The following is a 72,089-nucleotide window of genomic DNA, read 5'->3' on the forward strand; positions in this document are numbered from 1 at the left end:
TTCTTCACATTCTGCAGATGTATATGCCACTGGTTTTTCACGTTATGTAGATGAAGATGCCACTGGTTCTTCACGTTCTGTAGATGTAGATGCCACTAGTTCATCACGTTCTACAGATGTAGATGCCACTGGTTCTTCACGTTCTGTAGATTTAGATGCCACTGCTTCTTCACATTCTGTAGAGGTAGAAGCCACTGGTTCGTTACATTCTGTAGACGCAGATGCCACTGGTTCTTCACATTCTGTAGACGCAGATGCCACTGGTCCTTCACGTTCTGTAGACGTAGATGCCACTGGTTCTTCACTTTCTGTAGATGTAGATGCCACTGGTTCTTCACTTTCTGTAGATATAGATGCCACTGGTTCTTCACGTTCTGTAGATGTAGATGCCACTGGTCCTTCACATTCTGTAGAGGAATATGCCATTGGTTCTTCACGTTCTGCAGATGTACATGTCACTGGTTCGTCAAGTTCTACAGATGTAGATGCCACTGGTTCTTCACGTTCTGGAGATTTAGATGTCACTGGTTTTTCGCGTTCTGTAGATGTAGATGCCACTGGTCCTTCACATTCTGTAGACGTAGATGCCACTGGTTCTTCACGTTCTTTAAATGTAGATGTCACTGGTTCTTCACATTTTGTAGATGTAGACGCCACTGGTTCTTGACGTTATGTAGATGTAGATACCACTGGTCCTTCATGTTCTGTAGATGTAGATACCACTGGTTCTTCACGTTTTGCAGATGTAGATGCCACTGGTTCGTCACGTTCTAAAGATGTAGATGCCACTGGTTCTTCACGTTCTGCAGGTATAGATGCCACTGGTCCTTCACGTTCTGTAGACGAAGATGCCACTGGTTCTTTACGTTCTGTAGATGTAGATGCCACTGGTTCGTTACATTCTGTAGACGCAGATTCCACTGGTTCTTCACATTCTGTAGACGCAGATGCCACTGATTCTTCACATTCTGTAGACGCAGATGCAACTGGTTTTTCACGTTCTGTAGACGTAGATGCCACTGATCCTTCACATTCTGTAGACGAATATGCCACTGGTTCTTCACGTTCTGTGGATGTAGATGTCACTGGTTCGTCAAGTTCTACAGATGTAGATGCCACTGGTTCTTCACGTTTCTAGAGATATAGATGTCACTGTTTTTTTGCGTTCTGTAGAAGTAGATGCCACTGGTCCTTCACATTCTGTAGATGTAGATGCCACTGGTTCTTCACGTTCTTTAGATGTAGATGTCACTGGTTCGTCAAGTTCTACAGATGTAGATGCCACTGGTTCTTCACGTTCTGGAGATATAGATGTCACTGGTTTTTCGCGTTCTGTAGATGTAGATGCTACTAGTCCTTCACATTCTGTAGACGTAGATGCCACTTGTTCTTCACGTTCTTTAAATGTAGATGTCACTGGTTCTTCACGTTCTGTAGATGTAGACGCCACTGGTTCTTCACGCTCTGTAGATGTAGATGCCACTGGTCCTTCACGTTCTGTAGATGTAGATACCACTGGTTCTTCACGTTTTGCAGATGTAGATGCCACTGGTTCGTCACGTTATACAGATGTAGATGCCTCTGGTTCTTTACGTTCTGCATATGTAGATGCCACTAGTTCTTCACGTTCTGTAGATGTAGATGCCACTGGTTCTTCACGTTCTCTAGATGTAGATGCCACTGGTTCGTCACGTTCTAAAGATGTAGATGCCACTGGTTCTTCACGTTCTGCAGATGTAGATGCCACTGGTCCTTCATGTTCTGTAGACGAAGATGCCACTGGTTCTTTACGTTCTGTAGATGTAGATGCCACTGGTTCTTCACGTTCTGCAGATGTGTATGCCATTGGTTCTTCACGTTATGTAGATGAAGATGCCACTGGTTCTTCACGTTCTGTAGATGTAGATGCCACTGGTTCATCACGTTCTACAGATGTAGATGCCACTGCTTCTTCACATTCTGTAGATGTAGAAGCCACTGGTTCGTCACATTCTGTAGACGCAGATGCCACTGGTTCTTCACATTCTGTAGACGCAGATGCCACTGGTCCTTCACGTTCTGTAGACGTAGATGCCACTGGTTCTTCACTTTCTGTAGATGTAGATGCCACTGGTTCTTCACGTTCTGTAGATGTAGATGCCACTGGTCCTTCACATTCTTTAGACGAATATGCCACTGGTTCTTCACGTTCTGTAGATGTTGATGTCACTGGTTCGTCAAGTTCTACAGATGTAGATGCCACTGGTTCTTCACGTTCTGGAGATATAGATGTCACTGGTTTTTCGCGTTCTGTAGATGCCACTGGTCCTTCACATTCTGCAGACGTAGATGCCACTGGTTCTTCACGTTCTTTAGATGTAGATGTCACTGGTTCTCCACGTTCTGTAGATGTAGATGTAGATGCCACTGGTTCTTCACGTTCTGCAGATGTAGATGCCACTGGTTCGTCACGTTCTACAGATGTAGATGCCACTGGTTCTTCACGTTCTGCAGATGTAGATGCCACTGGTCCTTCACGTTCTGTAGAAGAAGATGCCACTGGTTCTTCACGTTCTGTAGATGTAGACGCCATTGGTTCTTCACGTTCTGTAGACAAAGATGCCACTGGTTCTTCACGTTCTACAGATATAGATGCCACTGGTTCTTCATGTTCTGCACATTTAGACGCCATTGGTTTTTCACGTTCTGTAAATGTAGATGCCACTGGTCCTTCACGTTCTGTAGACGCAGATGCCACTGGTTCTTCACGTTCTGTAGATGTAGATGCCACTGGTTCTTCACGTTCTACAGATGTAGATGCCACTGGTTCTTCACGTTCTGCAGATATAGATGCCACTGGTCCTTCACGTTCTGTAGACGAAGATGCCACTGGTTCTTTACGTTCTGTAGATGTAGATGCCACTGGTTCGTTACATTCTGTAGACGCAGATTCCACTGGTTCTTCACATTCTGTAGACGCAGATGCCACTGGTTCTTCACATTCTGTAGACGCAGATGCAACTGGTTTTTCACGTTCTGTAGACGTAGATGCCACTGATCCTTCACATTCTGTAGACGAATATGCCACTGGTTCTTCACGTTCTGTAGATGTAGATGTCACTGGTTCGTCAAGTTCTACAGATGTAGATGCCACTGGTTCTTCACGTTTCTAGAGATATAGATGTCACTGGTTTTTTGCGTTCGGTAGAAGTAGATGCCACTGGTCCTTCACATTCTGTAGATGTAGATGCCACTGGTTCTTCACGTTCTTTAGATGTAGATGTCACTGGTTCGTCAAGTTCTACAGATGTAGATGCCACTGGTTCTTCACGTTCTGTAGACGAAGATGCCACTGGTTCTTCACGTACTGTAGATGTAGATGACACTGGTTCTTCACATTCTGCAGATGTATATGCCACTGGTTTTTCACGTTATGTAGATGAAGGTGCCACTGGTTCTTCACGTTCTGTAGATGTAGATGCCACTAGTTCATCACGTTCTACAGATGTAGATGCCACTGGTTCTTCACGTTCTGTAGATTTAGATGCCACTGCTTCTTCACATTCTGTAGAGGTAGAAGCCACTGGTTCGTTACATTCTGTAGACGCAGATGCCACTGGTTCTTCACATTCTGTAGACGCAGATGCCACTGGTCCTTCACGTTCTGTAGACGTAGATGCCACTGGTTCTTCACTTTCTGTAGATGTAGATGCCACTGGTTCTTCACTTTCTGTAGATGTAGATGCCACTGGTTCTTCACGTTCTGTAGATGTAGATGCCACTGGTCCTTCACATTCTGTAGAGGAATATGCCATTGGTTCTTCACGTTCTGCAGATGTAGATGTCACTGGTTCGTCAAGTTCTACAGATGTAGATGCCACTGGTTCTTCACGTTCTGGAGATTTAGATGTCACTGGTTTTTCGCGTTCTGTAGATGTAGATGCCACTGGTCCTTCACATTCTGTAGACGTAGATGCCACTGGTTCTTCACGTTCTTTAAATGTAGATGTCACTGGTTCTTCACATTTTGTAGATGTAGACGCCACTGGTTCTTGACGTTATGTAGATGTAGATACCACTGGTTCTTCACGTTTTGCAGATGTAGATGCCACTGGTTCGTCACGTTCTAAAGATGTAGATGCCACTGGTTCTTCACGTTCTGCAGATATAGATGCCACTGGTCCTTCACGTTCTGTAGACGAAGATGCCACTGGTTCTTTACGTTCTGTAGATGTAGATGCCACTGGTTCGTTACATTCTGTAGACGCAGATTCCACTGGTTCTTCACATTCTGTAGACTCAGATGCCACTGGTTCTTCACATTCTGTAGACGCAGATGCAACTGGTTTTTCACGTTCTGTAGACGTAGATGCCACTGATCCTTCACATTCTGTAGACGAATATGCCACTGGTTCTTCACGTTCTGTAGATGTAGATGTCACTGGTTCGTCAAGTTCTACAGATGTAGATGCCACTGGTTCTTCACGTTTCTAGAGATATAGATGTCACTGGTTTTTTGCGTTCTGTAGAAGTAGATGCCACTGGTCCTTCACATTCTGTAGATGTAGATGCCACTGGTTCTTCACGTTCTTTAGATGTAGATGTCACTGGTTCGTCAAGTTCTACAGATGTAGATGCCACTGGTTCTTCACGTTCTGGAGATATAGATGTCACTGGTTTTTCGCGTTCTGTAGATGTAGATGCTACTAGTCCTTCACATTCTGTAGACGTAGATGCCACTTGTTCTTCACGTTCTTTAAATGTAGATGTCACTGGTTCTTCACGTTCTGTAGATGTAGACGCCACTGGTTCTTCACGCTCTGTAGATGTAGATGCCACTGGTCCTTCACGTTCTGTAGATGTAGATACCACTGGTTCTTCACGTTTTGCAGATGTAGATGCCACTGGTTCGTCACGTTATACAGATGTAGATGCCTCTGGTTCTTTACGTTCTGCATATGTAGATGCCACTAGTTCTTCACGTTCTGTAGATGTAGATGCCACTGGTTCTTCACGTTCTCTAGATGTAGATGCCACTGGTTCGTCACGTTCTAAAGATGTAGATGCCACTGGTTCTTCACGTTCTGCAGATGTAGATGCCACTGGTCCTTCATGTTCTGTAGACGAAGATGCCACTGGTTCTTTACGTTCTGTAGATGTAGATGCCACTGGTTCTTCACGTTCTGCAGATGTATATGCCATTGGTTCTTCACGTTATGTAGATGAAGATGCCACTGGTTCTTCACGTTCTGTAGATGTAGATGCCACTGGTTCATCACGTTCTACAGATGTAGATGCCACTGCTTCTTCACATTCTGTAGATGTAGAAGCCACTGGTTCGTCACATTCTGTAGACGCAGATGCCACTGGTTCTTCACATTCTGTAGACGCAGATGCCACTGGTCCTTCACGTTCTGTAGACGTAGATGCCACTGGTTCTTCACTTTCTGTAGATGTAGATGCCACTGGTTCTTCACGTTCTGTAGATGTAGATGCCACTGGTCCTTCACATTCTTTAGACGAATATGCCACTGGTTCTTCACGTTCTGTAGATGTTGATGTCACTGGTTCGTCAAGTTCTACAGATGTAGATGCCACTGGTTCTTCACGTTCTGGAGATATAGATGTCACTGGTTTTTCGCGTTCTGTAGATGCCACTGGTCCTTCACATTCTGTAGACGTAGATGCCACTGGTTCTTCACGTTCTTTAGATGTAGATGTCACTGGTTCTTCACGTTCTGTAGATGTAGATGCCACTGGTTCTCCACGTTCTGTAGATGTAGATGTAGATGCCACTGGTTCTTCACGTTCTGCAGATGTAGATGCCACTGGTTCGTCACGTTCTACAGATGTAGATGCCACTGGTTCTTCACGTTCTGCAGATGTAGATGCCACTGGTCCTTCACGTTCTGTAGAAGAAGATGCCACTGGTTCTTCACGTTCTGTAGATGTAGACGCCATTGGTTCTTCACGTTCTGTAGACACAGATGCCACTGGTTCTTCACGTTCTACAGATATAGATGCCACTGGTTCTTCATGTTCTGCAGATTTAGACGCCATTGGTTTTTCACGTTCTGTAAATGTAGATGCCACTGGTCCTTCACGTTCTGTAGACGCAGATGCCACTGGTTCTTCACGTTATGTAGATGTAGATGCCACTGGTTCTTCACGTTCTACAGATGTAGATGCCACTGGTTCTTCACGTTCTACAGATGTAGATGCCACTGGTTCTTCACAGTCTGCAGATGTAGATTCCACTGGTTCTTCACGTTCTGCAGATGTAGATGCCACTGGTTCTTCACGTTCTGTAGATGTAGGTGCCACTGGTCCTTCACGTTCTGTAGATGCAGATTCCACTGGTTCTTCACGTTCTGTAGATGTAGATGCCACTGGTTCTTCACGTTCTGCAGATGTAGATGCCACTGGTTATTCACGTTCTGCAGATGTAGATGCCACTGGTTCTTCACATTCAGCAGATGTAGATTACCACTGGTTCTTCACGTTCTGCAGATGTAGATGCCACGACCGCCATCTATCGAACTTATGAACTCTCGGTTCTGAACAGCAGCAACTGGAGCGTACGGACTGGGTTTGGTTCGTATCTCTGATAGTTCGCAAGCTGAACGTTCATAAGTAGAGGTAGTTACCGTACATAGACGTACAGTCCTAGAGAGTGTTCGACGCCTTGACCCCGCTGAGTGTGAATCCTCTCTCTCCCTGCCGCTCGCTCCCCATCCAGGGCAACATTCTGGTGAAAAACATCGCGAGCCGCGTTGCCAGAGTCACCGACTTTGGCTTCAGCTTCTTTGTGGACCGTCCACGTGAGTGGTGACCCTCATACACCTGCACTTGTGTGTGTGGGTGTGTGTGGGTGTGTGGGTGTGTGTGTGGGTGTGTGTGTGGGTGTCTGTGTGTGTGGGTGTGTGGGTGTGTGTAGTGGGTGTCTGTGTGTGTGTGTGGGTGTGTGGGTGTGGGTGTGTGGGTGTGTGGGTGTGTGGTTATGGGTGTGTGGGTGTGTGAGTGGGTGTGTGTGTGTAGTGGGGAGCGATAGTGTAGCGGTTAGCGCGCTGCGCTATAAACCTGGCGACCCGGGTTCGATTCCCGCTCACGGCCAACACCAGTGACGATTATCTGAACCGGTCCCGGGCCTCCCCTAGGTCGACTCAGCCTCAAATGAGTACCTGGTGCGGTGTGTAAACATCGCGACTAGGGAGACAAAGGCGGTCGGGCGTGGTGCTGGCCACCCACCCCCTCGTGTACCGTTCCGGCCTTCCTAGGTGCTCGCTAACAGCACTTGCTCCTACAGTCTGTTATGGCTATATGGGTGATATTTGATATTTGTGTGTGTGTGTGGGTGTGTGGGTGTCTGTGTGCGGGTTTCTCCTCCCACCCACCCACCCACCACCGCCCCCCACACACGCGCACGTACCCAGTCCACATTCACCATCACCGCCGCTGTCGCTTGCCGTCGTCCGCACAGCCTCGCACGTGGGAGGCACCCTCGTCTACGTGGCGCCCGAGGTGCTGCTGGGCTACCCGGTCACCTGCGCCGCGGACACGTGGTCCCTGGGCTGCACCGTCGCCAAGATGGCCACCGGCAGGGACCTCTTCCTCTCCTTCGGCCGCGACGACCACCTGGCATGCTGCATCGAGGTGACCGGGGAGCCTCCTTGGGGGAAAGGGGGGGGGACACCTCAAGCGGGAGACTTGGCCCAGACCGGCCCCGCAGACATCCACCCAGCCAGTCACCCAGCCAGACACCCAGCCAGCCACACAGCCAGACACCCAGCCAGCCACCCAGTCAGACACCCAGCCAGTCACCCAGTCAGACACCCAGCCAGTCACGCAGCCAGTCACCCAGTCAGACACCCAGCTAGACACCCAGCTAGTCACCCAGCCAGTCACCTGGCCAGTTACCCAGTCAGACACCCAGCCAGTCACGCAGCCAGTCATCCAGCCAGTCACGCTGCCAGACACCCAGCCAGTCACGCTGCCAGACACCCAGTCAGACACCCAGCCAGTTACCCAGCCAGACACCCAGCCAGTCACCTGGCCAGTTACCCAGCCAGTCACCTGACCAGTTACCCAGCCAGTCACCCAGCCAGACACGCAGCCAGTGACCCAGCCAGTCACCCAGCCAGTCACCCAGCCAGTCACCCAGCCCGATACACAGCCACCGGGCCAGCCACCTGACCAGTCACCCAGTCAGTCACCCAGTAAGTCACCCAGCCAATCACCCAGCCAGACACCCAGACAAATACGCAGTTACCCAGCCAGTCACCCAGCCAGTGACCCACCGACTCGCCAAACCCACCGACCGACCCACTCACCCACCCACCTACCAACCCACCTACCTACCGACACACCCACCCACCTACCAACCTATCTACCCACCTACCCACTCACCCACCCACCTACCAACCTACCCACCTATCTACCCACCTACGCACCCATAATGCTCAATGTGACAATGTCACATAGAGATCTTTTTCTGCCGTACGGCCGATGAGAAATAGCTACGTAGCTCTGTGGGCGCCTTACCTGGTTAAAGAAAAATAGTTTAGCTGTAGCTTGGGTCCCTGTGTAGGTCACTGTCCTTCTATATGAGTCTCTAGATCTCCAAGGTGCTCTGTATGGGTCTCTGTGAGTTCCTTTTGTTCTTTGTAAGTCTATGGGTCTCTATGGGTCTCTGTATGGGTCTCTGTGAGTCCCTATTGTTCTATGTAAGTATATGGGTCTCTATGGGTCTCTGTATGGGTCTCTGTGAGTCCTTATTGTTCTATATAAGTATATGGGTCTCTATGGGTCTATGTATGGGTCTCTGTGAGTCCCTATTGTTCTATGTAAGTCTATGGGTCTCTATGGGTCTCTGTATGGGTTTCTGTGAGTCCCTATGGTTCTATGTGAGTCTCTGAATCTCTGTCGGTCTCTATGCATCTATGTATGGGTCTCTAGGAGTCCCTATGTTTCTATATGTCTCTGAATCTCTATGGGTCTCTCTGTGTAACACGCGTGTAACATGCGTGTAACACGCGTGTAACATGCGTGTAAAATGCGTGTAACAAGCGTGTCTCTCTTTGTCGCTGTCTTGAAATGGTTGTGCAGATCCTGGGCATGCCTCCAAAAGAAATGGTGGAGAGATCTCGCAACAAAGAGCACTTCTTTGGTGAGTAGAAGGGTGGTGTGGTGGTGGTGTGGTGGTGGTGCTGTGTTGGTGGTGGTTCAGTGGTGGTGGTGTCGTGGTGTGGTGTGTTGTTGATGTGGTGGTGGCGATGGTGGTGGTGTGGTGGTGGGGGGGGCCTGGGGGGAGCGGTAGGGAGGAGGTGGTGGTTGGGGTTTGGGCCCACTCAATTACGACCTGGGTTGGGGTTGATAAGCAACCCAAGTATGGATAGGTGGGTCGATAGGTTGGTGGGTGGGTAGGTGGGTGGGTGAGTTGGTGGATAGGTCGGGTGGTAGGTGGGTTGAGTGGATAGGTAGTTAGGTGAGTAAGTGGGTGGGTGGGAGTCGGTGTGGGTGGGTGAGTTGATATGTTGTTGACGTGGTGGTTAGTGACACTGTGCGTGTGTCTGTCTCTCTCTCCCTGTCTCTCTCTTTATCTCTTTATGTGTCTCTCTCTGTGTCTCTGTCTCTCTCTGCCTCTCTCTCTATCTCTCTGTCTCTCTCTCTGTCTCTCTCCCTGTCTCTCTATCCATCTCTCTCTATCTCTCTATCTCTGTCTATCTGTGTCTCTCTCTGTCTCTCTCGCTCTCCTGCAGACCGATTCGGCCATCCTCTCTGCCCGGCCACGAAGCGTCACCCGGGAAGCATTCCCCTGCATTTCGTGCTGTGGGGATGTGGAGCTCAGCTCGTGAACTTTATCAGAAACTGCCTACAGTAAGAACAAAGACAAAGATCCCCCATGTAGCCTCTAGCAGGCTGTAGGGGCAAGTGCTGTTAGTAGTAGCGAGTAGCAGCACCTACACACAGACAAAATCCCCCGTGTAGCCTCTAGCAGACTGTAGGGGCAAGTGCTGTTAGTAGTAGCGAGTAGCAGCATCTATGAAGGCCGGTGCTGTGGCACACACAGAGGGGGTGGGTGGCCAGCACCACGCCCGGCCGCCTTTGTCTCAGGGTTGGAGATGTTTACACACCGCACCAGGTACTCTTTTGAGGCTGAGTCGACCGAGGGGAGGACCAGGACCGGTTGTTCAGATAATCGCAGTCACTGGTGTTGGCTGTGAGCGGGAATCGAACACGTACACACACGTACACACACTCACACGCCACTAAGTGGCAGTGATGTCACCACGACGCTTGTGCCAGGCCATGTGCACCTTGAGGCCACGTGAAGTGTCGAACGCCCGCCCGCTGGCAGGAGGTCACGGGGCAGACCCAGGTGCCACAGGTCGACTGACTGAGATGACTGGCTGATGCACCACCTGTGCCCCCTACTGTGCCAACCTGCTGTGCTTTAGCCACCCGGCGCTCCGCTCGTTGTTGTGAGCGTCGCTCCTCCGCCCTCTGTTGTTGTTGGAGGGCGACTGCCTCCAACTGCCCAGTAGCGTCCTTCACGAGCCTCCTGCACAGAGGCCGATCTTGACACCGCTGGTACCAGTCATCAGCAAGTCCACTCAGCTCCACGTCCTCCTGTACCACGTCACTCCATCTCTTCTCTAGCCCGTGCCGTGCCCGTTTAGCCCCCTCAATCCGGCTGAACAAAAGCTGTTTCAGCATGCGGTGGCTGGGCATGCGGGCTACATGACCCAGCCATCGCAGCCTTGCCCGCCGGAGGAGCTCACCGATGGGACCTTGCCCAGATCTTTCAAGGATTTGTGAGCTCCTCACACAATCCAGTCTGGTTAAACCCAAGATGGATCGTAGGCAGGCCAGCCTAAATGTTTCTAACCGGCAAAGATGTTCCATTAGGGGGGTCCACGTTTCGCAAGCGTAGAGAAGGGAGGGAATGACGGTGGCCGAGAAGACCTGAAGCTTAGTGCGGAGCGAGAGACCAGGTAGCTTCCACACAGCGTTACGCAACCAATTAAAAGATATTGCCGCTCGACTGATTCGGAGTGAGACCTCTGCTGTTAAACTGGAGCCGGTCATAAGCACACTGCCCAGGTATGGGAAACTCTCCACTCGCTCCACAACTGCCCCATCACCGATTGGGAGTTGTGGGGGTGGAGTGTCCGATGGTACAATACCCAGGCAGGTGCTTAGTTTGGGTGGGGCTGATGGTAAGGCCCCACCTCTTAGTGGTACGCTCCAGTCTCAGCAGCAGCGTCTCCAACTCCTCCTCTGAATGAGCAGCTATTACCCAATCATCAGCATACATAACGTGGTTGAGCAATACGGAGCCATCCCTTGACCGCACCCGGGCATCGATCAGCCTCCCATTATATCTGTACCATATAGAGATTCCCCCGGTACAGCTATTGAAGGCTTCATGAACTATGTGGTCAAAATAGATGTTAAATAATGTGGGAGCCAGAGGACATCCCTGTCGCACCCCAAGGTGTACAGGTAATGGCTCTGACTCCCGGCCACGTAGTTTTACCCGGGCCCGCTCACCATCATGAAGGTCCTTAATGATCGTGAGCAGAGCGTCAGGTACTCCAAAAGCACGAAGAACAACCCAGAGCCCAGGCCTACTGATGGTATCATAGGCCTTGACCAGGTCAATAAAGCAGAGATGTAGGTCTTGTTGGAATTCCCTACACCTCTGCTGTAGCAGACGGACAGAAAATATGGCATCTGTGCAGGACCGCCCTTTCCTGAAACCACATTGGGGCTCCGCAAGCCTCTCCTCAGCGTGCCTGGCAAGGCGATGCTGAATAATCCTTGCCAGGACCTTTCCCGGCACACTGAGGAGTGAGATGCCCCTGTAGTTGTTACAGTCTGTGCGGTCCCCCTTCTTAAAAAGGGGGACTACCAGGGCATCCTTCCAATCCTGCGGAACCCGTCCAGTGGTCCAGACTGTTGTTATGATGTCATATAGGGCAGTCTGTGCACAAACGCCACCCTCCCTCAGCATTTCGCATGGGAGATCATCTCTGCCCGCTGCCTTTCCTGGTCTCAGACTCCGGATCGCCTTCAGTACTTCCTCAACAGATGGCACCTCAGCCAGCCACTCACAGGGGGTGACTTCTTCCAATATTTGAGGCACCGCAGCCTCAGCAGGGTCATCCTCACTTTGTGCCACGATGTTTTCCTGGCTGAGGGATTTTCCCTCCCCCAGGACCTCACAGAAATGCCCAGCAAATCTGCAAACCTATTCCTGGGGGTTGGAGATTAGATCACCGTTTTTTCCCCTAATGATGGTAATAGGTGTGGCGCTGCAGGTTACTTTTTTGATGGAGTTAAATAGAGATTTGTGATCACGGGCCACGGAGACAGACTCCATCTCCTCAGCAACCCGCGACCACCACCCATCCTTGCAGCGCCTCACGGCTCTCCGAACCTCCGAGCGAAGGCTGCGGTAAGCCTCCTCATTCTCTGACGTGGGATTCTGTAGCCGATGACAGTGGGCCTGTCGTTTTTTCTCAACCATCCTGAACACCTTCTCTGTCAGCCAGGGTCTCTGGGGAGGTCTGGACCGCGTACCCAAAGCAGCCATTGCAGCTGCATGAGTCACAGTCCTAAACCTCGCCCATTTCCCCTCGACATCAGGAGGAGTCGGGGACGATGCCAATCCCAGCCGCAAGCGATGATTAAATTCTCGCTTGCAACTTTCATCAGATAACTGAGACCAGGCCACTTTAGGTTGGCATGGGGTCCTGGGTGTACACCCACCACCGGAGTGGAAGAATGGCAGGCGCATCTTACATATGACTAGTCAATGGTCAGAGGGCAGATCAGCTCCACGGTAGATCCTGGTGTCAAGGACATGGGCTCGCATCCGCTGGTCCGTAACTATGTAGTCCAGCAGATGTTCTTGCTTGGACCCGGCATGCATCCATGATGTTGTGTGGATGCGCCGATGCCAGAACAGCGTGTTGGTAATTACAAGCCCATGGGCTGCACAAAAATCTAGCAGCCTCCTACCGTTGTTATTGAGCTGATCTGGCCCATGCCCTTCAATCACTCCAGACCAGGTGCCAGCATCATGACCAACTCGGCCATTGAAGTCACCCAACATGATGACTCTATCCCGAGGGGCCACTTTAGCCAGCACCTGTGACAGGAGGTCATAGAAGGCATCTGACTCATTGGCTTTGCCTGCATCCTTTCACGGATGTTCATCTTCGGTGGGGGCATAAGTAACCACGACCACCATTCCTCGCCTCCGGTTGATGGGAAGGCGAGCCCAAAGTAGCCTGGGGCTTACAGCTTCCCACACCTCACCGCCACGCTCCCACGCCCCCTTCGTTCTTTTGTTCAACAGAAGAGCCACATCCTGTTGTTTGGCAGTCTGCTGCCCCGAGTAGAGGACTGTCCACCCATCATGGTGGCAGGAGCCAGAACCGGTCCACCGGACCTCCTGAATGCCACAGAGATCCAGGCGGTACCGGTCCAGCTCCCGACAGAGGAGTGGCAGCCTCTCCTCCGCAGTGAGCGTTCGAACATTCCACGTTGCCACCCGTAGTGGTTTTTCGTTGTTTCTGGAGGAGCCCCGAGGGTAGATATTCAATCTCCTGGCTCCGCCAATTGGGGTTTGGCCAGGGGACGTCATAGACGCCTGGCCCCCCGGGGCCTCCGGCACAAGCTTATTAGCTATATACTTAATTCGCGGTTTAGTGGTAATTAATTGAAGGTGGAGGGGTTACCAGCCCCTCGCACCCGTCCAGAGCTCCCGTTTAGACCCTGTGGTGGACACAGATGCCATGAGGGGAGGAGCCAATCGAAATTGGACCTCCCCCCACAGCACTGTCCACGGCAGAGTTGCCCGTCCGGCACCACGAGGAGGTAGGGGGTTGTTTTGCCGGACGGACCTACCCACACGTACACACACACGTACAGATACACACGTACACACACACGTACACACACACACGTACACACACACGTACAGACACACACGTACACACACACACGTACACACACACACACGTACAGACACACACGTACACACACACACGTACACACACACACGTACAGACACACACGTACAGACACGATCAGATCGGAACGTGACGTACGTCTAGCGAACGTCATATCCTCACCCCGCCTCACCCCCCTTCTTGTCCTTCCCCCCCCCCCTCCGTGCCCCCCCTAACCCCCTCCGTGCCCCCCCTCACCCCCCTCCGTGCCCCCCCTCACCCTAGCTGGGATCCGGAACTCCGCATGACACCGGAGCAGGCGCTGGCTCACGGCTGGCTCCAGAGCGACGACACCGCCAGCCCCAGCGACGACCTCCCCACCACCAGCCGGGCCCTCCCCACCACCAGCCGGGCCCTCCCCACCACCAGCCATGCCCTCCCCACCACCAGCCGGGCCCTCCCTACCACCAGCCGGGCCCTCCCCACCACCAGCCGGGCCCTCCCCAGAGCTGTGAAGCCACGGTGAGGCTCTCTCTGTGTGTATGGGTCTCTGTGGGTCTCTATGAGTCTCTATGAGTCTCTGTGTGTATGGGTCTCTGTGTGTATGGGTCTCTGTGTGTCTCTGTATGTGTATGGGTCTCTAAGAGTATGGGTCTCTGTGAGTATGGGTCTCTGTGAGTTTCTGTGGGTCTCTATGAGTATGGGTCTCTGTGAGTCTCTGTGGGTCTCTATGAGTATGGGTCTCCATGAGTATGGGTCTCTGTGAGTCTCTGTGGGTCTCTATGAGTATGGGTCTCTGTGTGTATGGGTCTCTGCTGGTCTCTATGAGTATGAGTCTCTGTGAGTCTCTGTGAGTCTCTATGAGTATGGGTCTCTGCTGGTCTCTATGAGTATGGGTCGCTGTGAGTCTCTGTGGGTCTCTATGAGTATGGGTCTCTGTGAGTCTCGGTGGGTCTCTATGAGTATGGGTCTCTGTGAGTCTCGGTGGGTCTCTATGAGTATGGGTCTCTATGAGTATGGGTCTCTGTGGGTCTCTGCTGGTCTCTATGAGTATGGGTCTCTGTGAGTCTCTGTGGGTCTCTATGAGTATGGGTCTCTGTGAGTCTCTGTGGGTCTCTATGAGTATGGGTCTCTGTGAGTCTCTGTGGGTCTCTATGGGTATGGGTCTCTATGAGTATGGGTCTCTGTGAGTCTCTGTGGGTCTCTATGAGTATGGGTGTCTATGTGTATGGGTCTCTGTGTGTATGGGTCTCTGCTGGTCTCTATGAGTATGGGTCTCTGTGAGTCTCTGTGGGTCTCTATGAGTATGGGTCTCTGTGTGTATGGGTCTCTGCTGATCTCTATGAGTATAGGTCTCTATGAGTCTCTGTGGGTCTCTATGGGTATGGGTCTCTATGAGTATGGGCCTCTGTGAGTCTCTGTGGGTTTCTATGAGTATGGGTCTCTGTGAGTCTCTGCGGGTCTCTATGAGTATGGGTCTCTATGAGTATGGGTCTCTGTGAGTCTCTGTGGGTCTCTATGAGTATGGGTCTCTGTGAATCTCTGTGGGTGTTTATGAGTATGGGTCTCTATGAGCATGGGTCTCTATGAGTATGGGTCTCTATGAGTATGGGTCTCTGTGAATCTCTGTGGGTGTCTATGAGTCTGTAGAAACTCGTGATGGGCAAGTCCACTCCTGGGGGTGGGGACCGACTGTGACCTCTGGCCGTAGTCGCGCGATGCTGACGTGGTGGTGCTGTGGTGTTGCTGCCTCTCTCTCCACAGAGCTCAGCCGGAGAAGAGGCTCCCATCATCATCATCATCATCCTCCTCCTCCGATGAGGAGGGGGAGGAGGAGGAGCAGGAGGAGGAGGAGAAGGAGGAGGATGAGGAGGAGATGGAGGAGGACGAGGACGAGGAGGAGGATGAGGATGAGGAGGATGAGGATGAGGAGGATGAGGAGGAGGAGGAGGATGAGGAGGATGAGGAGGAGGATGAGGAAGATGAGGATGAGGAGGATGAGGATGAGGAGGATGAGGAGGAGGATGAGGACGAGGAGGAGGAGACGGAGGATGAGGAGGAGATGGAGGAGGACGAGGAGGCGGAGGAGGCGATGGAGGAGGAGGAGTTGGATGAGGATGAGATGGATGAGGAGATAGAGGAGGAAACGGGGGATGAGGAAAAGGATGAGAATGAGGAGCAGGAGAACAAATGTGAGGAGGAGGGGGGTGATGAGGAGACAGAGGAGGAGGTGGAGAAGGTGGTGGTCGTGGTGGTGCAAGAGGTCGAGACGAAGGTGGTGAAGATGGAAGTGAACGAGGACAAGATGGAGGAGGAGGAGAAGACGGAGGAGGAGAAGGAGGAGAAGGACGAGAAGATGGAGGAGAAGGAGGTGGAGGAGGTGGAGGAGGAGACGGATGAGGAGAAGGAGGAGGAGAAGGAGGTGGTGGTGGTGGTGGCCGTGGTGCAAGAGGTCGAGACGAAGGAGTTGGAGGAGGAGACAGAAGAGAACAAGGAGAAGATGGAGAAGATGGAGGAGGTGGAGATGCGGCAACAGCAGAAGAAGGAGGAGGAGGAGGAGGAGAAGAAGAAGAGGAAGCGAGGGGGCTTGGCCCAACTGGGCAGGGCGCTCCGCTCACTCCGGTCGCTCTTCGGCCGCCTGCTGCTGTGTGGTGGACGGCCCACGGCAGAGTAGCGGCGTGGTGGTGGTGGTGGAGTCGGTGCCATCCACCACCACGAGCAGCACCACCACCGCACGCACCACCCACTCACCCCGTAACACCACACTCACCACACACACCCAGCCACACACACCCAGCCCACACACACACACTCACCCCACACACACACACACTCACCCCACACACACTCACCCCACACACACTCACCCCACACACACACTCACCCCACACACACACTCACCACACACACACACACTCACCACACACACTCACCACACACACACACTCACCCCACACACTCCCGTGGGGAAACAGCTGTGGCAGAAGACGAAAGAGTGGAAACCCAGACATGGACTGGACACAGCCACTCTGACTGCACTCACCACACAGCCCACCACTCACTCACCACACACTCAGCCCAGTAGCCTACCCAGGGCCCGCTTACCCCGGGACTCCAGCCCATGCTGGTTTTCATCCGGTGGCAGTCCTCAAAGGAGGAGGATGAGGGAGGGAGTGACCTCGCCACACGGTTTCCAGGACATGGGGAGGGGGAAGGGAGGCCTGGTGCAGGCACTGGGCGAGAAGCCTGTCTAGGCCCTGCCACGTGAAGTTTGTTTAAGAAAAAATGTTATAATTTAATCATATATAGCTCTGTACATAATATCGTAGTTTTGAATGTTATTATTGTAAATATTATAATTATTGTAAGAATGTTGTGTTCTTCTAAGAGGGTTGTTATTGTGCATAAAGTCACCGGGACGTGAGATGACCTTGCGGACGTTGATTTTGTGGGGTCTGGTGCCGTCGATTGTCAGTGACGTGTGGGGTCTGGGTTCATCTTGGCCGTGTCACTGGGGTTTATAATGGGCAGGTAGGGTGGGTTCATCTTGGCCGTGTCACTGGGGTTTATAATGGACAGGTAGGGTGGGTTTATAATGGGCAGGTAGGGTGGGTTTATAATGGGCAGGTAGGGTGGGTTCATCTTGGCCGTGTCACTGGGGTTTATAATGGGCAGGTAGGGTGGGTTTATAATGGACAGGTAGGGTGGGTTATAATGGACAGGTAGGGTGGGTTTATAATGGGCAGGTAGGGTGGGTTTATAATGGGCAGGTAGGGTGGGTTCATAATGGATAGGTAGGGTGGGTTTATAATGGGCAGGTAGGGTGGGTTTATAATGAACAGGTAGGGTGGGTTTACAATGGGCAGGTAGGGTGGGTTTATAATTGGCAGGTAGGGTGGGTTTATAATGGGCAGGTAGGGTGGGTATTTAATGGTCAGGTAGGATGGGTTTATAATGGACAGGTAGGGTGGGTTTATAATGGACAGGTAGGGTGGGTTTATAATGGGCAGGTAGAGTGGGTTAATAATGCGCAGGTAGAGTGGGTTTATAATGGACAGGTAGGGTGGGTTTATAATGGGCAGGTAGAGTGGGTTTATAATGGGCACGTAGAGTGGGTTCATAATGGACAGGTGGGGTGGATTTATAATGGGCAGGTAGGGTGGGATGGCGATTGGATGCCTTCCCCACGTAAGATGGCGGTTAGGTGCCTTCCCTATGCAAGATGGCGGTTGGGCGCCTTCCCTTGGTCCCTTTCCAAATAGATTGGTCCCTTTCCACGTTAATGGGTCTCTTTGTGAGTCTGTGGGCGTATGTTGTGAGTCTACCGGCGTCCGTTGTGAGTCTGCTTGTGTCCGTTGTGAGTCTGTGGGTGTCCGTTCTGAGTCTGCGGGTGTCTGTTGCGAGTCTGTGGGTGTCCGTTGTGAGTCTTCCGGCGTCCGTTGTGAGTCTGCTTGTGTCCGTTGTGTGTCTGTGGGTGTCTGTTCTGAGTCTGCGGGTGTCTGTTGTGAGTCTGTGGGTGTCTGTTGCGAGTCTGTGGGTGTCCGTTGCGAGTCTGCGGGTGTCTGTTGTGAGTCTGTGGGTGTCCGTTCTGAGTCTGCGGGTGTCTGTTGTGAGTCTGCGGGTGTCTGTTGTGAGTCTGTGGGTGTCCATTGTGAGTCTGTGGGTGTCCGTTGTGAGTCTGCGGGTGTCCGTTGTGAGTCTGTGGATGTCCATTGTGAGTCTGCGGGTGTCCGTTGTGAGTCTGTGGGTGTTCCTTGTGAGTCTGTTGGTGTCCGTTGCGAGTCTGTGGGTGTCTGTTGTGAGTCTGTGGGTGTCCATTGTGAGTCTGCGGGTGTCCGTTGTGAATCTGTGGGTGTTCATTGTGAGTCTGCGGGTGTCCGTTGTGAGTCTGTGGGTGTTCATTGTGAGTCTGTGGGTGTCCGTTGCGAGTCTGTGGGTGTCCGTTCTGAGTCTGCGGGTGTCTGTTGTGAGTCTGCGGGTGTCCGTTGTGAGTCTGTGGGTGTCCGTTGCGAGTCTGTGCGTGTCCGTTGTGAGTCTGCGGGTGGTGTTAGTGATTGTGGTTGTTAGTAGTGGTGATAGTGGTGGTGTTACTGGTGTTAGTGATGGTGGTGTTGGTGGTATTAGTGATGGTGGTGTAAGTGAGGTGATCAGATGCCATGGTGGTCCCCATCTTTAAGAAGGGAGACCGCACAGACTGTAACAACTACAGGGGCATCTCACTCCTCAGTGTGCCGGGAAAGGTCCTGGCAAGGATTATTCAACACTGCCTTACCAGGCATGCTGAGGAGAGGCTTGCGGAGCCCCAATGTGGTTTCAGGAAAGGGTGGTCCTGCACAGATGCCATATTTTCTGTCCGTTTGCTAAAGCAGAGGTGTAGGGAATTCCAACAAGACCTACATCTCTGCTTTATTGACCTGGTAAAGGCCTATGACACCATAAGTAGGCCTGCTCTCTGGCTTCTTCGTGCTTTCGGAGTCCCTGACCCGCTGCTCACGATCTTTAAGGACCTTCATTATGGTGAGCGGACCCGGGTAAAACTACATTGCCGGGAGTCGGAGCCATTCCCTGTTCACCTTGGGGTGCGACAGGGATGTCCTCTGGCTCCAACATTATTTAACATCTATTTCGACCACGTAGTTCGTGAGGCCTTCAGTAGCTGTACCGGAGGAATTTCCATCTGGTACAGATACAGTGGGAGGCTGATCAATGCCCGGATGCCGTCAAGGGATGGCTCCCTATTGGTCAACCACGTTATGTATGCCGATGACGTGATAATTGCGGCTCACTCAGAGGAGGAGTTGGAGGCGCTGCTGCTAAAACTGGAGTGTGCCACTAAGAGGTGGGGCCTTACCATCAGCCCCACCAAAACGAAGCACCTGCCTGGGTATTTTGTACCATCGAGCACTCCACCCCCACAACTCCCAATCGGTGATGGGGCAGTTGTGGAGAGAGTGGAAAGTTTCCCATACCTGGGCAGTGTGCTCATGACCGTCTCCGGTTTAACAGCAGAGGTCTCACTCCGAATCAGTCGAGCGGCATTATCTTTTCAGCAGTTGGGTAACGCTGTGTGGAAGCTACCTGGTCTGTCGCTCCACACGAAGCTTCGGGTCTTCTCAGCCACAGTCACTCCCTCCCTTCTCTACGCTTGTGAAACGTGGACCCCCCTAATGGAACATCTTTGCCGGTTAGAAACGTTGAGGCTGGCCTGCCTCCGATCAATCCTGGGTTTAACAAGGCTGGATTGTGTGAGGAGCTCACAAATCCTCGAAAGATCTGGACAAAGCCCCATCAGTGAGCTCCTCCGGCAGTCAAGGCTGCGTTGGCTGGGCCATGCAGCCTGCATGCCCAATCACCGCATGCCCAAGCAGATTTTATTTGGCCGGATCGAGGGGGCTTAACGGACGCAGCACGGGCTAGAGAAGAGATGGAATGATGTGGTACAGCAGGATGTGGAGCTGAGTGGACTTGCCGATAACTGGTACCAGCTGTGTCAAGATCGGCCTCTGTGGAAGAGGCTCGTGAAGGACGCTACTGGGCAGTTGGAGGCAGTCGCCCTCCAACAACAACGGAGAGCGCAGGAACGACGCTCCCAACAACGAGCAGAGCGCCGGATGGCTAAAGCACAGCAAGTTGGCACAGTAAGGGGCACAGGTGGTGCATCAGCCAGTCATCTCAGTCAGTCGACCTGTGGCACCTGGGTCTGCCCCGTGACCTCCTGCCAGCGGGCGGGCGTTCAACACTTCACTTGGCCTCAAGGTGCACATGGCCTGGCACAAGCGTCGTGGTGACATCACCGCCACTTAGTGGCGAATGGCGATTGTTGTTGTTGGTGTTAGTGATGGTGGAATTTTTGTTGCTGGTGTTAGTCGTGGTGGTGTTAGTGATGGTGGTATTATTGGTGCTGGTAGTGGTGTTCGTGGTGGTCTTAGTGGTGGTGTTAGTGTTGGTGGTATTATTGGTGGTGGTGTTAGTAGTGGTGTTAGTTATGGTGTTAGTGGGGTAGTGTAGCGGTTAGCGCGCTGCTCTAAGAACCTGGCGACCTGGGTTTGATTCCCGCTCACAGCCAACATTGGTGACGATTATCTGAACTGGTCCTGGGCCTCACCCTAGATCGACTCAGCCTTAAATGAGTACCTGGTGGGAGGTGCAAACATTGCCACTGGGGAGACAAAGGCGGCCGGGCGTGGTGTTGGCTACCCACCCTCTCGTGTGCCGTGCCGGCCTTCATAGGTGCTCGCGGACAGCACTTGCCCCAACAGTCTGTTAAGGCTATACGGGGGATCTTTGTCTTTGTTCGCGGTGTTAATTGTGGTGTTAGTAGTGGTGTTCGTAGTAGTGGTGTTCGTAGTAGTGGTGTTCGTAGTGGTGGTGTTCGTAGTGGTGGTGTTGGTGGTGTTAGGAGTAGTGTTAGTAGTGGTGTCCGAACAGAGGAGCAACGCTCACGACAACAACCTTTGAGCCGGGCATCTAAAATGCAGCAAGTTGGCACAGTCATCTCAGTCAGACAACTCATGGCACCTGGGTCTGCCCTGTGACCGCCTGTCAGTGAGCCTTCGGCACTTCACGTGGTCTCAAAGTGCACCTGGCCTGGCACAGGCGCCGTGGTCACATCACCGCTACTTAGTGGCGAATGGCAGTTGTTGTTTTTTGTATTTTTCGTATTGTGTGACTGGTGAGGATGTGAGTCCGTGTTGATGAGAGTCCGCATTGTGACGTGACGTGGGTTTAGACGTGGGTGTGTCATGCCCCTTCAACTCTGCGTGTCCCTTGCCTCTGTCTGCCGCTCTCCACGCAGAGACCCGGACCGCGCGAGAGACACCGTGAGCTCTGAGCACCCTCGTCTGCAAGTTGCTACCATGGAGGTACATGTGGCTCCTCGACTCGTGTGGTGAAGTATGGGTGGACGTGTGTTCTCCCCTCTGCGTGTGCCTACCTGTCATCTGTATACCTGGGTGTGCTTCTCCTTGCCCGCCTAAGTGTGTGCGCGTCTATCAGAGTGTCTCTCCGAGATCCTGTTGGTGTACGTGCCCGTCTACGCGTGAGCATCTACAGCGCTGTTATCTATCCACTGATGGATGAACGCCTCTCTCCCTGAGACCCTACTACCCCTCACATCCTGTGATGGAATAATCTGCCAAGCGCCGATTTCGTCGCACCATCTCTCTAGCGGCTCTCCTCTCTGATGTGTTCTGTTCCTTGGTTGTCGCTCCGTTATTATTCTTGACCGTGAGCCATTGTTGTCCCTCCTAGCCATGGCTCGTCCGGCCCGAGTCCCACTCACTCCTCTTAACAGTTTGAACGATGCCATTGACCTGCGTGTGACCTCGAAATCCACACGTCTTTCATTGTAAATCCAAGCATGGCAACTGATATTGGCCAAATATCCCAACGCTGAGAACTGGCAACATCTCGGCAGGACCCTCCTGAATGTGGAGCCCAGGATGTCAGAGATGCTGGCTCAGTGCTCGCCCACTGCACTTGCTCCAACATCTTAATCAAGCCCATGTGGTGGACGTTTGGCTTTGTGTGTGTAGATCAGCCGAGCTGGAGAGGCTCGGAGTAACGGCGAGTCTTGCACCACGTGGAGTGCGCTGTCCTCAGCGCGCACCGGCTCCATCCGCAGCAAATCGCCACAAGGTAAGAATAGAAATGAGTGACGTCAAGATGGCCACGCTGAATGGTGGGACATCACGACGGTCATGTTTCAAGGGGGACGTCACAGTGACCATGATGCATGGGGGACTTCATGGTGGCCATGTTGCATGGGTGATGTACCGTTCGAATTTTGCCGTTCTCTGGTCTAACACCGACGAGACAAGGTCATAAAGAAGGCTGTCTCTGGTGCGGGCCAGTCAGTTTCAAAGACAATGCCCATATATTATCGGAGCATGTTTGTTTGCATATTTTTCCACAAGTACGTGTGGTAAATGCAGACTTGATGCCTTGCAAAAGGTATCTATTTGGTGTTTGAACATATTAACACCTGTTTTTGTGCCAGAAAGGGTAAAAGCTATTCTTATTTCATAAAATCCTTCTTGGCATATCTGTGTTATATTTATCTAATTCGTTAACCCCGTTTTCAAACCCAAGCAACCTAAGATGTCCTCAGAGCTGCATATAGCTGGACATCGAACAAAGATGGTCACTGCATGGCACGCTTTCAGATGTGCTTCTGCAGTCATCTGGAATGCTCTTCGACATTAGGCAGCCACTGGAGCGATGCACTTTTAAATCAATAATTTTTGCGAACTTGTTAGTTTGTTGCCTTTCCCCCTCACTTCTGATTAGCAGGGCTGCCGAAGCACGGTTTAACATACGGACATAACTGGTATTGGCCAAAACATCCAAATCCCCTGCAAATTCCTCAAATTGGGATCACACAGCAGACGTAATGACAGCAGCGTCGCCCCCATTCTCTGTAAAGCATCTGCAGGAACCTCCTGAAAAGGAATCTTGAGACTTTTTGAGGCTGTGCTGCTTAAATGAAAGATCACCGACAGCTGTTGTTATTCTCTTGCCTGCAGCAATCCTGGCTCTCTTTGGCCCACAAATGACCCACCGGGAGAAGTTGGAGCTTGTCGCCATACAGGAAGTATGGTACTTTGCGCTCCGCAACAGATCCCGGGGACACAACAACGATGGATACGACGACCACGAACATCATTACATTCCGGTGAGACTCGCCACAAAGCCCCCGCCGTGGGGGCGGTCACAGGGCGCAGCAGTCGCGGGGTTCGTGGCTTCTTGTCATTGCAATTTAAGCACCAACCAACCAGAGAAAGCACACGTGCACTCTCCCACACACTTCACAATCAGAAGTGTATTTCCCAAGTTAAGCCCATTGAGCTAAAGAGCTTTTTTTAGGGTGACTCGGCCAGCAGACATCAGAGCATTCCACAATTACAGATTTAAGAAAACCAAACGCTTAATAAAAGCAATTATTTCGTAAAATAATGCTCACATGTTGTGATTTTCAAAATATAGTCAGTCTAAATTTGTGTAATTTTGTGCAGGTCCACCATGAGCACCTCCACTACCGCTATGAGGTGCTGAAGAAGATTGGGGATGGAGCTCAAAGCCAGGTGATCCGGTGCCTTGACCAAAAGATGAACACCCTGGTGGCAGTGAAGATCTTGAGATCACCATTGAGGTAAGAATTCAGAGTGGTGTCGTCACAAGGACGACGTTGTTGTTATGTCCAGTGCTGTGGGCGGCCGTGTGATGAGGTGGTGACAACTCGTGCCTCACGTAGAGGGTCCCCGGTTCGACTCCTGACTCGGGTGTCCTCCTGTGTGGAGTTTGTATGTTCTCCCCCTGTTCTGGATCAGTTCACTCTTACATTACATTAAGTCTTCATTTAACCCGGTAGATGCATTCCTGAAAAGTGCCGCATTAAGGGAAAGCACATTAAGCAAACATAATATCCCCATATATAATGTAACGATAAAGTTTTGCAAGATATAATACACGCACACAGTGATGTAAAGAGATCAATAACGGAGGGCATGCTGTCACGTCACGTGATCATTCCGCATTCCACCTACTGTGTCATACCGCTCAGCCTTGCAATTTTATAGCGGGCACATTCCACGTTATAATGGGCGCCTTCCTGCATTTGAACAGAAGCATTCCGGATTATAATGGGTGCGGTCCGTGTTATAACGGGAGCCTTCCACATTATCATGGGCACGTTCCACGCTATAAAAGGCGTGTTCCACGCTGTAATGGGGTTGTCCCATGTCATAACGGGCGTGTTACATGTTATAACGGGTGCGTTCTGCGTTATAGCAGCTACTTCATGGGACCTCCTTTGCCAGTACCAAAATATACTCCCAAAGAAGGTCCATGATGTAGCCGTTCACCCTGAGCTCTCATTACTCTGATAACGCTTGTCTTTGTGCTGTACACCTTTTGGCGTACTCTGGTCTAACATCGTTTTTGAGACGAGGCTCAAAAGAAAGCTGTCTCTGGTGTGGACCAATCAGTTTCAAAGACAATGCATATATTATCAGAGTATGTTTTTTGTTTGCATTCTGACCACAAGTATTATGGTTAATGCAGACATGATTCCTTGTAAAAGGTTTCAGTTTGGTGTTTTAACATCTTAACACCTGTTTTGTTGCCAGAAAAAAAGGGAAAATCTATTCTGATATTTTGGTACTGGCAAAGGAGGTCCCATGATATCCCACGTTATAATGCCTTGCTCTGTGAGAGCCACATTTAGTCACGACTCAGCTGTGGCTCAGTCTCTAAAACTCAGGCTCAGCTCTCGCTCAGCCGTGGTTTGGCTCAGGCTTGAGCCGCTCAGCTGCTGTTAAAGATACATGAGTGGCTCAGCCGTGGCTTGGCTCAGCTTCTGGGAATCCTGAGTGTGGCTGGGGCCATGCTCGGAGTCGGCTCAATTCACACATTAGGGAATCACTACGTTCAGGCAACACCCCAAACCCCCTTCTATCCCTTGCTTATTTGATCCTCTTCCCGATCCTTTCTGGAACCTTCCATGAGCGCGGTACCGGAACTCACAATGCCATTACACTTGGAGAACGTATATTTATTTATTTAATTCGGAATAGAATTTGTTTCTGGTCATTCCTTTAGCAAGTCTAAGTCATGATTCATTTGTGGATTTTCTCTGCACAGCTCCAAGGATGATAAATTTCAGAGAAAGGAGCTCCAGATGGCTCTGGAACTTCAGGGCGAGGGCAGTGATGAGGAGTACAACGTCATCAAAGTCCTGAACCATTTTGACTTCAGAGGACACCACTGCATTGTCCTGGAGCTGTTGAAGTACGTACCATGTGTTCCCACCGCCCCCCCCCCCCCCCCCATAGCGTGGTTAACTACATTAGCTAAATTAAAACTTTTATTTAACAGGTAAAGCCCACTGCCCTATCAGTTATTTTTCACAAGCGGCCTGGCTACAAATGATAGCTAAAAAAAATGGCTGATGTGGAAATGTATAGCAGCCAAATACTCTAAACACATGTTTCTAAATGTGGAGGGACAAACCAGAGAACCCGGAGAAAAATCCACGTGACCAGGGGTAGAACATGCAAACTCAAAATATACATGCGTCACGGTCGGGATCAAAGCCCCGATCTCTTCCACACCAGGGGAGGGTGATAACGTCACACCACCGGGGCTAGATGTTACTTTTGGGATTCCTGTGCCACCCACGCATTGTGATACTGTGGAGCTGTAATGTGTCCCGGGTGCACGAGGCCACTCCTCTTTTCTCAATCAGCCCCGCCCACTTTTATATAGCCACGCCTCCACTCGATCAGCAGGTTGGCTGCAGCGCAGTGGTGACGCTTGTGCCCCTCGGTGAAAATCCCTGAGTTCGATTCTCAACTCGGACGCCTTTCTGCGTGGAGTTTGTATCTCCTAATGGATAATTCCACCACCCGGAAACAGAGCCAATGAAAGCAAGTGGACAGATGTGCTAACTGATTTGGTTTATCAACAAACCGATGACCTAAACCCACACTGAGCTATGAATCATATTAGTCGTGAATGTGCAAATATCATATTAATATTGTCGTTATCAGAATCCACGCAGTATTGCAGGGTATGACACTGACGCTGCTTCGTTGTTGTCATTGTTGTTGCTGCTGCTGCCTCTTTCACAGGGAGAGCCTCTATGATGTGATTACGGAAGCGGGGTTCCGGAAATTGCACATGGGGATGGTGAAAACTTACACCAGGGGCATCCTCAAGTTCCTTTGCCACACCAAGGCCAGGAGCATCATCCATGCAGACATCAAGCCAGTGAGTGGACACAGCAATCAGCATGACTTTGTTCCGGAGTTGTGTCATTATTGGGGACTCGGTCCATAGAGAAAACTAACCACGTTGGTCACAGGGTCGATGTGTTAGCTCTGTCCGTCTATCTGGAAGGAAGCAGGGTCACCTTACCTCTGGTGATGATCTGGTATGAATTAAACTGTTGTGTAGAGTCGTGTCGCTATTGCGGGACTCACCACAGATAAAACCAGCAATGTAGATGACAGCGTTGCCCCAAACTTTGGGAAACACAAACCGGAGCCGAAAAGAATGATTTTCAAAACGTGCCAAACACGCGTTTGAACTGACAGCTGCCCGTTGTCAGCTTCCATGCTGTGAATGGAAAACTTCCCAAGACAAACGTGCGGTGGAAAGCGTCACGAAATCCGTGCGCCCTCGAGTGTGTTTTTTGGTCCGTAACTCGTTATCGGGCAGCTGTGAGCAACTAGGATAAGTTGTCTATAGAGCCGCACCCTTTTACTTAGATGGTGCTTCAGAGAGCTTTAAATGTGATGAGCCTCGACTAACATCGCTCATCTTGACGCATTTGAAAGGGGCACCCCCAGTGGCAGCTGTCAGAAAACAGCGAATGTTGCACTTGACTCAAGGTTGATGACGGCGCTACGCCTCACCTAGTTCCCCTGTTTAGTTTGCACCGTGGTACGTGATTGATCCACTGCTGGCTGAATGCTATCGGCGTAACCTCCGAGTGTGAATTACTTCTGCCTTTCTTCCTTTAGGAAAATGTTCTACTCAAGGATACCGTGACTGGCACCATCAGGGTCATGGACTTTGGCACCAGCTTTTTTGTGAAAAGGCAACGTGAGTAACCTCACCTGGGTGTGAGTTTCTGCGTGTAGGTGTGAGTTTCTGCGTGTGGGTGTGTCTGTGTTCCAGTGTGTGTGTGTGTGTGTGCAAGTCTCTTAGTGTCTGTACATGTGACAGTGTGTGATAACGATGCTGTTCATGACACAGTGAGTATACACACACACGTACTTATATATTCGTTGTTGTTGTGCAGCTCTGCATGTGGGTGGGACCCTGCCATACCTCTCTCCGGAGGTATTGCTGGGCTACAGATTAACGTGTGCAGTGGACATGTGGGCACTGGGCTGCACAGTGGCGGAGTTGGCGACCGGCAGGAAATTATTCCATTCGGACAGCCGCGATGACCACCTCCCGTGCTGCATGGAGGTATTTCCAACTGGACGTTCACCCGCTCGTGATTCCCCCCTCCTTTCTTGAAGTTGTAGGCTATGGGGGGGGGGGGAGCCAGGAGAGGGGGGGCGATTGGCTACTTGGTGATCTGGCGAATGGCAGCCATCGTATGTTTTATGCGTGTACACGTGTGTGTCTTGAACGTGTGGGGGGAGGAGTGGTGTAGCGGTTAGCGTGCTCAGCTACAAACCCGGTAATGCGAGTTTGATTCCAATTCACGGCCAACATCAGTGAGGATTATCTGAACCGGTACTGGGCATCCCCTAGTACAAATCAGCCTCAAATGAGTACCTGGTGCCGTGTGCACCTGCTTCAATATGGCCAACTATCCCCTCTCTGTGTGTACCACAGTCCTGGCCCTCAACAGGTGCCGCTACTGTTGCTGCTGCTGTTTCTACTCACTACTAAAAGCACTTGCCCCTACAGTCTGCTGCGGCTACACGGGTGACTTTTGCCTTTATCTCAACCATGTGCAGATCCTTGGGTTGCCTCCAAGATGCATTATGTATGCAGCTCCTGACGGAATGCACTACTTTGGTTAGTTGAAGGGTGGGGCGAGCAACTGGACGGATTCAGTGTTAGGGTGTGGCCTGGAGCTGTTGTAGTATTTTGGGGGGGTGGCCATGCGGGGGGGCCTCTTTGTATTTTCAATTCCTTGGGTGAGTGGGTGTGTAAATGGGCGCGTGGGCAAGTGGGTAGGTGGGCAAAGTGGTGGTTGGTGACTGTGTGTCTCTCCTGCTGTGCATGTCTCCTGCAGATCGTTTGGGCATGATGTTCTCCCCAGTCAAGAGAAGGGTGCCAGGGAGCTTGTCACTTCACGGGGCACTCAAAAGCCACGACCCGGAGTTTGTTGACTTTGTCAGCTCCTGCCTGCGGTAAGAATCATCCCCCACCCCCTCCCCCCTCCCCATGAGGATTTCTCCCACCAAGGTGATCAACGATCGCCCTCCACCGATCACCAGGAAGATGTGGAGCTGAGTTAACCTGCCGATAACCAGTACCACCGGTGTTAAGATCGCCCTCTTTGGAGGTCCGTTAAAGATGCTCCTCGGCAGTGCGAGGCTCAGGGCATTATTAGAGTACCGCGTATTGAAGGATTGCCGCTGCTACCAAGACTACCGCTGATGCCGTGCGATCCTGGACCTCGTGGGAGAAGGGAAGGAACGTCAATCCTCTCACCACGCCTCTCTCAGCATGTGAGCCACGTGTGACCCCGGTGCGTCTCTCAACAGATGGGATCCGGATTGTCGTATGACGCCAGCGCAGGCGCTGGGTCACAGCTGGCTCCGGACCGTGGCCACCAGCACCACCAGCAACGCCACCGCCACCACCATTGCTGCTCCTGGCAGTGTACAGTGTTTTGGAGCTGCTGAGTGACGGTAAGCCATGAGTTGCTTGTCCAATGTTCAAGGCAGTCCATAGGGAGGTGTGGGGCCCGGGGCAAGTCACAATTAAATCGGAAGTATTACCAACAATACAGGGGTTTTTTCGGTTAGATCGCATAGATATACATGTGTTGTTAAACTCACCACTACCCAACACAGCCAATTAGTAAGGTGTATCATGTAAACAAAATGTGCCAATTAGTTACTAGATCAGCACACCAGTGTTGGAAAGTAAACCCACCACATTTACTATTCGAGTACGACATTTTGCCGGGGATTGCAACCAGCCTCATAAGGTGACGGCCAGAATTGTGGAGAAATACTCCTGTTTCGGTCTTAGTGATAAATGTGAATGTGATGTCATCATTTGTGAGCCAATCTGGTGCGAAAGCCTACGTGTTAAAAAGACATTTGATGTCTGACACCGTGACATCGAAGCACAGGGCCGCCAAAAGCACGGTGCCTGGGGCGGTTTCCTCAGTACACCGTACCCGGGGGACGGCTCTGCTCCCGTTAATGTATTTATATTTATTACTACTACCCTTATTTAGCCAGCATGAGCCTCACTCAGTCTCAAGACTCTTTTTCAGTAGAGTCCTGCCAAGTTGTTTGCAGTACAGAACAAATTTGCTTTTGCTACTGCTGCTATGTGATCCCAATTGAGTGATTTGGAGGTTCAATTTCTAACACTGGCGAGGATGTCCATCCAACACTGGTTGCGTGGCGTGTGTCAGGGTTCAGTTACGTGGAGGAAAATGCCAAACCCAAAGGAATGAAAGTTACATTTTAATGTACAATTTTATTGAGGGACTGTGTGTTGTCTTGGAGGGGTCTGGGGCTGTTTTTGTTGATGTTTTGCTGCCTTGCCCAAGTTTACATTTAGTGTTGAAAATCTGGCAGGATTTTATGTACTTTGTGCTTATGTGCTCAATTTTTTGTGACTTGCTTACATTTTTACACGTTGCACTCCTCTTGTTTGTTGTAACTTGCTGACCCTGTGCCTCGACTGCATATCTGTGAAAGAAGAGCTTCATAGCTTATCGGATTCCTCTTCATCCAGTCTAAATAATGTATTCTGATTTTGGAAACCAATGCAGGACAAAACGGGGGGGGGGGGGTAGAACACACTCCACATTCCACACGGAGAAAGTGGCCCAAGTATGGGAATCAAACCCAGGTCCCTCTTTGACTGAGTTCCAGCCCTGCTGCCTGCAAACGAACACATGTACAGTTCAAACCCCACGTATACATTCGGTTATATACGGATGTATTTTTATAATTGGTTCCTGGGTGAGGACAAATAATGAGGCAGCCATATCTTTACCATGTAGCCCTTCATCCTTTGTGATATCGCAAGACTAATGCCCATTCTGTAACCAGACCCACGATGGGCAAAGGTATGCTGCATTATTGCACCATCGTTATTAGCCTGGTCAATCTATCTCTGCACACAGTCCGTACGCGGACGATGGTGGGGGGGGGGGGGCTGTGATCTCTGCTGTAGCAGGAAGTTGGAACGGTGTCGTGCGCATCTCTTTATAGAGCGGAGCCGGCCCTGCCCCCATCCTCCGCGCTTGCCCTGGCCTCTAAATGGAAGCTGACGTTTGTGGTGGAAGAGGAGACCCTGGTGGAGGAGCTGGTGGTGCAGGAGGAGACCCTGGTGGAGGAGCTGGTGGTGCAGGAGGAGACCCTGGTGGAGGAGCTGGTGGTGCAGGAGGAGGAGACCCTTGTGGAGGAGCTGGTGGTGCAGGAGGAGGACACCCTGGTGGAGGAGCTGGTGGTGCAGGAGGAGACCCTGGTGGAGGAGCTGGTGGTGCAGGAGGGGGAGGAGACCCTGGTGGAGGAGCTGGTGGTGCAGGAGGAGACTCTGGTGGAGGAGCTGGTGGTGCAGGAGGAGACCCTGGTGGAGGAGCTGGTGGTGCAGGTGGAGGAGGAGACCCTGGTGGAGGAGCTGGTGGTGCAGGAGGAGGAGACCTTGGTGGAGGAGCTGGTGGTGCAGGACGAAGAGGAGATGGAGGGGGAGACAGAGGAGGTGGAGATGAAGAAGGAGCAGGAGGAGGAGATGGTGGTGCAGGAGATGGTGGTGGAGGAGAAGGAGATGACAAGGAAAGAGGATCAGGCGATGGTGATGCAGGAGGAGAAGAGGAAGCGAGGGGGCCTGGCCCGCATAGGGAGAACCATCCGTTCACTCCTCCGACGCGCGCTGCTGTGTGGTGGCCGGTCCACCACACAGTAGAGGTGGTGGTCATGGATCGTTGTGAACCACGACCACTATCACCACACCCACCACATGCACACTCCACACATACACCCCCCTGTGATACCCACCACCCACCACACACACCCTGCACCCACCAACCCCGTGACACCCACCACACACTACACAAAGGGCTAGGGGTTTAGAGGGTTAGGGGTTTATAAAGTTATGGGTTTAGAGGTTTTGGGGTATTTTGGGGATAAGGGGTTTATATGTTTAGGTATTTCGAGGGTTATAGGGTTTAGGGGTTGAGAGTGTTAGGGGTTTAGGGGATTCTAGAGTTAGGGGTTTAGAGGGTTAGGGTTTTAAGGGTAAAGGGGTTTAAAGGGTTAGGTGTTTAGAGGATTAGGCTATTAGGGGTATAGGGTTTTAAAGAGTTAGGGGTTTAGGGGTTAAGAGGGTTAGGGATTTAGAGGGTTTTGAATTTAACGATTTTGTGTTTAAGGGTTTAGGTTAGGGGTTCAGTGGGTTAGAGGTTTGGGGGTTTATGGGTTAGGATTTTAGAGAGTGATGGGTTTAGACCGTTATGGTTTTAAGGGTAAAGAGGTTTTGAGGGTTGAGTTTTAGAGGGTTACAGTTTAGAAGGTTATGGTTTTAAAGGGTTCTCGGTTTAGATAATTAGGTGTTTAGAGGGTTTATGGGGTTTGATTGTTAAAGGGTTAGTGGTTTAGAGGGTTAGGAGTTTATAAGGTTATGGGCTTAGGGGTTTAGAGGTTTTGGGGTTTTTAGGGGGTAAGCAGTTTAGAGGTTTGGGGGGTTTTAAGGGTTATGATGTTTAGGGTTTGAGCGTATTAGGGGTTTTGAGGGTTAGGGTTTTAGTGGGTTAAGGGTGTAGAGGGTTAGGGGATTAGAGGGTGAGGGGTTTAGAGGGTTGGGGTTTTCAAGGTATTTGGGTTAGGATTTCAAACGGTGAGGAGTTTAGACGGAGAGGGTTTTAAGGGTGAAGGGGTTGAGGTCTTTATTTGGTAGAGTTTAGGTTATGGGTTTAGAGGGTTAAGGGTTTAGAGTTACTGTCGGTGTTTAGAGGTTTAGGGGGTTTATTGGTTTTGATTGCTCGGTGTTTTGGTTTACAAGGTTACGAGTTTGAGAAGGTTATGGGTTTAGAGGTTTCGGTGTTTCGGGGATTAGAGGTTTATAAGGTGAGGGGTTTAAAGGGTTATGGTTTTACAGGTTTATGGGTTTAGACAATTTGGGGTTTAAGGGTTTAGAACAGGGGTGGGCAAATTTTTTGACTCGCGGGCCACAATGGGTTCTAAAATTTGACAGAGGGGCCGGGCCAGGAACAGATGGATGGAGTGTTTGTGTGAACTAATATAAATGGCATGTAAAAATAATAACATGAAAGGATTTGGCCTTTAACAGGTAGCAAAGCATTTATTTGCAAGGCAATTTAACAAATTGTACGAACATGAACATACAAAAACATGTCGTAACTCCCGGTCAAAGTCCGCCATCTAATGGGGAAATGGGGGCATTAAAGGAGAAAGGTAAAATTTAATTTAGTAATAATAATATTTGTACAAGTTCGGCGGGCCGGATTAAAAAGCCCAACGGGCCGTATACGGCCCGGGGGGCGTGCTTTTCCCATGTCTGGTTTAGAAGGTTAAGGGTTTAGACAGCTAAGAGTTTTTGGGGTTTATGGGTTAGGGTTCTAAAGGGTGAGGTGTTTAGACGGTTGGAGTCTTCAGGGTAAAGTCCTTTAGAGAATTTGGTGTTTAGAGGGTTAGGGATTTAGAGTGTTAGGGGTTTAGTGGTTTGAGAGTTGAGGGTTTAACACCTAGACTTTCACAACTAATATTGGGTTAGTCTCCAACACTAAATGGCACTTTTTGTTGATGTGACAAATTTTCCTAATTGGCTGTGTCAGGTGGTGGCTGGTTTAACGACACATTTATAGTTACACAATCTAACCCCAAATTTTTTTTTATGGGTTTAGAGGGTTAGGGGTTTAGTGGGTTATGTGTTTAGAGGGTTAGCATTTTAGGGGTATAGGTGTTTTAAGGGTTAGGCATCTAGAGGGTTAGTTCTTTAGAGGGTTGGGGTTTAAATGTGTTGGGATTAGATTAGGGATTTAGGGTTTTAGAACGTTAGGGTTTTGAGGGTTAGGGTTTTAGAAGTTGAGGATTTAGAAGGTTGTGAGTTCAGAGGGTTAGGGGTCTAGAGGGTTAGTTCATTACAGGGTTTTGGTTTAGATTGGTTGGTATTTAGAATATTAGGGATGTAGGGTTTTAGAAGCCTAGAGTTTCAAGGTTTAGAGGGTTAGGGATTCAGAGGGTTGAGGGTTTGATTTTTAATGGCTTCGAAGGTTAGGGTTAAAAGACTAAGGGGTTTGGAGAGTGAGGGGTTTTTGGTGGGTTAGGGTTTTAAGGGTAAAGGGTTTGAGAGGGTTAGCGGTTTAGATGGTTATGGGTTTAAATGGTTAGGGATTTAGATAGTTACGGGGTTTAGAGGTTTTAGAGGGTTTTATTTGTTCGAGGTTTAGTGGTTAAGGTCTCTGTGCGAGTCCAACAGGTTTATTTTAGTCTATGGTAAGATAAAAACAGTTCAGTTTAATTTGTATATATTTAAACAATTTGTTTACCTTCCCTGTCGTGTTTTTGTATTGTATTTTTGTTATGTTCTGACCCGCCCGATTGGACGTCTGTGAAAACAGATCGTTATAGCTCATCAGATTCATCCAGTATAAATAAATATTCAGATTAAAATTCTATTGACCTCTGTGCGAATCTATGGATTTCTGTGTGAGTTTTTCGGTCTCTTGAGTGTATGGATCTCTGTGTGAGGCTATTGGTCTCTGTGCATGTCAAAAGGACTCTGTGTGAGTCTATGGGGTTGCTGTGTGAGTCTGAGTGTCTGTAGGAATGCATGGGTCTCTGTTGGAGTCTATGGGTTTCTGGGTATGGTTGTTTGTGCGAGTTTTACATGCACAAATGGAACTTAAAAAGGTCATTGAGGGTTGCAGAATCCAAATTGAATATTAAGTTCCCCGCAGTGCAAGCCAGCTCCCTAGTCGTGTCATCAAACAGCCCCTGTAATTCTTTATAATAAAAGACTTACTCCAAGAAATCCACACTGAGTCACAGTAGGGTCCTGAATTGGGGTTTTATTTTATAATCTTTGGTTTTATTCGGTTAAGTCACGTAGGTAAAAAATAAATTAAAATTAAATAAAAGAATAAATTAAAACACGACGTTTCGAAGGCAACACAAGCTTCCATCTTCAGGTGGAAACAGTCACAGCAAAAAATCGCTGCACCAAGTGGCGAGGCTCTGGAAACCTCTGGCTTAAATACAGGTTATGGGAGGGGGGGGGAGGAGCCATGTAGGGGGACCTTGGTGGGGTGAGGGGCTGACTTAATCCGTCTTTTGTTGTGTAGAGGGTGTGGGGGGAGGGTCACTGTGTATGTGCAATAGAAACGGAAAAATAGAAAAAAATTAAAGATCGGCAAGAATGTGCTGTAAGGTGCGGAGTAGAAAACCGTGGAAATAGAAAAGCTTAAATGCAGGTTAAGGGGGGGCGGGTGGGAGGAGCCATGTAGGGGGACCTTGGTGGGGTGCGGGGCTGAGTTAATCCGTCTTTTGTTGTGTAGAGGGTGCGGGGGATGGGTCACTGTGTATGTGCAATAGAAACGGAAAAAAAATAGAAAAATTAAAGATCGGCAAGAATGTGCTGTCAGGGGGAAGTAGAAAAAAGGGAAATAGAAAGTTCGGAAGGAATATGCTTGGTATACCACTACTTGAAATTGCTGTTAGAAATTAGTTGACGGTTGGTATGATTTAAAACGTCCTTCCAGTGGTTGCTTAATTTGAAACTATCCTCTCGGTTGAAGGTATGCCTGTATTTGTATATCTGAATGGCTTGGTGAACACATCTCTGGTGATAACCTATAGGTTTACAGAGAACCTTGGTATCGGAGAAGACAATCTCATGATCACCCATAGCGTTGTGACAATGATCAGCCACAGCAGAAGAATTCGTTCTGCCGTGTTTCAAATCTCATTTGTGCTCGCGAATTCGGTCAGAGACATGTCGCTTTGTCTCCCCGATATAGCAATCACCACAGGTACAACTCAATTTGTAAACCCCGGGGTACTGTAAGTCAGGAATGACATCCAGGATCAATTTAAAGATCATACTCGGCATTCTGAAGGTCCTCCGTGGTCTGACAATGATCACGTTGCCATGTTTACGCTTCTTACAAATATTTTTGCCCTGTTGAATCGATCACCAAACCCAAGTGACGGTAATGTTACGGTAAAAAAAAATCTCAGTGGGTGACCTCTGGGCAGAGCATGACCTTGCAAACAGACGACCAATCGAGTGAAATAAACATGGGAAACGCACCTCGATGAACAAGCTGACTTCCCTGTGTGTTTGGACAAACTCATTCATCACAGGCAAAACGAACATGTCCCGAATGCCCACGTCCTTCAGGAACTGCATCTGGAGGTGTTGGCACACCAATTGCATCACCTAGCAAAAGAGGAAAACAGCAGGAACGACGTGAATACATCATCGCCATGCAGCAGTCTACGCCCGTCAATTTCTCACAGCGGTAGTAAGGTCCTTAGGTGTCTGGGAGCACAAGGCAGGTGCAGGTGGGTGAGTCATAATTTCCATCCCTGACGCCAAAACTTATTTCAGGCTGTGCAAGAGATAATGACATGGGTTAATTGTCACACAAGCCAATTAGAAAGCTGCCATGCTGTTAATGGTTAGTAAACTGAACTCACAGACCATAGGTCGCTAAATGGGTACACCACAGTTAGCTGATCGGCAAGTCACGTGTGATGCAGCAAAGTGTGGCTTTCAGCCGGCTCTTCCAACACATCTGGTCAACGTGGAAAAGTAGAATATGGGACCTTCCTGGTGTGGACTAATCAGTTTCAAAGACAATGCATATATTATCAGAGCATGTTTGCATGTTCACCACAAGTACGTGTGGTTAATGCAGACAGGATTCCTTGAATGAGGATTCTGTTTGGTGTTTTAACATCTTGACACCTGTTGTATTGCCAGAAAGGGTAAAACCTATTGTTATATGGAAAAGTAGACCAAATACTCGTAAAGAGTTCGCTCTCATGAAAGTCTTTTCACCAGCGGTGGTGTGACCAAGCAATTGCAGAGCTGCACTTTTATATAAGTCAGGTCAGAGCCAGATACACATTGGAGGATAAACATCCCACGGTGGCTGGGCAATTGTTGTGCAATAATGTCAGGTCAAACTTACTTAGGATATTTACAGGTGCATTTTATTCATGCCGTATATATTAATGCACACATTGTGTAGTAGTGGTATTATTATTAAACTCACCTTTAATGACGATGACCATAAACATGATTAAGAGTAACTAGTAATGAATGTGCGACTGTACGATGTGGACGTAGCGGAGGGGCCCCCCACGGTGAGCGGTGACGCAACGCGCGCAGTGGCCCGCGTCACGTGGTTGGCACCTCACGTGCACAGAGCGAGGCAGGCAGAGCCAGAGGGGCGGGGGGGCGGCGTTGCCTAGGCGACGTTGGCGTCCTCGCGGTCTACTCCACGGTCAAGCTGCGTGTCACTTGGTGACCCCCCCACCGCCTTTTACTGGACACCTGTGAGTGAGAGCTTGATAGCGCTTCGGATTTCTCCAGGGTCAAAACAGATTTTGATTCCCAGTACAGTGTGCACAGCACCTGTACGACGGGTCCTCGTTTAACGCAGTAGATGCGTTCCTGAAAAGTGCCGCGCTAAGCGAAAACTATTTCCCCCGTAATGAATGTCCAAGCGCAGTCAGAATTGGGTTACAAACAACTTGAGGGGACGCCGCCGCGTTACCGTCTCGTCTCGCTCAACCGCGCAGCTCAAGAAAGTAGTTCGGCGTCGACTGCTCACAAGTCGCCTTATGGCGGTGCGCGTTCCCTAAATGAAGGCAACCGCGTTAGAGCGTGAACACGCGGGACAGACCCAGTTGTCGTGTGCGGGTCAACTACCTGAGATAAACTTGCTGCCGACTTCATGCGTTGTATACGCCCAGTGCTCAGCCAATTGTTGTGAGCGTCGCTCCTCTGTCCTCTGTTGTTAATGGAGGGAGACTGCGCCCAACTGCCAAGTATCATCCTTCGCGAGCCTCTTCAAAACGCTCACCTTGACACCGCTGGAAGCAGCCATCGGACTTGACCTCACCCCACAACAGTGCAAGTTTAACCGCTCAACATTAAAACACAACGATGGGTCGCTTGCACCAATCGCACAACATCACAGCGTTGACTCTCAACTGTTACTTGTGTAGAGGGGGTCAGATTGTCCAGACATTCGGTTGATACTAATAGGGTTTATTTTTCCAGTATTGTAGATTATTTGAATTACATTTGTTTGGGCGTCAGGGTGGTGCAGTGGTCACGCCCGTGCATGGCATCTTCTGAAGGAGTGCCTGGCATCGCTTTCCTAATTCTGGTCCCTTTCTCTGCATGGGTTTACTCCCATAGCAAAACAACAACAAAAACATACACTGTAACTGGTACTAGCCAAACATCTGGGATTGTTTTTGTTATGCTGCCTTGCCCAAAATGGCATTTGGTGATAAAAAAATTTGGCAGGAATTGATGCACTAATGCAATTTGAACTCTTATATATTTTCATTTCATGACTTGCTTAGCGTTCATATTCTTGGTAAAGTCACGTAAATAGAAAACAAGAAATAAAATTCAAATTAAATAAAAAAATAAATTAAAAAATAACAAATAAAAAATAAATTGAAAATAATAAAAGCAAAAAACCCAGGACGTTTCAATCGCAACACAAGTGGTCTTTATTTTATTGTTTTTTGTTTTCTATTTACGTGACTTTACCGAAAGAACCAAGAATATGATTTCCTGCAGTCACGAAAGTTTTAAGTCAAAATTTGCTTCGCGTTCCTTTACTTTGCCCTCCTATCTGTTTGTATTGCTGTTTGTTGTTGTAACTTTCTGACTCGCCCCGACTGGACATCTGTGAAAAAAAGAGCTTCATAGCTCATCAGATTCGTCCAGCCTAATTAAAGATTCTGATTCTAACATTAACTGACCCAGTTTTCGCGCAGATATCATGGCCAGGATGCGGAACAAAGGGACCCCCGGTCACACTCACGTGGAATGCCTAGGGCATTGCACAGCAATTAAATGGACTAGTTTTGTGAGATTTATTTGGTGGCTTAGGGAAGGCCTTTATTCAACAATGTATATCATGGCCGATAAGAATTTTTATAGTTATACACCATAGCCCACGATTTCCTGCACCGTTCATTCACTTGAGGAGACTGCGCATGGTGGAGATGGATTACCCTCGGTATCCTGTCCCAAAGTAATTCCAGTGGTTCAGGTAGTGGAAGAGTTGCTAGAGCTTCTGGTTCTTGCCGAAGCCTTGTGACGTTGGGATGAGAGCGTGGTAGGATGAGTGAAGCGTAGAGCTAAAGCTCCTGGAACATCCTGTACCCAAACAACACCAAACATTCAAAATCTTACAATGCTGCTGTTCCAGCACGAACAACATAACAATGAACACATTTTAACAAATTCAACGTAATGCAGGTAATTGAGTGGCTCGAGGTTAATTTCAATGTCAGAGCACCGAGCCAATGCCATTGAGGTCCTCCATTCAAAATTCAGTGAGCCATCTATCAACAAACGTTCCTGCGAATTAAGTGCAGGAATGCTGTGGTCTCAACTTGGTCACCAATGGCTGCACAGTAAACATCATGTCAAATGTGTTTTTGTTCACTGAAGCATATCCCAGCTCTGAGGGTTTGAATTCCATTTGACGTGTAATGAATTATCTTCAGCTTGGATTTCTGGTAAAGCACATCAGTGGCAACTTGTCTCTGAACCAGGGGTTCCTTGTTCGACAAACTGTGTTTCTGGAACATTCAAGCATCCTCAAGTGCCGTGGATAAGTAAGAGTTTTATCGTTCCACTATTGTTTTGTTGACTGTATCAGCTTTAACAGGATTTGCCCAAAACGCCTTAGCAAGGAAGGATGAGTCTTTGTAAGTTAGCAAATAGAGAGGGTGGAGACCTCAGCATGTAGACATCTCAACCACAACTCTACCTGGTCTCTGTTATTTATTAAATGAGCCAGCCCTTGCCACACTGAGGTTATACGAATGAACCTTGCATGCCACAGACAGGGCAGTGAACGGCAGTTGCTGCTATTGTTTTGGTTGTTTGTAGCTTTTTTTTGTACCCAGCGATGGCAAGCTCGTACTCCGAGTGCCCATAGAAGGAGGCTGGGTCAAAGATGACGGGCCCTTCATTAATCTCTGCAGCATTCCCAGTCCATATATCACTGTGGAGCAGTGCCAGAACCACCTCTACGTCCCGGAAAAAATCCCCCAACCGAAGCTGCACACCACGCAAAAAACAACACCGCTTTATTCATGATAACGTTTTTTTCGAGTTAGATCGCATAAATTTACATGCGTCGTACACCCACCTCCAATTGCAATGAGGCAATTGCCAGAAGTCAGAACGCTTCTGGCAATTGCTTGATGATGCTGGTTGTAATCACCAGCGAAAGGTCGTACTCATTTTAAAATGTTCCGCGTTTCCTCTCTAACACACCAGAGTGCCGAAGCAATAACATAAATGGCACGTTCTGTTCATGTCAGAAACATTACTAATGGGCGATCTAAGCCAAAAAAAACTTTATCATGAATAATATTGGTCGCGAAAGCCTGCGTGTGAAACACCACTTTACCTTTAAAGTCACCTCGAAAACCCACTGCGATCAAATGGGTTTCCCATATGGCTGTGCACATGATGAGCTACACTGCTGCATGTATTAACTCTTTCCTGCTCAGAGATGACCGCAAGTTGCGGGGTGCATCCCGTTCACCGCTGAATCTCGTGTACGTCATCGGAACGTAATAGGAAGTAAATATTAATTAACTTTATTAGTACCGAGGATCCCACAAGGCCGTGCGGGAACGTGTGTAGCACAGTTTGGTACCAGCTATAATAGAGTGCTGTCCTGTTGCTACGGTGCTCTGCGGCGAGTACAATGTCTTTAAAAACAACGGCGCTATGCCTCTCTAAATAAAATTACCGCTGAACCGCTTGCGGGTTCCGAGATTCGGTGGTGAACGAGACCCATCCTGAAATGAGCAGTCGTCTCGGAACAGGAAAGGGTTAAGGGCGAGAGTGAAACAGCTTACGAACCTGAAGCCGAGACCAGAGCTCGCGGGTTTCCCGTTCACCGTAGTCCTTCTCTATCATGTCCAGCTGAAGCTGCAGTTGCTGCCGTGAGAAGAACGTCACCCAGTCCTCCTGCCACTCATTCAGCTGGTGGCATAAATATAGTTTTATTACGGACATTTAGAAACATAAGCAAATAATACCTACTTTATTTGGCCAATCCTTGACCTAAAACAGTGATATTCACTCATTTTCGGAGGGGGGCCACTTTCGCGAATAAGACATTATCAGTGAAAGAGCCATCTCACATTTGAAACCATTGGGGGGTTTGACAGCATGATGGGGTGTTTTCACTTGTGTGTATTGTCGGGGACTGCACGTCAGGGGTCGCAGTAAAAAGGACACCAGGGACTGCCACCGGCCCACGGGCCTTGCAATGAAGAACACGGACTTAAGATGTCACCCAGAAACGTTGAATTTTACGTACAAATGGCTGGGTAATTCTTAAGACATAATTCGACACTCATGTTATGTACCGATTATCATGCTGTAGTCTTTGAACATCTCATTTTAGCCACCAATTGATATCCTCATAAAAAAATTACAACAGCATTGATCCTAACGATAGGTTCTGCGCTTAATTCCCACACCTCCGTTTAGCACGGTTGGCTATGTACGGTGGAAAGGAAGTTCAACATACATTCATACAAGTCTCTCAAACCCGGCTGAGTGTAATTGGTAATTAGCGAAAACATAACTGATTACGTGAACACTGGTTATGCAAGATCGATCTCTGAGGGAACTTCAGTGATATCTGGTGATGTCAGTTGTAACTGTGTGCCCTGTTATCAATGGTACAACTGTGTGCAATGGAAGAAAATATATGCATTTTTTTATAAAATATATTGTTTTATAAATTTGTGTACTTGCACAAGATAAAATGTACGCCAATCTAGTTCTTCTTAAAATGTAACCTTAAACCAATGTTACCATCATCAGTGGTTAATAGAATATTACACAAAGGACTCTCATATTTCTACGATGTAATACTAATTAGACTGACATCTGAACAACAGCTGATTTCACCGCTCCATGATAAAACTAATTTAATCAAGTAAACATTATTGCCGTTCCTATAAAACTTTGGTCACCCAGGCTGTCCTTCAACAAAAGGGTATATTAAATCTATAACATAGTTTTTTCTGGGTTAGATCGCATAAAAATGAATGAGCCGTTAAACCTACCACCACCTAACAGCCAATTAGTAAGGTTGTCACGTAAACGGAACATGCCAATCCGCTACTTGAACAGCAAACCGAAGTGTTGGAGAGAAAATCCACAACATTTACAATCTGAGTATGACGTTTCGCTGGTATTTACAACTATCATCATTAGGTGGACAGCCAAAATCATAGAGAAATCCTCCTGTTTCATTCCTTGGAGGGATAGATGTGATGACGTCACTTGTGAGCCCTTCACGAATTGGAATGTTCTGTTTATGTGACAAACCTTACGAATTGGCTGTCGGTGGCGGGTTTAACGACAAATTTATATTTCAACGATCTAACCCAAAAAAAACCGATATTATGGATGATATTGGCCGCGAAAGCCTACGTGTTAAACGGGTATATTCAAATTTAAATGGGCTACAACCAGTTTCATGACTTTAAAGCGGAGATCACATGTGGGATGTAACCACAGCATATAGCCGTATGAAACCCACATACTCTACATCCTCCTGCCCAGGGTCTATACCTGTTGGGAGAAATTCAAGACTGAAATTTTTATCAAAATCTGTAAAACACATGAGAACCTTAATTTAGCAGTCTCAAACTGACTGGGACCCCTGTCGTGACGGAGCAGCTGAACATTGCACAAAATCATCAACGCATATACAGATATATACCAAGGGTGACCAACTTTCCTGACCCTACCAGCAGCATACCATAATCTTCAGATGGCCGCGGGAGCCACAAGAGATAAAGATTAGCCATACAGAAGTTGACTCGTGTCGACTGGCTGTGGAATTTTGACTTTAGAAATCTCAGTGCCCTGGGAGTACTCATGGCCTGCCTCCGATACCAGATTGTTCTCACTTCATATAAAGTTAAATTGAAGAGTTACAAATTAGCAGCGCCTCTGCAGAGCCACACTTGAACTGCCCAGGAGCCACATGCAGATGCCGAGCAATGGTCTGGCCAACCATGGTATTTTCTGTACATTATAGACTTGTAAATCTAGCGTATATAAATAATTAGCTGAAAACATTTATTTTAGCATTTACTCTATTGCCCTTTAATGAATGAATAGCAAAACTACATGAACTCTCTCCTAAAGCCTTCTTTTGGCTAGCAGACCTTGACATTTATCTCCTGAACATATTGCGATTATATTCTTGGTTCTTTCGGCAAAGTCACGTAGAAGGGAAATAATACAAATAAAACATAATATAATAAAATTCTCACGACATTTCGGCCACAACGCAAACAGCCGTCCTCAGGTGAAGAAACAGAGCTGTCGGAAAGACAGCGTCTTAATGAACACTACCCAGCGTTCATTAAGACGCTGTCTTTCCGACAGCTCTGTTTCTTCATCTGAGGACGTCTGCTTGCGTTGTGGTCGAAACTTCGTGAAAATTTTATTATATAATGTTTTATTTGTATTATTTTATTATTTCCCTTCCACGTGACTTTACCGAAAGAAACAAAAATATGAATCCCTGCAGTCACGAAAGCTTTAAATCGAAAAATATTGCGATTAGCAAAAATATAAAGGGACGCAATGTTGAATGCTCTAAGTCTCCTTTGCAGAAGAGTTTGCCCTGATGGACTTAAATACAGATACTTTTAATAGCCATAATTCATATATTACCCAACATAATTCATATTCTGAAAAGTACATTGCACACACATGAACAATACAGTTCCCTTCATCACAAAGATGGCTAAAACAAAGAGATGAATGTGATTAGGTGTGGAAAAGCATGACCGCTGGCTGGCTAGTTGTGTTCATGTATGAAATAATGACAGCATGTGTCTATCTCATTCACTAGCTCAATCGCTTGATTTTTACGATTAATAAACAGCTGTATGAAATGTGTGTTTGTTTACACACAAATCGCCTGTTTACACATATTCATTAGATCCGATTAGCATGCCTACTCTCAGTGCGAAGGAATGTCAACATAATACATAGTTGACATGATGCTAGGGTTGGATCGGTGGGCCTAGTTTTCCACATGTTTTACATTTTCATGATTCAATACCGATAGTTTCTCTTCCTTGTGAAGCCTCTCTCCAATCTTCCTGTTGTGAAGGTGCATTTCAGCCAGATGCTGCCCCAACAAGCCTGAGCCCCTGTCAGAGTGTACAACACAATAGACCTGTCAAAGAAAACATTAACTTTATCATGTCAACAAACCCCAAGTAATAATTCATATGCAAACTAAACTACATCATATTTGTCCAGGTGGTCTGTGGCCAAGAACCTCGCTTGAAAATACGAATATATCAGTTCACATTCTGGTTTAGGTGACTCAAAACAATATTCTTCTGGGGTTTATACAATGAGTGTTACTTCCTGGGAAGTCAATCCTATGTAGACTATAAATGAAACCATTTTTTATATTACCAGAGCTATTTTTCAGAACCGACCTGGCCACAAATGATAGCCTAACGAAGTGGCTTATCACATGGAAATGTATAGCAGCCAAATGCTCAAAATACTCATGTTTCTAAATGTGCAGGGAAAAACTGGAGAAACCGGAGAAAAATCTGCACGACCACGGGGAGAACATGCAAACTTAAAATATACAGCAGGCGTCAAGGTCGGGATCGAACCTACGAAGTCCAATATACCAGGCGAGGCAGTTAACATCTCCTAGCCACCATGGCGCCCCATTCTCTGACTTATCCACCCACCCACCCACTCGTAAAGCCACCCACTCACTCACCCTGCCACGTACTGAATCTCTAAACCAACAACTCAACCACCCACTCACTCACCCTGCCACGTACTTAATCTCTAAACCAACAACTCAACCACCCACCCACTCATCCAACCTCTCACTTACTAAACCAGCCACTCACCAACCCACCGACCCACTCATCCACCTATTCACTTAAAATAGTTCAACTACAATTGAATTAAATTTTGATTTAAAGCTTTCGTGACTGCAGTAATTCATATTCTTAGTTTTTTCGGTAAAGTCACGTTGAAGAGAAACAACAAAATAACAAAATATATATAAAACAATAAAAAATTCTCACGACGTTTCGACCATAACTCAAACGGTCATCATCAGGTGTGTCGGTTTGCATAAATTTATTTTGAAAACGGCATATTTATTTATATATATAAAAATAACGTTTGCGTCACGCGCAACGATGGCAGTTTGCCAGGACTAGTCCATCTATTTTTTGAAAAGAGGAGGGGGGAGACGAAATTTGTTTTTATGTATGCTGTCTGAAAGGCACTGTAAGCGTGAACAATCAATCAAGAACTGAAATGATTTATCAAATCTTTCCAATGATTGCTAAGATAGAATCCATCTTCTCGGTTGAAATTGTCTCTGTGTTTGTATATGTGGATAGCCTCATGAACGAATCTCTCATGGAAGCCAGATGGCTTACAAAGAACCTCCGTCTTGGAAAAGTCAATGGCATGTGAGCCTACTGAATTAGAACAATGATCTGCTACGGCCGAGGTGTTGGTCCTACCGTGTTTAAGGTCTGCTTTATGTTCACGAATGCGGTCCGAGATATGGCGTTTGGTTTCTCCAATGTAACTACTACCACAGAGGCAACTTAGTTTGTAGACACCAGGGTATTGTATGTCCGGAATCACATCTTTTACAGACGGAACCAGATCACGGATTTTATGTAATGTGTTGAAACGGACCTGGATCTTGTGTTTATTCAAGATTTTGGAGATCTTTTTTGTGATCCCAGCAATGTAGGGTAAAGTGATGGTTTTGAAAGGCTCCTCAAGAGGGTTCTTCTTCATGGTTTGAGTGATAGCTTTGCGGATTGTATAGTCGGAGTAACCATTAGCCCTAAGAGCTTGGTGTACGTGCTTGAGTTCACTGCTTATGTGTTCCTGGTCGGATATGCATTGGGCTCTATGATACAGAGTCTTGATGAGAGAATTCTTCTGTGATGGATGGTGGTGGGAATCCGGTTTCAGATAAGCATCCGTATGGGTAGCTTTCCTGTAGACAGAGTGGCTCATTGAACCATCAGGTCTCTTTTTAATTAGGACATCCAAAAAAGGTATCTTGCCATCTATTTCGACTTCCATGGTAAATCTGATGGCTGGGTGTATGGAATTGATGTGGTCGAAGAATTTGTCTAGAGCAGGCCGGCCATGTGGCCAGATGACAAAAGTGTCATCCACGTACCTCTTCCATAAGGTTGGGCGCAGAGTGGCAGTCTGGATGGCGTCAGTCTTAAATTTCTCCATGAAAATGTTAGCTATAACTGGAGAAAGGGGGGAGCCCATTGGGGTGCCCTCAGTTTGTTTGTAGAAAGTTCCATTCCAAGTGAAGTATGTATTGGTTAAACAGTGTCTCACCAGGGGGGGTACCTCAGTGTTTAGTCCTTGATGAACCAAGTCTTCAATGATTGCAATGGTGTCAGGTACAGGAACCTTGGTGAATAAGGAAACTACATCAAAACTGACAAGCAGGTCGTCTGGGGACAGGGAAATACCCTTGATTGTTGATACCAGGTGAGTAGAATTTTGTACCGCAGAGGTGGTCTTTCCAGTGAAAGGACGCAGGATTTCAGACAAAAAACGAGCTAGTTTGTAGGTGGGGGAGCTGATAGTAGAGACTATGGGACGAAGAGGTGTATCAACTTTATGTATTTTTGGTAAGCCGTATAATCTTGGTGGCCTGGCAGCAGAAGGTTTCAACGAAAACTGTTTAGATTGATCAATTAATGCGGTTGAATCAGAAATTATTTTGTTGGTTTGTGTGACGAGGCTGTTGGTGGGATCTCTTTTTATTTTTGTATAACTACCATCGTCGAGTAATTCTTTAATTTTGTTGTTGTATTCTATTTTATCCATGATAACAGTAGCATTGCCTTTGTCAGCTGAGAGAACTACAATATCATTCCTCTTTTTTAATTTATATAATTCAAAACGCTCATCTTTGCTGAGGTTGCTAGCTGGCATCTTAGCGTTTTTGAGGGTTGCAGCGATTTCAGATCTTGCTACGTCTGCAGCGATGTGACCCAGGCCCCTGAGAGCAACGTCTACTTGGGCAATTATATCATTAACTGGTATGTGTTTAGGTGTGACTGCAAAGTTTAGACCTTTAGCTAAAACGGATTTCAGACCATCGGAAATAGAACTGTTACTGCGATTAATTACGACTTTATTAACGTCTAACTTTTTGGTGTGTGGGTCCGGTCTTTTGTTTAAGAGGAGGTTAAATTTGGAAATCAGGTTTTCCTTACATTTGGTCGACATAGTAGCAGCTGAAGAGGCAGTCATATTGTCTACATGTTCCCAATCCGATGTGGACATTATTGCCGTCAATGATAAGTGTGATTTGTAGAGTGTCTTGTCTAACTGATCTAGTTCTGTGCGTATAAGTCTGATTTTTTCTGAGATAAGAGCTAAGCTAGTTTTGAAAAGAATTCGTTTCGCATTAGAAGAAGTTACAGTAGCAGAGGTGAGTGTAAATGCGATTGGTATTACCCCAGAGTCGCGGCATCTCTTCAGGAAGGTGAGAGACTCGATCAGCTGAGCTTTCTTATCCCGGAGTTTGTTGAAAGATCTTAAAGTTATGTGAAAACCCTCCCCGTAGAGGCGATTAAATTTTGATTTAAAGCTTTCGTGACTGCAGTAATTCATATTCTTAGTTTTTTCGGTAAAGTCACGTTGAAGAGAAACAACAAAATAACAAAATATATATAAAACAATAAAAAATTCTCACGACGTTTCGACCATAACTCAAACGGTCATCATCAGGTGTGTCGGTTTGCATAAATTTATTTTGAAAACGGCATATTTATTTATATATATAAAAATAACGTTTGCGTCACGCGCAACGATGGCAGTTTGCCAGGACTAGTCCATCTATTTTTTGAAAAGAGGAGGGGGGAGACGAAATTTGTTTTTATGTATGCTGTCTGAAAGGCACTGTAAGCGTGAACAATCAATCAAGAACTGAAATGATTTATCAAATCTTTCCAATGATTGCTAAGATAGAATCCATCTTCTCGGTTGAAATTGTCTCTGTGTTTGTATATGTGGATAGCCTCATGAACGAATCTCTCATGGAAGCCAGATGGCTTACAAAGAACCTCCGTCTTGGAAAAGTCAATGGCATGTGAGCCTACTGAATTAGAACAATGATCTGCTACGGCCGAGGTGTTGGTCCTACCGTGTTTAAGGTCTGCTTTATGTTCACGAATGCGGTCCGAGATATGGCGTTTGGTTTCTCCAATGTAACTACTACCACAGAGGCAACTTAGTTTGTAGACACCAGGGTATTGTATGTCCGGAATCACATCTTTTACAGACGGAACCAGATCACGGATTTTATGTAATGTGTTGAAACGGACCTGGATCTTGTGTTTATTCAAGATTAAAGAATTACTCGACGATGGTAGTTATACAAAAATAAAAAGAGATCCCACCAACAGCCTCGTCACACAAACCAACAAAATAATTTCTGATTCAACCGCATTAATTGATCAATCTAAACAGTTTTCGTTGAAACCTTCTGCTGCCAGGCCACCAAGATTATACGGCTTACCAAAAATACATAAAGTTGATACACCTCTTCGTCCCATAGTCTCTACTATCAGCTCCCCCACCTACAAACTAGCTCGTTTTTTGTCTGAAATCCTGCGTCCTTTCACTGGAAAGACCACCTCTGCGGTACAAAATTCTACTCACCTGGTATCAACAATCAAGGGTATTTCCCTGTCCCCAGACGACCTGCTTGTCAGTTTTGATGTAGTTTCCTTATTCACCAAGGTTCCTGTACCTGACACCATTGCAATCATTGAAGACTTGGTTCATCAAGGACTAAACACTGAGGTACCCCCCCTGGTGAGACACTGTTTAACCAATACATACTTCACTTGGAATGGAACTTTCTACAAACAAACTGAGGGCACCCCAATGGGCTCCCCCCTTTCTCCAGTTATAGCTAACATTTTCATGGAGAAATTTGAGACTGACGCCATCCAGACTGCCACTCTGCGCCCAACCTTATGGAAGAGGTACGTGGATGACACTTTTGTCATCTGGCCACATGGCCGGCCTGCTCTAGACAAATTCTTCGACCACATCAATTCCATACACCCAGCCATCAGATTTACCATGGAAGTCGAAATAGATGGCAAGATACCTTTTTTGGATGTCCTAATTAAAAAGAGACCTGATGGTTCAATGAGCCACTCTGTCTACAGGAAAGCTACCCATACGGATGCTTATCTGAAACCGGATTCCCACCACCATCCATCACAGAAGAATTCTCTCATCAAGACTCTGTATCATAGAGCCCAATGCATATCCGACCAGGAACACATAAGCAGTGAACTCAAGCACGTACACCAAGCTCTTAGGGCTAATGGTTACTCCGACTATACAATCCGCAAAGCTATCACTCAAACCATGAAGAAGAACCCTCTTGAGGAGCCTTTCAAAACCATCACTTTACCCTACATTGCTGGGATCACAAAAAAGATCTCCAAAATCTTGAATAAACACAAGATCCAGGTCCGTTTCAACACATTACATAAAATCCGTGATCTGGTTCCGTCTGTAAAAGATGTGATTCCGGACATACAATACCCTGGTGTCTACAAACTAAGTTGCCTCTGTGGTAGTAGTTACATTGGAGAAACCAAACGCCATATCTCGGACCGCATTCGTGAACATAAAGCAGACCTTAAACACGGTAGGACCAACACCTCGGCCGTAGCAGATCATTGTTCTAATTCAGTAGGCTCACATGCCATTGACTTTTCCAAGACGGAGGTTCTTTGTAAGCCATCTGGCTTCCATGAGAGATTCGTTCATGAGGCTATCCACATATACAAACACAGAGACAATTTCAACCGAGAAGATGGATTCTATCTTAGCAATCATTGGAAAGATTTGATAAATCATTTCAGTTCTTGATTGATTGTTCACGCTTACAGTGCCTTTCAGACAGCATACATAAAAACAAATTTCGTCTCCCCCCTCCTCTTTTCAAAAAATAGATGGACTAGTCCTGGCAAACTGCCATCGTTGCGCGTGACGCAAACGTTATTTTTATATATATAAATAAATATGCCGTTTTCAAAATAAATTTATGCAAACCGACACACCTGATGATGACCGTTTGAGTTATGGTCGAAACGTCGTGAGAATTTTTTATTGTTTTATATATATTTTGTTATTTTGTTGTTTCTCTTCAACGTGACTTTACCGAAAAAACTAAGAATACAATTGAATTATTTTAAATTCACCAGGCAAGGCCCACTGAGCTATATAGATCCTTGTCGGAAACGACGTGGCAAACAAATGATAGCTCAAAGAAGTGGCTTATCACGTGGACATTTATAGCAGCCAAAGCCTCTAAATGTATATTTCTAAATATGCATGAAAAACTCGGAGGTCCCAGAGAAAAATCCATGCAACCACAGGGAGAACATGCAAACTCCAAATATACAGGCGTCACGATCGAGATCGAACCCACGATGTCTTATACAAATGGCGAGGGAGTTAACATTCCGCTACCCTGGCGCTCCACTCTGACTCAGCCTCCCACCCACCCACTCAAACACCCAGCCAAGCACTCATGAACCCAATCACCGTGGCACCCACTTAATCGCGAAACCCACTCACTCATCAACACACCCAGCCACTCACTTAACCACTTACCTACGAACCCACCTGCATACCCCCCACTCACTAACTCAACGACCCACTCACTCAACACTCCACTAACCCACCCAATCACCTATTCATGCCCCAAATCACACACTGACCCATTCACCCACTTAATCTATAACTCATGCACTCATCCACCCACCTGCTCACCAGCCACTTATCTACTCACCCACCCACTCATCCTGCCACCTACTCAACCTCTAACCCACCCACGCACCGAACTACCCACCTACCCAATCACCCATCCAATAAACTACAACTAAACTATTTTGTATTTTACCAGGTAAGCCCCACAGAGCTATATAAAACATTTTAGAAGTGATCTGGTTACAACTGATACGTGAACGAAGTGGCTTATCAAGCTGACATTTCTTCTAAACAAATCTTGACTCTAAATGGGGAGGGATGAATCTGGAGGACCCGGAGAAAGATCTACGAAGACACAGGCAAAACATTAAAACTCATAATATACAGGCAGCAGGGTCAGAATCGAATACACGATTTCCTGTATACTTAGTGAGGTAGTTAATATCTCACCATAGTGGCACCCCGCTCTCTGACCCACTCACCCAATTACACACTAACTCACCCACTCAACCTCCCACATTAACTTACCCACCCACCAGTCACTCCCCCATTCACCCAACCACCCCCTCACTCACCCAACCACGCACCAACTCACCTACCCACTAACTCACCCACCCATCTTCTCCCGCACTCAGCCAGCCACCCGCTCAATCACGTGCCGACTAACTTACTCACACACTCACCGACCAATACACCCATTCACCCATTCACTTACCCACCCACAATCTCACTAGCCAAGCCAACCACCCAGCCCCTCACTCACCCACTTATTCAATCACTCACTACCCCACACACTCACCCAACCACTTGCTCACTTACCCATACGCTAACCCAACCACTCACTCACCGACTCACCCACCCACTAACTCATCAAAATTAATTCTCAACCACTCACCCAACCACCCACGCAATCTCATACCCACTAACTCACTCACCTACCCATTTATGCACTCACGCACCCACTTACTCACTCACGCACCCACCAACCAACCCACCTACCCATCTCTTCACTCACTCACCCACCCACACAGTCAATCACTCACCTACATACCTACCCACTAATACTCACCCACTCATCCAACAACGAACTCACCAACCCACCCGCCGACTCACTCAGGTACTAACCCACTCAACTTATAACCCACACACTAACCACCTAACCACCTACCCACACACTCACTCACTCACTCACCCACACACTCACTCACTCATCCACCCACCCAAACATCCACTCACCCACCCACTAATTCACCCACCCACTCACTCCCTCATCCATCCACTCACCTACTCGCCCATCCACTCACTTACTCAATGAGCCACTCACCTTCTCACCCAGTACTTACACATCAACTGACTCTGCCACCCACTCAATTCCTAACCCACCCACTCACCCAACCAGCTGCCCACTCCCTCAGCCACTCACCTACTTACCCACCCCACTTACACATCCACTTACCCTGCAATCCACTCAATTTCTAATCCCCCACTCACCCAACCACCCGCCCACTCATCTACTCACCCATTACCACGGAATTATTCACCCACCCATCAGTCAACCACCCAATAATTCAACCACTCACAAACTAAATCGCCTATTAATTAAACCACCCACTACCTCAACCACCCACTAACTTAACCACCGAGCCACTCACCCACTCAGCAAGCCACCCACCTATATCTCTAACCCAATATTTCACTCACCCACCGCCCACTCACCTACACACTAAATTATGTTTATTTTACCAGGTTAGGCCCAATGAGCTACGTAGCTCGTTTTCAAAACAACCTTCACCACAAATAAACCGACCATTAAAATTATAGACTGATCATTTCTTTGTCAGTGGGCAAACGTACAAAATCAGCAGAGGATCAAATACTTTTTTCCCTCACTGTACATTGCGGGGGTCACAAAAATATCTCCAAAATCCTGAATAAACACAAAATCCAGGTCCAATTCAACACAGTACAAAAAAATCCGTGATCTGGTTCCATCTGTAAAGGATGTGGTTCCAGACATACAGTACCCGGGCGTTTACAAACTAAAGTGCGTCTGTGGTAGCAGCTACATTGGAGAAACCACACGACATATATCAGACCCCATCCGCGAACATAAAGCAGACTTGAAACACGGTAGGACGAACTCCTCTGCCGTGGCAGATCACTGTTATAATTCAGTGGGCTCACATGACATTGACTTCTCCAAGACAGAGGTTCTTTGCAAGCCAACCGGCTACCATGAGAGATTCGTTCATGAGGCCATCCACATATACAAGCACAGATACAATTTCAACCGAGAAGATGGATTCTGGCTTAGTAACCATTGGAAAGATGTTTTAAACCATTTCGGTTCTTAATTGATTGTATTTTATGGTGATTTTCAGACCGCAGCCCTTTCGCTGGCACTGCCTCTTAATACTTCTCACACCACGGTCAATGGTATGGTTTACAACATGTAGTATAATAATTAATAGTATAACATTGTAATGTTTAACATAACTCATAAGGCAATATATAGCATCGTAATTGCATAATGAATATACATCAGTGTGGTATATAGTTGGGTTCATAGAATAAGACATAGTGTAATATCACAAGTCTAATAGTTTATAATCTAAAGTATAGGGTAGTGTAAAGTAACGCATTGTATAATTCAAAAGTGGAATTTGTCTATGATATGATGTTATACAATGTAGTTTAGATTGGAAGGTATAATATTGTATTATATAGTAGTCCAGTTTACAGCATAGTCATAAGGCAACTCAGGACACAACAGCGCACCTTGGCTGTTGCACTTGCCCCTTTTCTTGTTTCCTCTCTGCCTGTGTTCCCAGCCCCCTCCCTCCTCCTCTCCGGAGGTGATGCAGGTAACATGCAAATTCATATTTTAACTCCGCCCACACAGCTTAATAGACGCGGTCCTTGCATGTCAGCGTTCATTCAAGCTCTGTCTTCCGGACAGACCTGTCTCTTCACTTGAAGAAGGCCACTTGTGTTGTGGCCAAAACGTCGTGAGAATTTTATTGTCTTATTTAATTTTATTATTTTATTCCCATTCTACGTGACTTTACCGAAAGAACCAAGAAGATGAATCCTTGCAGTCATGAAAGCTTTAAACTGAAATTTACTTTTTATTTCACCAGGCAAGGCCCATTAAGCTATATAGATCCTTTTCAGAATAGACCTGGCTACAAATGATAGATATACGAGTGGCTTATCACAGATACATTTATTGCAGCCAAATCCTCTAAACACATGTTGCTTCTAAATGCAGAGGGAAAACCCTGAGTATCTAGAACAAAATCCAGGCGACCACGGGTGAGAACTTGCAAACTCCAAATATACAGGCGACAGGGTCGGGATCGAATCTACCACCTCCTGTATACTAGGCAAAATAGTGAACATCTCACCACCTTGGCGCCTCACTCTCTGACTCAGCCATCCACTCACTTACACGCTAACTTACCCACTCAACTTCCCATGTTAAATTACCCACCCAGCCGTCACTCACCCATTCACTCACTCACCCAACCCGTCACTCACCCCTCCACTAACCCACCCACTCACTCATTAACTTGCCCACCTATCTTCTCAACCACTCACCCAGCATCCCACTCAATCTCATACCAAACTAATCTACACACACCCACACACCCACTCACTGACCCACTCACTTATGCACTCGCCCAACCACCCACTTACTCCCTCATGCACTCACCAACCCACCCACCCATCTCCTCACTCACACACCCACCCCATCAATCACCCACCCACTAACTAACACCCACACACTCACCTACTCACCCACTCACCGACCCAGCACTCACTCACCGAGCCACTCAATTGCTAACCCACCCACTCACCCACCCACCTGCCCACTCACTCACCCACCCACCTGCCCACTCACTCACCCAGTCACTAACGCACTCACTCAATGTATAACCCACCCACTACCCACCTAACCTCCTTCCCACACACTCATTCACCCAACCACATACCCACCCACACTCACCCATACACTCACCTACTCGCCCAGCTGCTCAATAATTTACCGAGCCACTCACCTAATTACCCAGCCACTCACCTACTCACTCACCCACTTACACATCCACTCACCCTGCCACCCACTCCATTTCTAACCCACACACTCACCCAACCACCTCCCACTCCCTCAGCCACTCACCGACTCACCAAATCACCCACTACCCAAATAACTAATCATCCACCCATCACTCAACCAAACAATAATAAAGCCACCCAATAATTAAACCACCCATTAACTCAACCACCCACTAACTCAACCAGGTTTATTTTACCAGGTCAGGCCCACTGAGCTATAAATATCGTTTTCAGAAGCACCATCGCCAAAAATTATAGCTCAAAAAAGTGGCTTATCATGTATACATTTATAGCAACCAACTCCTCTAAATACATGTTTCTAAATGTGGAGGGAAATCTACAGGCATTAGGGTCAGGATCGAACCCACAACCTTCTGTATACGAGGCGAGGTAGTTAACATATCGCCACTGTGGCCCCCCACTATATGACTCTCCCACCCACTAACCCACACAGTCACCCACTCACTTAAATACCCACCGTCACATGCATCCAGGCACTGACTCACCCAGCCACTCAGTACCCATAAACCCACCCAGGCACTCACCCATGCACTTGCCCACTCACCCACCCACCCAATTATCCACAAACTAAACTAAATGTTAAATATATTTTTTTATTTTACCAGGTCAGGCCCACAGCAAAATAGATATTTTTCAGAAGCCACGTGACCACAAATAGCAGTTCAATGAAGTGGCTTTTCACGTAGAAGCTAAATTCTATAAATGCATGTGTCTAAATGCAGCAGGACAACCCGAAGAACTCTGATTAAATGTCACGCGACCACAGGAACAACATGCACACTCCAAATTTCCAGGCGTCAGGGTCGGGATTGAACTCACAACCTCCTGCATAAAATACGAGGAAGTTAACATCTCGCCACAATGGCACTCCACTATCTGACGTAGCCACCCACTCACCCACCCACTCACAACAAACCCACTCAACCCTGACAACTACTCAATCTCTAACCCACCAACCCAAGCACACAACAACCCACCTACCCATTCACCAACCCAGCCAATAAACTAAACTAATTTTATTTTACCAGGTAAGGGTCACAGAGCTATATACTGTACATCACTTTCAGTAGTGACCTGGTTACAAATGATAGGCCAACGAAGTGGCTTATCACGTAGACATTTATTGCAGCCAAATCCTATAAATGCATGTTGATTTTATATGCAGAGGGAAAACCCGGAGGACATGGAGAAAAATCCATGCGACCAAGGGGAGAACGTGCAAACTCCAAATATACAGGCAGAAGGGTCGAGATCGAAACCACAACCTCCTGTTTTCCAGGTGAAGTGGCTCGCATCTCACCACAATGGCGCTCCATTCTCCGACTCTCCCATCCATGAACCCACACACCCACCCACTCAAATACCCACCCATTAACTCAACAACCCATGAACTCAACCACCCACTAACTCAACCAGCCACTTACTCAACCAGCTACTTACTCAACCACCCACAAACTCAACCACCGAGCCACTCACACACTCACCAAGCCACTCTCTCAATCTATAACTCACACTCATGCATCCAGCTACTCACCCATCCACTCATCCACCCACCCACACACCAACCCACTCACCCACGCACCCAGCCAATCATAAAAAAACACTGAACTAAAACGATTTTTTTTTCCAGGTAAGGCCCACAGCTATATAAATCTTTATCAGAAGCAATCTGCCCACAAATAACAGCTCAATGAAGTGGCTTTTCACGTAGAACGTTATAGCAGCCACATTCTATAAATGCATGTTTCTAAATACGGAGGGACAACCCGGAGAACCCGGAGAAAATTCCACCCGACCATGGGGAGAAGATGCAAACTCCAAATGTATACAGGCTTTAGGGTTGGGGGAACCTACGAACTCCAATATACCAGGCGAGGGAGTTAACATGTCGCCACTGTGGCGCCTCATTATCTGACTCACCCACCAACTCAACTACTAAAGCCACCCACACACTCACTCACCCACTCACAAACCCACTCATTCACTAACCCACTGACTCATCAACACACCAAGCCACTCACTCAAGAACTTACCTATGCACCCACCTACACACCCACTCACTCTAAATATACAGACGTCAGGGTCGGGATCGAACCCATGACCTCGTTTATAAAAGACGAGGCAGTTAACATCTCGCCACCATGGCACTCCACACTCCGACTCAGCCACCTACTCACCCACCCACTCACCAATTTACCCACCCACTCACCCTGACACCCACTCAATCTCCAACTGACCCACCCACGCACTCAAAATCCCACCTACCCACTCAACCATCCAATAAACTGAAACTAAACATTTTTTTTTTTACCAGGTAAGGCACACAGAGGTATAGCAAGTGACCTGGTTACAAATAATAGGTCGACGAAGTGGCTTATCACGTAAACATTTATTGCATTCAAATCCTTTAAACGCATGTTGATTTGAAATGCGGAGGGAAAACCCGGCTATTTTAATGCACACAATGGACCAGAAGGACAAGCGCAAAGGGTTCACATAATGCGCATGCATAATGTACGTTGACTCATTAATCTCTCCCCCCCTCCCCACTTTGCATCAAGAGCGCCAAAGTGTGGTCACCACATCTATGCCTCTTTATAAGGAACGAAACAGACTAACTTCTCCACAAATCTGGCTGTCGCCTGATGAAGCTAGTTGTAATTACTGGCGAAAAGTTGTACTCAGATTGTAAATGTTGTGGCTTGACTCTCCAACACACCGGTGTGCTGTACTAGTGATAAATTGGCATGTTCTGATTACGTGACAACCCTTACTAGTTGGCTGTGTCGGGTGGTGGTGGGTTTTAACGACACATTTATATATTTATGCGATCTAACCCAAAAAACCCTCTATTATGGATAATATTGGTCGCGAAAGCCTACGTGTAAAACAAATCCCAAGGAATAAAAAAAATCGATGCGACCACGGAAGAAGATGAAAACTCCAAATATACAGGCTTCAGGGTCGGGATCGAATTGATTACATCCTGTATTCTGGGCGAGGGAGTTAACATCTCGCCACTGCGGTGCCTCATTATCTGACTCACCCACCCGCTCAACTACTAAAGCCACCCACACCCTCACTCACCCACTCAAAAACCCACTCACCCTGCCACCCACTCGCTCATACAAATCGGGCATCAATACCGTTGCTTTGTATGATCTGTGAAACGCAGAATATTGCAGATAAAATCGGACATTTCGAGCTTGCTGCAGGATCGATTGAGTGGAATCAATACAATTAGTCTTGATTCACGATCAACAAAGACCATATATAGGAAAATCTCTGATCGGTGATTTGGATTGCATCATATTGCAGCGCCCCTTTGATGATGTTATAAAGCACTTGCCCCAACAGTCTGTTAAAGGCTACACGGGGGATCTTTGTGTGCGAGTAGCTCACAGATGCTTGAGAGATCTGGGCACTGTCCGATCATCAGTGAGCTCCTCCGGCAGGCGAGGCTGAGTTGGCTGTTGTCTGTGCATTAAGAGGTGTTAAATATCCCACGCAGAGGAGTCTGCTTATAGGACAGATAAAAGGTTCATCTTCTTTGGTTCTTTCGGTAAAGTCACGTAGAATTATAATAAAATAATAAATTGATAAAATAAAATAACACAATAATATTTTCCCGACGTTTCGGCCACAACACAAGCGGCCTTCATCAGGTGAAGGGACGAGACTGTCTGGTAGGACAACACTCCAGCGTTGTCCTACCAGACAGTCTCGTCCCTTCACCCGATGAAGGCCGCTTGTGTTGTGGCCGAAACGTCGTGAGAATATTATTGTGTTATTTTATTTTATCAATTTATTATTTTATTCTAATTCTACGTGACTTTACCGAAAGAACCAAAGAAGATGAATCATTGCAGTCACGAAAGCTTTAAATCGAAAGATAAAAGGTTCTTCACGTACCGTGTCCCGTGTCACCTAAACGTTAAATGGGGCCCCGGTAAATTCAGTGTCCACCGCTGAATCATCTTTCACCATCACCACTCGTCCATGAAGGCCAATGCGACGAGGCCATAGATAGACGGCGCGTTATAACGGAGAAGGGGGGGACCAGGAGAAACGTCGTACTACGTGACATCACAACACCCTGCACACAACCGTAGTGGCAGATTAGGGTGCGCATCATTCACGAATATGTGGTTTAAGTGGTTGAGAGTAGATTTTGGTGTAAACTGATCACGATGCTTTGCGTGGCCTGCATTTAAAATGTAATGTGTGGGTGCGTGAGCAGATATGAGTGGGTGAGTGCGTCAGTAAGCCGGTAGGTGAGTATGTGGGTGGATGGAGGGGGATGGGCGGGAACGCCATGGGCTGGAGTGGAGGCGGACTGATGCGTTACGGGAGGATATGGAGCTGAGTGGGCTTTGCCGACGACTGGTACCAGCGGTGTCGGGATCGGCCTCTGTGGGGGAGGCTCGTGAAGGACGCTTCTACTGGGCAGTTGGAGACAGTCGCCCTCCACCAACAACGGAGGAGTGACGCTCACAACAACGAGCGGAACACCGGATGATAAATATGCAGCAATTTGGCACAGTACGGGGTACAGGTGGTGCATCTGCCAGTCATCTCAGTCAGCCAACCCATGGCACCTGGGTCTGTTCCAGGACCTCCGGTCAGCGAGCCTTCGACACTTCACGTGGCTTCAAAGTGCACCTGGCCTGGCACAGGTGCCGTGGTGACGTCACTGTCACATATTGGCGAATGGCGACGGTCGATAACGCGGCGGTGGTTGTGAGAAATGCCATTTTGGGGGGGGGGGGGGGGGGGGCGCCAAACCTGACCAGCTGTAAACCTCACGTCGCCTCGCAGCCACACAGTGGCAACAGGGAGTTCTGGATGGGTGCAAGGGGCTGGTAATCCCCCTCCACCTTCAACTAAATAACCACACACGCGAGCCCTTGGGGCTCTCTGTGAGTCGATGGATCTGTGTGTGGTGAGTCTATGGGTCTCTGTGAGAGTCCGTGGGTCTCTGTGTGGTGAGTTTATGTGTGTCTGTTTTATGAGTCTATAGGGCTCTGTGCGAGTCTGTTTGATTCGGTGGTTCTCTGTGTGATGAGTCTATGCGTTTTTGTATGACTCTATGGGTCTCTATGTGGTGATTCTATGGGTCTGTTTGGTGAGTCTATGGGTCTCTCTCTGAGTCTATGGGTCTCTGTGGGGTGAGTCTATGCGTCTTTGTGGGGTGAGTCTATGCGTCTCTGTCTGATGTGTCTATGGGTCTCTGTGGTGAGTCTATGGGTCTCTGTGGTGAGTCTATGGGTCTCTGTGGTGAGTCTATGGGTCTCTGTGGTGAGTCTATGGGTCTCTGTGTGAGTATGGGTACGATTGAGTCTATGGGTATCTGTCTGGTGAGTCTATGTCTCTGTTTGGTGAGTCTATGTCTCTGTTTGGTGAGTCTATAGGGCTCTGTGCGAGTCTGTGGATCTGTTTGAGTCTGTGGTTCTCTGTCTGATGAGTCTATGGGTCTCTGTGGTGAGTCTATGGTTCTCTGTGCAAGTCTGAGGGTATGTGCGTGGTGAGTGTATAGGTCTATGTGTGATGACTCTATGGGTCTCTATGTGATGGATATCTGTGGTGCACATATCCTGGCACAAGCGCCGTGGCGTCATCACCACCACTAAGTGGAGAATGCTCCTACCCCTGCTCCTGCTTGTTTTTGTGCTCGGGAAGGAGAGAGAAAACTAGACTAAGGTCCACTGAGCTAAACATCTCTTCTTCAGAAGCGATTTGGCACCAATGATAGCTCAACGAAGTGGCTCATCATCACAGTCACGAAAGTTTTAAGTAAAAACTTTAAACGAATGTTTCTAAATGTGGAGGGAAAAACCGGAGGACCCGGAGAAAAAGTCCACACGACCACGGGGAGAGACAGAGACACGCAAACTCCAAATATACAGCAGGCATCAGGGTCGGGGTCGAACCCACAACCTCCTGTACACCAGGCGAGGTAGTTAGGGGGGAAAGCAGAGACAGCGAGAGAGAGGAGAATTAGTCAAACTCACACTCAGTATTACTAACTAACCATGATACACTCGCCATGATACTCACCATCATACTCACGCATTCACCATCATACTCACACACAAGCCCACACACATCAACTGTCGCCATTCACCACTACGTGGCGGTGATGTCCCCACAATAACTCAGGTGCCAAGGTTTGACGGCTGTGCCAGGCTAAGTGCAGGAGGAGGCCACGGGCCAGACTCAGGTGCCATGGGTTGACTGCTCTGCCTGGCTAGGTACAAGAGGAGGGCTAGACCCTGGTGCTATGGGTTAACTCGTGTGCCACCACCTGCACAACCACCACAATAACAACCACACAACAATAACCACGACCAACAACTGTAACCACAGTTTAACACGTAGGCTTTCGCGACCAATATTATTCATAATAACGGTTTTTGGGTTAGATCGCGTTTATTTATAAATGTGTCGTAACCCTCCACCACCCGACACGGCCAATCAGCAAAAAAAGTGTCACGTTGACAAAAGACAAATAATTCACTACTTTAGCCCACCGGTGTGTTGAAGAGTGAATCCACATTTACAGTTTGAGTACTGGGCTAAAGTAGTGAATTATTTGTCTTTTGTCAACGTGACACTTTTTTTGCTGATTGGCCGTGTCGGGTGGTGGAGGGTTACGACACATTTATAAATAAACGCGATCTAACCCAAAAACCGTTATTATGAACTGTAACCACAACTATAATTTAACCACAACTATAATTCCCATCAGCCACACGGCCCTCTGGGAGTGCCTCTCAACAGCAGCAGCAGCAGGGCCGAGCTCTGCTTGAAGCAAACTCAGCAGAACGTGACGGCTGTGGGCCAGGCGCCTCCTCTGTCTCCCCCCACCGCCGCCGCCGCCACTGCTGATGTGGACACACCGCGCGAGGTTCTCACCTTCAGGCTGAGTCGACGTAGAGGAGGCCCAGCGAGCCGCCGCTTCAGAAGCTTTCGCGAGCCACTGACGGTGGCCGTGAGCTGGAATCCAAATCAGCCGCTCGCCACCCACAATCCACAGCGCGCGCCGCCTCCACTCGGCCCCGGCCTAAGCGGAAGTAGCAGCGGGGGAGGGGGGCGGGGCATGGGGGGTGAGGGGGCGGGTGACGAGGGGAGGGGGTTGGGGCATGGGGGGTGAGGGGGCGGGTCGCGAGGGGGGGCATGGGGGGTTGTGAGGGGGCATGGGGGGTTGCGAATGTGGAGGGGCGGGGGGGGAAGGGGGGTCACGAGGAGGGGCGGGGGGGGGCAGGGGGGGTAGCGAGGGGGAGGGAAATGTCGGGCCATGGGGCGTGGTCGCGCATGGGGAGCAGGGGGGGAGGAGCTCAGGTGTGAGGGGGAGGAGCTCATGGCTCTGACGTCACGGGGGCGTGGTTACTTTGTACCGCCCCCGCGTCTCGTGCCACGTGCTTCCCATTGGCAGTTTGGCCGTTAGAGAGGCCCGGACAGACCCCAGAGCAGGAGTGGAACCGAGCTGTGGGTGAGTGGTGGCGGTGGTGGTGTGAGTCTCTCTGTGCGAGGCTGTGTGAGTCTCTCTGTGTGAGTCTGTGTGTGAGTCTCTCTGTGCGAGTCTGTGTGTGTGTGAGTCTGTGTGTGTGTGAGTCTGTGTGCGTGAGTCTCTCTGTGTGAGTCTCTGTGTGCGTGTGAGACTCTGTGTGAGTCTTGCTGTGTGAGTCTCTGTGTGTGTGTGAGTCTGTGTGTGTGAGTCTGTGTGTGTGTATCTCTGCGTGAGTCTCTGTGTGTGTGTGAGTCTCTGTGTGAGTCTGTGTGTGTGAGACGCTCTGTGTGAGTCTCTCTGTGTGTGTGAGTCTGTGTGAGTCTGTGTGTGTGTGGAACGGTCGTGGAGCTGACAGCGCGCTGCGCTATGAACCCGGCGTCCCCGAGTTGGATTCCCTCTAAAGGCCAACAGCAGTAACGATTATCTGAACCGGTGCTGGGCCTCCCCTAGATCGACTTAACCTCGAATGAGTACCTGGTGTGGTGTGTAAAGATCGCCACTGGGGAGACAAAGGCGGCCGGGCGTGGTCCTGGCAATCCAACACCCTCGTGTGTCGTGCCGGCCTTCATACGTACTGCTGGCTAACAGCACTTGCCCCTACAGCCTGTTAAGTCTCTACGGGGATCTTTGTCTTTGGTGTCCCATACTGGCAGGGGGAGGAGTGGTGGTGTTAATGTTGGTGGTGTTAGTGGTGGTGGTGCTCGTGATGGTGGTGGTGTTAGTTGTGTTAGTGATGGTGGTGTTAGTGATTGTGGTTGTTAGTAGTGGTGATAGTGGTGGTGTTACTGGTGTTAGTGATGGTGGTGTTGGTGTTGGTGGTATTAGTGATGGTGGTGTAAGTGAGGTGGTCGGATGCCATGGTGATCCCCATCTTTAAGAAGGGAGAACGCACAGACTGTAACAACTACAGGGGCATCTCACTCAGTGTGCCGGGAAAGGTCCTGGCAAGGATTATTCAACACTGCCTTACCAGGCATGCTGAGGAGAGGCTTGCGGAGCCCCAATGTGGTTTCAGGAAAGGGCGGTCCTGCACAGATGCCATATTTTCTGTCCGTTTGCTAAAGCAGAGGTGTAGGGAATTCCAACAAGACCTTCATCTCTGCTTTATTGACCTGGTAAAGGCCTATGACACCATCAGTAGGCCTGGGCTCTGGGTTCTTCGTGCTTTCGGAGTCCCTGACCCGCTGCTCACGATCTTTAAGGACCTTCATTATGGTTAGCGGACCCGGGTAAAACTACATGGCCGGGAGTCGGAGCCATTCCCTGTTCACCTTGGGGTGCGACAGGGATGTCCTCTGGCTGCAACATTATTTAACATCTATTTCAACCACGTAGTTCGTGAAGCCTTCAGTAGCAGTACCGGAGGAATTTCCATCTGGTACAGATACAGTGGGAGGCTGATCAATGCCCGGATGCCGTCAAGGGATGGCTCCCTATTGGTCAACCACGTTATGTATGCCAATGACCTGATAATTGCGGCTCACTCAGAGGAGGAGTTGGAGGCGCTTCTGCTAAAACTGGAGTGTGCCACTAAGAGGTGGGGCCTTACCATCAGCCCCACCAAAATGAAGCACCTGTCTGGGTATTTTGTACCATCGAGCACTCCACCCCCACAACTCCCAATCGGTGATGGGGCAGTTGTGGAGAGAGTGGAAAGTTTCCCATACCTGGGCAGTGTGCTCATGACCGTCTCCGGTTTAACAGCAGAGGTCTCACTCCGAATCAGTCGAGCGGCATTATCTTTTCAGCAGTTGCGTAACGCTGTGTGGAAGCTACCTGGTCTGTCGCTCCACACGAAGCTTCGGGTCTTCTCAGCCGCAGTCATTCCCTCCCTTCTCTACGCTTGTGAAACGTGGACCCCCCTAATGGAACATCTTTGCCAGTTAGAAACGTTGAGGCTGGCCTGCCTCCGATCAATCCTGGGTTTACCCATGCTGGATTGTGTGAGGAGCTCACAAATCCTCGAAAGATCTGGACAAAGCCCCATCAGTGAGCTCCTCCAGCAGGCAAGGCTGCGTTGGCTGGGCCATGTAGCCCGCATGCCCAATCACCGCATGCGCAAGCAGCTTTTATTCGGCCGGATCGAGGGGGCTGAACGGACGCGGCACGGGCTAGAGAAGAGATGGAGTGATGTGGTACAGCAGGATGTGGAGCTGAGTGGACTTGCCGATAACTGGTACCAGCTGTGTCAAGATCGGCCTCTGTGGAAGAGGCTCGTGAAGGACGCTACTGGGCAGTTGGAGGCAGTCGCCCTCCAACAACAACGGAGAGCGCAGGAACGACGCTCACAACAACGAGCAGAGCGCCGGATGGCTAAAGCACAGCAAGTTGGCACAGTAAGGGGCACAGGTGGTGCATCAGCCAGTCATCTCAGTCAGTCGACCTGTGGCACCTGGGTCTGCCCTGTGACCTCCTGCCAGCGGGCGGGTGTTCGACACTTCACGTGGCCTCAAGGTGCACATGGTCTGGCACAAGCGTCGTGGTGACATCACCGCCACTTAGCGGCGAATGGCGGTTGTTGTTGTTGTTGGTGTTAGTGATGGTGTAATTTTTGTTGCTGGTCTTAGTCGTGGTGGTGTTAGTGATGGTGGTATTATTGGTGCTGGTAGTGGTGTTCGTGGTGGTCTTAGTGGTGGTGTTGGTGGTGGTGGTATTATTGGTGGTGGTGTTAGTAGTGGTGTTAGTGATGGTGTTAGTGGGGTAGTGTAGCGGTTAGCGCGCTGCGCTAAGAACCTGGCGACCTGGGTTTGATTCCCGCTCACGGCCAACATTGGTGACGATTATCTGAACTGGTCCTGGGCCTCACCCTAGATCGACTCAGCCTTAAATGAGTACCTGGTGCGAGGTGCAAACATTGCCACTGGGGAGACAAAGGCGGCCGGGCGTGGTGTTGGCCACCCACCCCCTCGTGTGCCGTGCCGGCCTTCATAGGTGCTCGCGGACAGCACTTGCCCCAACAGTCTGTTAAGGCTATACGGGGGATCTTTGTCTTTGTTCTTGGTGTTAATTGTGGTGTTAGTAGTGGTGTTCGTAGTAGTGGTGTTCGTAGTGGTGGTGTTCGTAGTGGTGGTGTTCGTAGTGGTGGTGTTGGTGGTGTTAGGAGTAGTGTTAGTAGTGGTGTCCGAACAGAGGAGCAACGCTCACGACAACAACCTTTGAGCCGGGCATCTAAAATGCAGCAAGTTGGCACAGTCATCTCAGTCAGACAACTCATGGCACCTGGGTCTGACCTGTGACCGCCTGTCAGTGAGCCTTCGGCACTTCACGTGGTCTCAAAGTGCACCTGGCCTGGCACAGGCGCCGTGGTCACATCACCGCTACTTAGTGGCGAATGTCAGTTGTTGTTTTTTGTGTTTTTCGTATTGTGGGTGACTGGTGAGGATGTGAGTCCGTGTTGATGATGAGAGTCCGCATTGTGACGTGACGTGCGTTTAGACGTGGGTGTGTCACGCCCCTTCAACTCTGCGTGTCCCTTACCTCTGTCTCCCGCTCTCCACGCAGAGACCCGGACCGCGCGAGAGACACCGTGAGCTCTGAGCACCCTCGTCTGCAAGTTGCTACTATGGAGGTACATGTGGCTCCTTGACTCGTGTGGTGAAGTATGGGTGGACGTGTGTTCTCCCCTCTGCGTATGCCTACCTGTCACCTGTATACCTGGGTGTGCTTCTCCTTGCCCGCCTAAGTGTGTGCGCGTCTATCAGAGTGTCTCTCTGAGATCCTGTTGGTGTACGTGCCCGTCTACGCGTGAGCATCTACAGCGCTGTTATCTATCCACTGATGGATGAACGCCTCCCTCCCTGAGACCCTACTACCCCTCACATCCTGTGATGGAATAATCTGCCAAGCGCCGATTTCGTCGCACCATCTCTCTGGCGGCTCTCCTCTCTGATGTGTTCTGTTCCTTGGTTGTCGCTCCGTTATTATTCTTGACCGTGAGCCATTGTTGTCCCTACTAGCCATGGCTCGTCCGGCCCGAGTCCCACTCACTCCTCTTAACAGTTTGAACGATCCCATTGACCTGCCTGTGACCTCGAAATCCACACGTCTTTCATTGTAAATCCAAGCATGGCAACTGATATTGGCCAAATATCCCAACGCTGAGAACTGGCAACATCTCGGCAGGACTCTCCTGAATGTGGAGCCCAGGATGTCAGAGATGCTGGCTCAGTGCTCGCCCACTGCACTTGCTCCAACATCTTAATCAAGCCCATGTGGTGGACCTTCCTCTTTGTGTGTGTAGATCAGCCGAGCTGGAGAGGCTCGGAGTAACGGCGAGTCTTGCACCACGTGGAGTGCGTTGTCCTCAGCGCGCACCGGCTCCATCCGCAGCAAATCGCCACAAGGTAAGAACAGAAATGAGTGACGTCAAGATGGCCACGCTGAATGGTGGGACATCACGATGGTCATGTTTCAAGGGGGACGTCACAGTGACCATGATGCATGGGGGGACTTCATGGTGGCCATGTTGCATGGGTGATGTACCGTTCGACTTTTGCCGTTCTCTGGTCTAACACCGACGAGACAAGGTCATAAAGAAGGCTGTCTCTGGTGCAGGCCAGTCAGTTTCAAAGACAATGCCCATATATTATCAGAGCATGTTTGTTTGCATATTTTTCCACAAGTACGTGTGGTAAATGCAGACTTGATGCCTTGCAAAAGGTAGCTATTTGGTGTTTGAACATATTAACACCTGTTTTTGTGCCAGAAAGGGTAAAAGCTATTCTTATTTCATAAAATCCTTCATGGCATATCTGTGTTATATTTATCTAATTCATTAACCCTGTTGTCAAACCCAAGCAACCTAAGATGTCCTCAGAGCTACATATAGCTGGACATCAAACAAAGATGGTCACTGCATGGCACGCTTTCAGATGTGCTTCTGCATTCATCTGGAATGCTCTTCCGACATTAGGCAGCCACTAGAGCGATGCACTTTTAAATCAATATTTTTTGCGAACTTGTTAGTTTGTTGCCTTTCCCCCTCACTTCTGATTAGCAGGGCTGCCGAAGCACGGTTTAACATACGGACATAACTGGTATTGGCCAAAACATCCAAATCCCCTGCAAATTCCTCAAATTGGGATCACACAGCAGACGTAATGGCAGCAGAGTCACCCCCATTCTCTGTAAATCATCTGCAGGAACCTCCTGAAAAGGAATCTTGAGACTTTTTGAGGCTGTGCTGCGTAAACGAAAGATCACCGACAGCTGTCATTCTCTTGCCTGCAGCAATCCTGGCTCTCTTTGGCCCTCAAATGACCCACCGGGAGAAGCTGGAGCTTGTCGCCATACAGAAAGTATGGTACTTTGCGCTCAGCAACAGATTCCGGGGACACAACAACGATGGATACGACAACCACGAACATCATTACATTCCGGTGAGACTCGCCACAAAGCCCCCGCCGTGGGGGCGGTCACAGGGCGTAGCGGTCGCGGGGTTTATGGCTTCTTGTCATTGCAACTTAAGCACCAACCAACCAGAGAAAGCACACGTGCACTCTTCCACACACTCCACAATCAGAAGTTTATTTCCCAAGTTAAGCCCATTGAGCTAAAGAGCTTTTTTTAGGGTGACTCGGCCAGCAGACATCAGAGCATTCCACAATTACAGATTTAAGAAAACCAAACACTTAAAAAAAGCAATTATTTCGTAAAATAATGCTCACATGTTGTGATTTTCAAAATACAGTCAGTCTAAATTTGTGTAATATTTGTGCAGGTCCACCATGAGCACCTTCACTACCGCTATGAGGTGCTGAAGAGGATTGGGCGCGGAGGTCAAGGCCAGGTGATCCGGTGCCTTGACCACAAGATGAACACCCTGGTGGCCGTGAAGATCTTGGTATCACCATTGAGGTAAGAATTCAGAGCGGTGTCGTCACAAGGATGATGTTGTTATGTCCAGTGCTGTGGGCGGCCGTGTGATGAGGTGGTGACAACTCGTGCCTCACGTACAGAGTCCCCGGTTCGACTCCTGACTCGGGTGCCCTCCTGTGTGGAGTTTTTATGTTCTCCCCCTGTTCTGGATCAGTTCACGCTTACATTACATTAAGTCTTCATTTAACCTAGTAGAGGCATTCCTGAAAAGTGCCACGTTAAGGGAAAGCACATTAAGCAAACATAATATCACCATATATAATGTAACGATAAAGTTTTGCAAGATATAATACACGCACACAGTGATGTGAAGAGACCAATAACGGAGGGCATGCTGTCACGTCACGTGATCATTCTGCATTCTGCCTACTGTGTCATACCGCTCAGCCGTGCAATTTTATAGCGGGCACATTCCACGTTATAATGGGCGCTTTCCTGCATTAGAACAGAAGCATTCCGGATTATAATGGGTGCAGTCCGCGTCATAATGGGAGCCTTCCACGTTATTATGGGCACGTTCCACGCTATAAAAGGCATGTTCCACGCTGTAATGGAGTTGTCCCATGTCATAACGGGTGTGTTCCGTGTTATAACGTGTGCGTTCTGCGTTATAGCAGCTACATCATGGGATCTCCTTTGCCAGTACCAAAATATACTCCCAAAGGATTTCCCATGATGTAGCCATTCACCCCGAGCTCTCATTACTCTGATAACGCTTGTCTTTGTGCTGTACGCCTTTTGGCGTCCCCTGGTCTAACACCGTTTTTGAGACGATGCTCAAAAGAAAGCTGTTTCTGGTGTGGACCAATCAGTTTCAAAGACAATGCATATATTATCAGAGTATGTTTTTTGTTTGCATTCTGACCACAAGTATTGTGGTTAATGCAGACAGAATTCCTTGTAAAAGGTTTCAGTTTGGTATTTTAACATCTTAACACCTGTTTTCTTGCTAGAAAAAAGGAGAAAATATATTGTGATATTTTGGTACTGGCAAAGGAGGTCCCATGATATTCCACGTTATAATGCCTTGCTCTGTGAGAGCCACATTCAGTCATGACTCAGCTGTGGCTCAGTCTCTAAAACTCAGGCTCAGCTCTAGCTCAGCCGTGGTTTGGCCCAGGCTTGAGCCGCTCAGCTACTGTTAAAGATACATGAGTGGCTCAGCCGTGGCTTGGCTCAGCTCCTGGGAATCCTGAGTGTGGCTGGGGCCATGCTCGGAGTCGGCTCAATTCACACATTAGGGAATCACTACGTTCAGGCAGCACCCCAAGCCCCCTTCTATCCCTTGCTTATTTGATCCTCTTCCCGATCCTTTCTGGAACCTTCCATGAGCGCACTACCGGAACTCACAATGCCATTACACCCGGGGAACGAATATTTATTTATTTAATTCTGAATAGAATTTGTTTCTGGTCATTCCTTAAGCAAGTCTAAGTCATGATTCATTTGTGGATTTTCTCTGCACAGCTCCAAGCATGATAAATTTCAGAGAATGGAGCTCCAGATGGCTCTGGAACTTCAGGGCGAGGGCAGTGATGAGGACTACAACGTTGTCAAAGTCCTGAATCATTTTGACTTCAGAGGACACCACTGCATTGTCCTGGAGCTGTTGAAGTACGTACCATGTGTTCCCACCGCCCCCCCCTCCCACCCATAGCGTGGTTAACTTCATTAGCTAAACTAAAACTTTTATTTAACAGGTAAAGCCCACTGCCCTATCAGTTATTTTTCACAAGCGGCCTGGCTACAAATGATAGCTAAAAAAAGTGGCTGATGTGGAAATGTATAGCAGCCAAATACTCTAAACATATGTTTCTAAATGTGGAGGGAAAAACCAGAGAACCCGGAGAAAAAGCCACGTGACCAGGGGTAGAACATGCAAACTCAAAATATACATGCGTCACGGTCGGGATCAAAGCCCCGATCTCTTCCACACCAGGGGAGGGTGATAACGTCACACCACCGGGGCTAGATGTTACTTTTGGGATTCCTGTGCCACCCACGCATTGTGATACTGTGGAGCTGTCATGTGTCCCGGGTGCACGAGGCCACGCCTCTTTTCTCAATCAGCCCCGCCCACTTTTATATAGCCACGCCTCCACTCGATCAGCGCAGTGGTGATGCTTGAGCCCCTCGGTGAAAATCCCTGAGTTCGATTCTCAACTCGGACGCCTTTCTCTGTGGAGTTTGTATCTCCTAATGGATAATTCCACCACCCGGAAACAGAGCCAATGAAAGCAAGTGGACAATGGTGCTAACTGATTTGGTTTATCAGCAAACCGATGACCTAAACCCACACTGAGCTATGAATCGTATTAGTCGTGAATGTGCAAATAGAATATTAATATTTCGTTATCAGAATCCACGCAGTATTGCAGGGTATGACACTGACGCTGCTTCGTTGTTGTCATTGTTGCTGCTGCTGCCTCTTTCACAGGGAGAGCCTCTATGATGTGATTATGGAAGCGGGGCTCCGGAAATTGCACATGGGGATGGTGAAAACTTACACCAGGGGCATCCTCAAGTTCCTTTGCCACACCAAGGCCAGGAGCATCATCCATGCAGACATCAAGCCAGTGAGTGGACACAGCAATCAGCGTGACTTTGTTCCGGAGTTGTGTCATTATTGGGGACTCGGTCCATAGAGAAAACTGACCACGTTGGTCACAGGGTCGATGTGTTAGCTCTGTCCGTCTATCTGGAAGGAAGCAGGGTCACGTTACCTCTGGTGATGATCTGGTATGAATTAAACTGTCGTGTAGAGTCGTGTCGCTATTGGGGTACTCACCACAGAGAAAACTAGCAATGTAGATCACAGCGTTGCCCCAAACTTTGGGAAACACAAACCGGAGCCGAAAAGAATGATTTTCAAAACGTGCCAAACACGCGTTTGAACTGACAGCTGCCCGTTGTCAGCTTCCATGCTGTGAATGGAAAACTTCCCAAGACAAACGCGCGGTGGAAAGCGTCACGAAATCCGTGCGCCCTTGAGTGTGGTTTTTGGTCCATAACTCGTTATCGGGCAGCTGTGAGCATCTATGATAAGTTGTCGATAGAGCCGCACCCTTTTACTTATATGGTGCTTCAGAGAGCTTTAAATGTGATGAGCCTCGACTAACATCGCTCATCTTGACGCATTTGAAAGGGGCACCCCCAGTGGCAGCTGTCAGAAAACAGCGATTGTTGCACTTGACTCAAGGTTGATGACGGCGCTACGCCTCACCTAGTTCCCCTGTTTAGTTTGTACCGTGGTACGTGATTGATCCACTGCTGGCTGAATGCTATCGGCGTAACCTCCGAGTGTGAATTCCTTCTGTCTTTCTTCCTTTAGGAAAATGTTCTACTCAAGGATACCGTGACCGGCACCGTCAGGGTCACGGACTTTGGCAACAGCTTTTTTGTGAAAAGGCAACGTGAGTAAATTCACCTGGGTGTGAGTTTCTGCGTGTGGGTGTGAGTTTCTGCATGTGGGTGTGTCTGTGTTCCAGTGTGTGTGTGTAAGTCTCTTAGTGTCTGTACATGTGACAGTGTGTGATAACGATGCTGTTCATGACACAGTGAGTATACACACACACGTACATATATATTTGTTGTTGTTGTGCAGCTCTGCATGTGGGTGGGACCCTGCCATACCTCTCTCCGGAGGTATTGCTGGGCTACAGATTAACGTGTGCATTGGACATGTGGGCACTGGGCTGCACAGTGGCAGAGTTGGCGACCGGCAGGGAATTATTCCATTCGGACAGCCGCGACGACCACCTCCCGTGCTGCATGGAGGTATTTCCAACTGGACGTTCACCCGCTCGTGATTCCCCCCTCCTTTCTTGAAGTTGTAGGCTATGGGG

General features: G+C 48.5%; 1 protein-coding gene and 1 long non-coding RNA gene across 3 annotated transcripts; one reads left to right on the forward strand and one right to left on the reverse strand.

Moving 5' to 3' along the window:
• Positions 1-6,107: 6,107 nt before the first annotated feature.
• LOC142905869 (dual specificity tyrosine-phosphorylation-regulated kinase 4-like) lies at positions 6,108-14,637 on the forward strand. The gene is made up of 5 exons (XM_076053124.1): positions 6,108-6,800; positions 7,460-7,632; positions 9,085-9,145; positions 9,738-9,855; positions 14,226-14,637. Exons 2-5 carry the CDS (start codon positions 7,567-7,569, stop codon positions 14,464-14,466), a joined length of 486 nt encoding a protein of 161 aa, XP_075909239.1. The 5' UTR covers positions 6,108-6,800; positions 7,460-7,566; the 3' UTR covers positions 14,467-14,637.
• A 23,245-nt stretch (positions 14,638-37,882) lies between these two features.
• LOC142905870 (uncharacterized) lies at positions 37,883-44,248 on the reverse strand. Of its 2 annotated transcripts, none has more exons than XR_012929872.1 (3): positions 43,999-44,246; positions 40,758-40,880; positions 37,883-39,029 (listed from the first exon to the last, which is right to left on the reverse strand). It is a non-coding gene; the product is annotated as an uncharacterized LOC142905870 (long non-coding RNA). The 2 variants fall into 2 exon arrangements; XR_012929873.1 differs by lacking the exon at positions 37,883-39,029 and adding an exon at positions 39,041-39,941 and having other exon boundaries at positions 43,999-44,248.
• Between the last annotated feature and the right edge of the window lie 27,841 nt (positions 44,249-72,089).

The sequence above is a fragment of the Petromyzon marinus genome, chromosome 59 (assembly GCF_048934315.1).
Source record: "Petromyzon marinus isolate PM22_M1 ecotype Great Lakes invasive population chromosome 59, UKy_Petmar_22M1.pri1.0, whole genome shotgun sequence".
NCBI classification, from domain to species: domain Eukaryota; kingdom Metazoa; phylum Chordata; class Hyperoartia; order Petromyzontiformes; family Petromyzontidae; genus Petromyzon; species Petromyzon marinus.

Excerpts from the sequence above, each read along its gene's own strand:
- LOC142905869 (XM_076053124.1), top strand. The coding sequence starts at position 7,567 with ATGGCCACCGGCAGGGACCTCTTCCTCTCCTTCGGCCGCGACGACCAC. Across the intron at positions 7,633-9,084 it reads ACCTGGCATGCTGCATCGAG|ATCCTGGGCATGCCTCCAAA; the intron begins GTGACCGGGGAG and ends ATGGTTGTGCAG. Across the intron at positions 9,146-9,737 it reads CAACAAAGAGCACTTCTTTG|ACCGATTCGGCCATCCTCTC; the intron begins GTGAGTAGAAGG and ends GCTCTCCTGCAG.